Source organism: Nelumbo nucifera, chromosome 1 (assembly GCF_055504915.1).
Source record: "Nelumbo nucifera cultivar China Antique chromosome 1, China Antique-T2T, whole genome shotgun sequence".
Lineage (NCBI taxonomy): Eukaryota > Viridiplantae > Streptophyta > Magnoliopsida > Proteales > Nelumbonaceae > Nelumbo > Nelumbo nucifera.
The window spans coordinates 130,082,501-130,141,287 of record NC_142649.1 but is presented as its reverse complement, the minus strand read 5'-3'; the positions used below and the strand labels follow the sequence as shown (position 1 = coordinate 130,141,287).

Below are 58,787 nucleotides of genomic sequence, written 5' to 3'. Positions count from 1 at the left end.
GGGGAGAAGATCAACTCCATCGGCGTGGCGTTGTGATCCCAAGGAAATCAGAGACTATTGGCTCACTCCAAGATAAAGGCTATTTGGCACATCGGACAGGTTGATACCCAAATTCGAGCTATTTGTACCTCGGCCAGACGGGGTGATGTTGAGGTGTACGAGGTGGTACCCCAAGGTGCTCCTTGGCACCTCCTTGAAATCGCTGAGGTGTCATTTTTGTTGTTCTTTGATGCTACATGTCGCAATGTCATTGGTAGACCAAATTACCCATCATCAATTGGCCCCCACTCCCGAATTTGAGGTGGCCAGCTCGGGGAAGGGCTAATACCAAGTTGAGGTGATTTGGTTCAGAATTCGGTTTTGGCTGCAGTTTGACCAATGGCTTGGGATCTTGTCAACCCAATCGGTCTACTTTTGAGGCCGATGTTGCATTCCGGGTACACGCGGATGTCACACGGTCATTAAGTTACGCAGACATCAAAAACACGCTAAACTGATTTTGCCTCGGAATAAAAAACATTGCACCCTTGCGAACCATTGGATGCAACCGATCTTGATTTACTCGTTATGCCATCTATAAATAGAGCCCTTGGGGTCCCATTTCTCTTATTCGTACTTTATGGAGCTTTGTTGCATAGAGAGGTCACAAAGCTCAGTGTTGTTAGTGCTATCATTCTTGTCAACGAGGTTGTTTTATCTGTCTTAGGTGAGTCATCTCTCTTTACCTTCGTTTTACAAAGTCTAATATTGAGTTTGGGGAAGAAAGGGGTCCGGCCCGCCAGGCCAAGAAAGGGTCCTTGGCTCAGGAGTCAAGACCGACGAGGTTCTCATAAGAGGGCCTTGTCCTCCCGTCGGCCACCAAGGGCTAAAGCACCAGACCACTTCGGTCCCACCGAGCTCTCTGCCAACAATATTTATGAGCTTGTGGCTCAGTATAGAATTCCCAACCAGTTCAATTATTCCCTTCCATTTGGGGCGTTCACGTGGGAGCATGAAACAGACGAGATCACCATCTTTGAGGAGGCTCTAAAGGCAGGACTTTGGTTCCCTCTTCATCCGCTCATCCCCGAGGTCTTGAACTATTATAGAATCAACCTCTATCAACTTCACTTGAATTCCATTAGAACCCTGGTCAGTACCATCAAATTTTGTCACCACGTTGGCTTTCCCCTAGACGTAAAGACCATCGGCATTTGCCATATAAAGCGAAATCCCTCACTACAAGAAAAGTGATTTTTAGCAGCATTTAAAAATGCCGCTAAAGATAGGTAAAAACGCAATTAAAGGCTATTGCAGCGTTTTCAAATTACATCACCGATATCTAAGTCGGTAAAAGTTTTAGTGGCATTTATCCGATTTTTAATGGTACTTAAATAAATGCCAATAAAACTTACTTTCAATGGCATTTATCCAAATTTTAGTGGCACTTATATAAACGCCCATAAAAACTATTCATCCTTTACTAGCAGTTTCAAATGCACATTTAATAGCAATTCTTAGTGCCACTAAATAACAACTGCTATAGTGACAATTATAAATGCCACTAGAAGTTACCATAAAAGCTGGCAATAACAATATAATAGCATTTATTTTTTTATATAGCGGCATTTTTGAATGTCATAAAACATTTATCTGCATAGTGACATTTATAATTACCACTAAAAAGACTTAATCATTCTATTCGTTTAGGATTTAGTGGCATTTACAAACGCCACTAAATGTCTTAACATATTCATACATGCATGCTAAAAAATAATAAAATGAAGCAACAAAAAAGATGTTGCTTATGGGCCTGAATCAATAAATATTAATTTCACCATGCCCTTTAAATCAAATGCATATTATATATTTAATTAAAAATCAAATAACTATAAAATTTAACCAAATAAACCATTTTCATATAAAACAAATTTATCATAAAATGTTTATATATACAACTGTCACTTTCAGGTCATAGATCCATAATAGATAGTCCAAAAACCAACAAAAAAATTATTTCGCTCTATGATGTTCAAAAGTCTTCATCAAAATCGAAAGTATATATCTTCAATACCCTCCATGTTAACAGTTTCCTGAAAAAATAAATACATCGATCTTGTTAATAAAAATAGTCAAAAAGAAAATATGACTTCTAATACATGACAAATAAGAATCAACAACAGGAACAATTAGAGTTGGTGAAATGCCTCTTGACTTTTTTTCAGTAACAAACCAACTTTGTTAATTATTAATATTCTGACATGTGGTACATTAAGACAGAACATATTAGGATTTTCTTTTGATGGATAACAGAATTATTCTTTATTAACGAATAAAATGGTTATATACAAGATGAAAGCATCCCCATAACCCAAGTTTTGTGATTAACCTCTATTGTAGGTACGTATTTGGATTGAACAAGGGAGGTTTTAAGTCACTTCAGCATTAGAGGATGTTTAATTTGGCCGCCTTACCACCCTCATAACCCAAGTTTGAGTAACTCATTGCTGAATTAGTTGCAAACCTATTCAAAGAATAAAAGACCTAAAAATCAAAAAAATGATGGGAAGAATCACAAGAGGATTTTCTTTTAAGAAAGGTAAAGTATAGTATTGTATTAAAATATAAAGTGTGGTCCTCTGTACAAAATAAAAATAAAAATAAAAGTAATTAAGAAAACTAAAAAAAATGTATACGTTTCTTAGACACAGATGAGGTAATGTTAATATCGAGTGGGATTACCCAATGAGGTAATGTTAATATGAGGTAATGAATTGTTTTCAGCATTAATTACCTCTCTCAAGTGGGATTACCCAATGACAGCTTCGGTTTGACTTTTTCTGCTTTTGGTTTGCTCAAGTAAGCAATACGAATAAGTCTATGCTCGCTGGAGATCTTGCTTTAGCTTTTTCTCATTTGTGAAGCTAGCTACTATTTTTTTTTTTTTATGTTAGGCTAGGTGTTTCACTTCAAGCATTCCTGAGTTTGGTTAAGTATGGCTACTTTGAATGATAACTCCAGTCCATCATTTGTCTGAGTGTATATAAAATGTAAACAATTTCATTTTAGCTTATCATTTCTAGGCTTCCTTAGAGGTGAATAATATCAGGTTATTCATGATGATCCCACCTTCAACTTTAAATGAGCAGGCTTTTCAAAAAAAAAAAACAAACAAAAAAACAAAAGATTTGAATATGCACGAGTGCTTACATGAATCTGCCCCTCAGAATAAATTATCATTTTGAGTTTGTCCCCTAGTCATCCTTTCACCTTTACATGCACATAATAGCAAGAGGGAGAGCAGGAAGTGGATGTTATCAAATAACATTTGCACTATAACTGTTTAGGGAAATTGCGTCTGTCCATGCAAATGAAGTCTAGGTTCCTTTTTAGAATTAAATGTTGCTGATTTAAATAAGTTTTAGTTATTTTCTCTTATAAATAAAACCTAGGTGTCTTAAAGGATTATGCCATCATCAGTTGAATAAAGATGGCATAAAATAAAATATTAGTGCCATCATTAGTTGAATCAATCAGGGGTGGAGTTAGGAATTTTCTCTTGGGGTCGAGTTATATAATGAAAATTTTATAATAAACCAAATACTTCCACTCCTTAGTTTCTATGATCAACTCCAATGTATGTTAAAAATGGAAGGAATATATTAAGATATCTAGGCATGTTAAAAATGACCTATTGGAGTTACCTGTTGCAAGTGAAGTGGTCAAATAAGCTTGGTGCTCCCATAGCTCATAAGTACATGGTCACATGGCTATCATCAACCAGTGAAGGAAACTACATATCTCTGGTACATATCATCAACCAGAAAAAAAAAAAAAAAAAAAAAAAGAAAAGAAAAGAAACTCTAAAGCATGTAGGTGAAACTAATGTGACATAAAGTCAAGCATAAATGATGGATAAAAAGTACTTCTAAAGAATATATATAAACCTTTGACTATTGATTGGATATAGAAAGAATACAAGATTAAGAGTGAATGAAGACCTCTTGGACATAGAAAGTGTAAGAAGAAAGTTCACATACCATATCAGTCACTCCATTCAATGCACCCTTCTATAAATCAGATGAAAGAAGGTTTCCTGAAAAAGAAGGGAATAGGGAAAATTATTTTTATCTTACATTTCACAAATTTAATGCTAAATAAACATAAAGTATTAAACCAATTCTGGACCTTGATGCCAGACTACACTATTAGCCCAAGAATCATTTACAGATGACCTCCCTGACCTGAAACCAAAAATGGTTGAAAGGAAAATAAGAATAATATGATTTTTTCCTTAATTCAGAAAGAAAACTAACTCAAAAAAAAATCCTTAAGGATTGAGGCATATGACTTGAAAAAGCCTTTGATAATGTGTTTTTGCGGTAAAATTAACCTAGTAGGAGTCTTGTATATTATGTATAGTCACTTTTAGTGAGACTTTTGCTAGAGTGAGAAATTTCTCAATACCAACTTAACAGATCATAATAGACTCTATCAAAACCAACTTAACCAAAGAGAATCCAGCAAAAACAGAGCCATTAGCCCTCAATTTTTAACACCGAATTTAGTTGTTCTACTTACTCTCCAGAAATATTAAAAAGCACTGTGCTATAAAACATTAAGGCACCTTATCCTATAAAAACATTGGGGGCAGACAAAATTCTTCATCAAAGAATACAAGGAACTTTCAGATCCACAACACTATTCTAATGGGAAGATTATATTTCAATCAAAAATTCACACCTTTCAATTAAATACAACACCAAGTCTCTAGATTGTGGATTACCGTTTTTCCCATTGACTATAGGCAAGAGGTTATGTACCCATGCAAACATTCCTACAACCAAGTCTCCTTTACATTTTCACTACCAGTTGACAGAAAACCTCACCATGGTGGGGACCTTCAAGTACTACTAGGCGGTTCTTTTTAAGTTTTTAACCTATCTAAGAGAGGGAGATGACATTTTATCCCCTTTTAACTATCTTTAACAGTTAGCTTCAAAATTCATAAATTGATTATTAGCATTGATGGGATCATGGGTTTAGTTCTAGTAACATTTGAAACTAGAAAACTCAGAACCAAGAATAAGCTCATAATATGAAACAAGTTTGATAACTCTTGATACCCCTAGCTTTGGGTAGGTGAGCTGCCTGAGATCGTATACTTTGATAACTCCTTGTACTGTTAACAACCCTAATCAAGCACATTATTTGAAAAATATGAACTAGAATATATGGTAGTTAGGATTATTAAAGACATTAATTAAAGGATCTATTAAAAAAGGAAATAATTAAAGGGAATTCAGCAAAAAACAAAAAATAATGAATGAAAACAATCAGAAAATGCACTTAGTCTGTAAATATAAAATTTCCTAATATAAACATCACCAAGAGAAGTAGTAATGCTGATATATAAGTGTATTATCTTTCCTTCATTTTATTTTTTCTTTCATATTTGCAATGTCCGTAGATTGATGACAGAGAAGGATTCTCCTTAAGTTTGGCAAATAGCTTAGCAAAGAACATATATGTTTTGGGCACATTTGTAATTCTGTCCGGGTTCAGCTTACTTAGCTGATTTCTTTCACAACGTCTTGTTGTATCCTAATGTATTCTAAAGTTTTATAATTAACGAAAATTTCAAAGTTATTAATAAAAAAAAGATTCTCCTTAAGTTAATTATATTAATAAGGATGTTATCACAAAATCCACTGAATTCTGCAATATCCATGAGAATTGATTAAAATTATTTCTTAATGCCAAATAAGACATGTCAGAATCTAGATTTAGCTTGGAATTGATTCCTCCTGTACAACCTATAGCTATCAAAACCAATCCAGCGCCTGGCTAGAAGATAGGGACCAGTCTAAGTCAATGTGGAGCAGTTTATTAATGGGGCAATAAAATAGTTCCATAGATATATCAAACATTTTCTAAGCTAATTAAACAAGTCTTCGAGCAAAATTAACCAATCTACAAGCAAGGACAACTTAAGTTTACTGGTTTTTACTATTGTTTCAATCACAGAGGATCTGCAAAAAAGAGTGCTTAATTTAATATTATTGCCTCATATTATGGACCAAAGCCTATGGTAACAGTCAGAGACTTCACCAACTTAGCAAAAATGAGACTTTGGAACCTTTTCTATCGATCAGAAAGAAAAAAGGTGATAATTGAAAAGATCAAACTTGCATATCATTCCATGTATTTTGTAGGTATGTTAATGAAATTACTTCATTGCAATCATCACTGAAATGATATTGGACATACAGAACAAGATGGAAGTTTATAAGGGAGGACACCATGCCACGTGTCAACTTCAGGGTCTCAAAAGAACTATCATTCAATGTTAAAAGCAGGCCATATATTATTCAATCAAAAGCTTGATTTTTCCTTGGGAAGCACATAACTTATGAGAATGTACTAGACCAAAGATACTTGAAATAAATTAAAATTAAAACCAGGCTGGCATTCTAAAGCTAAACAGTAGTGATTATCCACCATCTTGATCCAATAATTGTTTCACTATGATACATGGAAAACAACTTCATCAGTGGTAGACCTGTCAAATTGAACGCATCAATGAGATACAAAAGAGGTTGAATGGAGTTCAAAATATATCTCATAAATGAGCAATCAACCTAACCGACTCCCAAAATCGAACTCATTTTCCAAATCATCAATGCCATCCTCTTCTTCATCTCCGTCAACCCTGGGACTGCCTGCAAATTGCATGCCATGTTAGGACTAATTCACAGGGGAGAAGAGATCAAAGTTAGAGGAAAAGAGAAAAGTACATGAATAAATAAATATATATATATATATAGAGAGAGAGAGAGAGGGAGAGAGAGAGAACCTCACCTTTGATGCGCTTGTATCTGGTTTTGCACTGAGGGCAAGCCTGATTTACCTCCCTTCTCTCATACTCGTAGCAAGGCCGGCACATAGGGAAAGCACATTCATTACAGGCTACAAAAGGCTCCATCCTCTGTAATCTCCACAAATCTGGCAGATTTGCCCACTTAATTCTCTCATAGACTTCACTTGTAAATGCCCAGAACCAGAGCTATAACTATATAGTTTCAAAATATCTATAAGATTAATAAAATCATATGAAAACAATGAAAGTCCCGTGACTCGGTCCAGATTCCAAATATCACACCCCCACCCCCAAAAAAATATAAATGAAGAAGGAGAAGAACTGCATGCAATACGGTATCTAGATGACCTAGAAAACTGTAGGAACTAAACTAGGACTCACAAATTTCTTTTTCTTCCTTACTTACCGGCGGGGCAGAGGCGGGGAAGGAGTTGGGAGTTGTGAACAAGTTCAAGAACAAGGGCTACAGTAAGAAACCCTAATTTTTTGCCTCATTTACTAAGCTAACATCTTTAGATATACAATGCAGAGCTTGGTGCAGAAATTTCAGAGATGCGTATCCCTACCCAGCAAAACTAAAGTGCAAACAAGCATGAAGATAGAGCCTAAAAAATGTTTCTCTTAACAAAAGGGAAAACCAAAACCCAAGACTATTAACTTCAAATCCAAAACCAGAATCAGGAAGAAAGATTCAGAGACAGGCATTTCCTCCTCCTGGGACAGAAGGGGAAAATGAAACAAATCAAGCTTCAATAGAGAAAAAAAAAAAGATTATATATCCCATTGGACGAACCTAGAGCGCAAAAGAAAAAATGCGCAAACAACTACCCCCATAATCAACATCTGAAGTAAAATAGAAAAGAAGAGAAAATGGAGAATAAGTGAAAGAACTCATTTTTGTCCAATCTCATCTGCATTAATGAGGACGAACTCATTTTTGTTGTGGGAACCTGCAACAAGTCGACCTCCTATGTCCATCACGCAAACCCACCACTCGAAGCTCCTCAAATAAAAAATCCTACTACAAAAATCGGCTGCTCCACCTCTTTCATGGCTCCAAAATGACCAAAAGGACTGCCTTTTCTCCTCAGCTTAGCTTCTTCGGCCTGCAGTTTCCTCATGCACCCATCACAAGAAAACCCAATCCCGCGGATAAAAATAAAACGGAGAGGACGAAGAAATAAATGTGAGAGAATACAATACGCGATTAAAATAGAACAGGAATGCACGACTTTGACACTGAGAGGAAAGATGAATAGTTCTTTGTTTATTGGAATGAAAATGTGCGAGTAGAACAGGAATGCGCGCGTGGGGGGAAGAAACTTCAATCCCGCTATTTTTCTTCTCTTACATTTGCATTTTCCCATTTTCATCTCCACCGTTAATTTGAATTGAAATCAATGGTTCAAATAAAAAATTACCTATTAAATGTCTAAACCCACATTAGTGGCGCTTTAAAAATGTTTTTTAATGACAATTTAATAAAAGCCCCTTAAAACAAAGATATAGTGGCATTTCACATATACTTTTTCCGCCATTTTAACATCTACTACTGAAAAGTTATATTTAGTGGCGATTTTGCTGCATATATAATGGCAATTCTTAAAATGGCCATTGAAAGTAACATTTAAGCAAATGCCACGATAGAAAATGTCTCTAAATAATGATATTCTTGCCTCTAGCACCCTAGGAATGTATAATTACTATCTGTCCTACTCAGTTGGGTACAAATTCTTGCACGGCTTCTCTTCCAAGGTATCAGTCTAGAAGAGGAAGTAATTCTTCCTTGACCAAAATGGCGAATGACCATTCTCAAAAACCTAGAGAGAGGAGTTGAAGTTGATCCTTGTGGAAGTACTCCAAGGAGGAAATGTTGATTGAATGAATGCAGGCCAGGGTGCAAGTCCTTGTGGACTACTGGAGGATGCTAAGTGAGTTCTTGGCTGAGGAAAAGTTGATCCAGGTCGGGTCGAGTCCTACGAGTAGGTCGTCATCTCAGGCTCGAGCTTTTCCCTTGCTTCATTTTATTTTAGTTTGGCTAACCCTTAGATTTCTTGTGCAGAAGACATGTCAGGCAATGCCAACTTCTAGGTTGTTCTAGGCCATGAGGAAAAAGAAGAGAAATAAGGTCCATCAAGAAGCACCTCAGGTGGCTACTTCCGAGCCCGCAATGGCGAGTGCTTCCGAGGCAGTTTTAGTGGTCGACCTAGTCATAAAAGATCAGCTTCCGAGGCAGTTTTAGCACCTCACTAGAGACTGAGGCTGCTCGAACATCCGAGGAGCACCTTCCACCACTCAGGACCGCGACGACCGGTAGTTCTAACACAAAGGCCATTCCCGAGGAGAGGCACAGCACCATGGACTTTTGGACTACCCTGATCAAAAGCAAAGAGGCCATCTTTCCTGAAGAGGTTGTGTGGAGCTTCGCAAATCGTGTCCTACCAAACTCAATGGGAAGATAATGCGTTACCTCATGGTAGTATGTTCCTAACCTCCCTGTTGTGTTCATTTTGACCTATATTCTGGATTTATTCTCCATTTCTTTCTTTTGTAGGAAAATACCTTGATGCATTCTTGTTGGGGTAAGTCAAGGGAAGTTTGGCGAGGGCTCAAGCTGTCGAGGAGGGAGCAACGAAGTACATGTCCCGAGTTGAGTGGGTTGTTCGTCTCATCGGTGACTTGAAAGATGAACTCGTCAAGGAGCGTAATAGTAGTGGGGACCTGGCAGGGCGTGTCGAGTAGCTCTTTAATGAGCTTGGGCGCAAAGTTTAGGAGTTGTTGGAGAAAGGAGCTTAATTCTCCGAGCCAGAGTCGAAGTTTCTTGATGACGTCCAGACTGCCAAGGTCCGAGCCATTGAAGAGTTCAAGAATTCGCCTGACTTCCTAAAGGAGAGAGAGCAGTTCAGGTCCAACGTCTTTTGTTAGGGTTTCAAGCTATGTCGGATGCCAGTGGGCTTGGTGTGCCCCAAGTTTGACCTTTCGAAATTAAAATCCTCTGCATGCACGAACGAGATGATGGATCGGGTCAATCAAGAGCTTGATTCCGAGGAAAAGGAGGACGAGATTGACATAGTTGGTAATGGTGCTAGTGGTGTATTTGATGGTGATGATGATGGAGCAGGGACTGATGAGCCCTGAAATGTCTGACCACTTTTTCTCTTTTCTTGGACCTCCTTTACATACATGTAATGTGCCGAGCCTCCAAGCTGACTTTGAAGATATTTGTATGAATTTTTTTATAGCAATGTACTTTCTTTTGTTTAATGGAGCAATGTACTATCTTTGTTTAATGGAGCCTTTGCACATCCTGTGTTTGTCTTTTTGACTTAGAAAGTAGACTAAGTCTAGAAACATGATTCGAGGTGCCTAGGTGCCAAAGCAACTAAGCATTACCAAACTATGAACGTATCTCGAGGTTAGCATAAGGGCCTTAGAGCTGAAAACGGTTTGCCTTCCCCTTATATATAGCTTAGCAAAAGTGCTTCATAGCATAGACTGGTTGACCAAGCCACCAGGATGGGCAGTTTCATTTTTGTTCTAATAGATGCAGTTCAAAACGTTCGAACTCAAATGTAGTACTCTATAGGGGCCTTCCCAGTTCGGACCTACCTTTCCTACACCAAGTTCAAGTACCATAACTTTCTGGAGTACTAGGTCACCAACTCGGAATTGGCGTTTCTTAAATCAGGTGTTATAGTATTGAACTACACATTGTTGGTAGGTCATGGTCTGAGTATAGGCTAAGTCACGAACATCCTCCGCGAGGTCAAGGTTGGTCCATAGCTCATCTTGGTTAGCCTTCTTGTCGTATACCTCAGACCGTAAGGTCGGCACCTTGATCTCGGTTGGGATGACAACCTCCGCCTTGTATGCTAAGTTGAAGGGAGTCTTGGTAGTTGTCATTTTGATGGTAGTCTGATAAGCCCAAAGGACGTTGGGCAACTCATCAACCCACAAACCCTTAGCTTGGGAAAACCAAGCTTTCAATCCACGAAGGATCACCCTATTTGTCACTTCATCTTGATCGTTTGCATGGGGATGAGCCACCGAGGCAAAGTTCTACTTGATTCTTATCTCGATACACTAGTTCTGGAATTTGATGTCTTCGAATTGCTTCCCGTTATTCGATATCAATACTTCAGGGAGCTTGAATCTATAGACGATGTTCTTCTAAAAGTTCTATACATTCCGAGTTGTGATGGTTAGTAGCAACTCAGCCTCTACCCACTTCGTAAAGTAGTCAACCGCAACAACCAAGAACTTCCTCTGCCCAGTCATAGGCGGGAAGGGACCGATGATATCTATCCCCCATTGAGCGAATGGCCATGGGTTGGTAAGGTACATCAAGTCGGCAACAGGCTGGTGTGGTATGTTAACATACCATTAACAATTGTCACACTTCTGAACTAACTCCAATGTGTCCATCTTCATCATGGGCCAGTAGTAGCCCTGTCATAATGCTTTCTGGGTGAACGCCCTACCCCCTAGGTGTCCTCCACAAAGACCTTAATGAATCTTGAAAAGCACCTAGCTTGTTTCAGTTGGGCGCAAGCAGCATAGGTAAGGGAGCATGAATGACCTATGATATAATTGTTCGTCGATGATCACATAACGAGCTGACTACTGCTCTACCCTCCGAGCTATGTTGTGGTCTGCTGGTAGGGTCTCGTGGTATAGATAGTCAATGAGCGGGTCAATCCATCTCGGCTCTATAGCCAAAACAGGAGAAACTTCTTCTGCCACCCTTTCTATGTTAGGTTGTAGCAGGTCTTCAATGTAGACCATTCTCCTTGTGATGTTCGTTTCACCAGCCAGCTTCGACAATGCATCGACCTCGGTGTTCTCAGAGCTTGGTACTTGTTGGATGTACCAAGAGTGGAAGTTGGGCATGAGCTCTTTGACCTTGGCTAGGTAGGCTAACACGGTAGACTCCCGAGTCTCATACTGCCCATTCACTTGGTTCATCACTAGCTGTAAATCGCCGCACACCACGAGGTGTTTCGCGCCAACCTCCTTTGCCATCGATAGTCCGACTATTAGAGCATCATATTTAGCTTTATTGTTCGATGCTTAGAACATGAACTAGAGAACATACTCTAGGTTCACCTCATTAGGTCCATAGAGGATCAGCCTAGCTTCGCTTCCGCGCTGATTGGATGAGCCATCCACATGGAAGATCCAACGCTCCTTGTCCCAAGTTGGGTCGGGTGTTGCACTGGAAGGTGCCTCCAAGGTGGTGACAAGTTCGACAACTTCAGGGGTCAGCGTGTTGAACGTGCACTCGGTGACGAAGTCAGCCAGGACCTACACCTTGATCACTTGGTGCATCTCAAACCGGATGTCGTACTCATTAATCTCGATTGCCCATTTCGTTAATCTTCCCGAGACCTCGGGCTTCTATAGAACTTGCCTCACTACCACGGTATGGACTTGAAAGTAATGGCGTAAACTACAAGCCACCAGTTCTAAAGCAAATGCCAGCTTTTCTATGTCAGGGTATCTACTTTCAATGGCATGCAAGACTTTACTTACGTAGTATACAGGTCGCTACACTTTGTCCATCTCACGAATTAGGATCGAGCTGACTACTTTGTCACTTGTAGAAAGGTAGAGTTTGAGCTTGTCCCCAGGTTCCAGCCTAGTTAACAAAGGTGGTGAATTGGCATACCTCTTCAACTCGTCAAATGCGAGCTAACACTCTTCAGTCCACTCAAAATCTTGGTTTCTCTTTATGGATTTAAACAATGGAAGACACCGTCCAACCAATTTAGGGTAGCTATATGGCATGTTAGCCTTTGAACCTATTTAATTGACCTAGGGGGTCTCATTTATAGGACAGCCTGGATCTTGTCTGCGTTGGCTTCGATGCCACGTCGGTTCACCATGTACCCGAGGAACGCCCAACGTGACCTTGAAGACGCATTTGCTTGGGTTGAGCTTCAAGTTATATTCTCTTAAAATTTCGAAAACACAATTGAGGTCGGAAATTAAAGAGTTAGAAAATTGGGTTTTCACAACCATATCATAAACATATGCTTCAATTTTATTTCTAAACAAATTTGAAAAAACTTTATTTACAAGACGCTGGTAGGTCGCTTCAATGTTTTTTAATCGAAAGGGCATAACTTTATAATTGTACAAGCCCATCTCAGTTGCAAATATAGCTTTTTCTTGATCACTCGATTCCATTTGGATTTGGTTGTAGCCAGAGTATGCATCCATGAAGTTCAACAGATCGAACCTCGAGGTCATGTCTACCAGGTGGTCAATCCTTGTGAGTGGGAAACTATCCCTTGGGTAGGTTCTGTTGAGGTTAATGTAGTCAACGCACACGGGCCATTTGCCATTGGCTTTCTTTACGAGTATTGGGTTGGCAATCTAGCTTGGGTATGGACCTCTCTAACATAGTCTACTGCAAGGAGCTTCCTACCCTCCTCGTCTACTATCCTCTACCACTCTGAGGCGAGGTTCCTCTTCCTCTGTCAGATTGGTCATACTAAAGGTTCAACATTCAACCTATGAGTTATGACAGAGGAGTCTATGCTAGGCATTTATGCTCTTGACCAAGCAAAAAACTATCTAATTTTTTAATTAAAAATCTTACCAGGTCAGAGTGCAGCGGTTCTGTGAGGCTAGCTTCGATCCGTATCATCTTCTCGGGGTCGGTATCAGAGATCAGCACCAGGATGCTTTCCTCCATGGGATGAGCTCCCTCGTCGATGTTCTTCGAGGATGACTCCAAGTTGATGTCGTTGGCTAGTTTTAACTTCTCTTCAGCACAACCACGTAGCACTTTCGAGACTCGAGTTGATCACCTTGCACTACCCCTACTCCATAATCTATTGGAAACTTCATCAATAGATAATAGGTCGACACTATTGCCTAGAGGGCGAGCAAGATAGGTTAGCCAAAGATTTTGTAGGGCAATAGGGTCGCGACCACTAGAAAGTCAAGATTGAACTGCATTGAGTTTGGTGTTGAGCCCGCTGTCACTGGTACTCTCACTTAGCCTAGAGGATGCACCACTTCTGGAGTCGACTAGTTGCAAGTCCTTCCTTTCAAGCCGCATCCTCTTGAATGTAAGGGCGAGGGTGGATACTGGATTTCACGGGCATCATCCAAGGGCGGGTACTAGATTCCACGTGAAGGCAGGCCACACCACTTCCTTTCATCGTGTGGATATTGGATCCCACGAGAATCATCCTTGGTGAAGTAATTACTTCCTCTATGCAAGGGCGCTTTGGCGAGTTTTCATCCTCGTACTCGAGCTCTTGAACTTAGTTCTTTCCTGACGAGGTGCTACATCCTGCTACTACGGACACACCCGTGATCATATTGATCACACCACATATGGATATCTTTGTTGGTGGTGGGTCTCGAAGAGGTTGGTCCCTGCTCAATTACGACACTTCTCTTGGCTAATCGACAAGTCAGCTCTAGTCTTCCCGCTTGATAAATTGCTTCAGATAACCTCGACGGATCAGCTCCTCGATCTCATCTTTGAGGTTGTGACAATTCTCTATGTCTTAACCGATGTCGCGGTGGAATTGGCAGTGCTTATTCGGATTCCTGTTGGCGGGGTCGCCTTTCATCCTAGGTGGCCATTTGACATACTCGACCATCTTTATCTGCATCAATATTTCCCCCTCTTCACGTTCAGGGCAGTATAACTTCTATTCTGAATAGGAGGGGTGTGGGAACGCTGGCCTGAGGATCTGTTGCTTCTATATGGAGACCTACTTCTTCTCTATGGCAACTTGCTACGTTGGTTGCGGGGAGACCTTCCGCCTCGGTGACTTACTCTTCCGCCTTTGCTTGCTACTCCCTACTTCTTCAAACCACTTCCTTTTCTTGCTCAACTCTAACCAGGACCCAAGCGCTTTTTCGACCTTGGTAAACTTGTCGGCTTGGTGGAGGAATCCTTCCATAGATGCATGAGGGTTCAACTCGACCTCCCAGCGCAAGTCGGGGTGTTGGACGCTGTTGACCGCTACATTGAGTTGAACGGTCAGGTCGAGGTTCAGGATCTATAACTACTCCAGGTTGAATCATTTGATGTAGCCCTGGAGCTTATCATTGGGTTCAGGAGGTAGGTCACATACTTCGAACATCTCTTACTTATGGTGAAGTGCATGATAAATAGGTTGGTGAATTGGTTCCAATTCTTAATGGAGTTCGCAACTAGCCCTGAATACCACATCCGACCTGTGCCCTGGAAAGTGGTCGGGAAGGCCATGCAGAGGCTCACATCGTTTGCCCCATTGAGCTACATCAGGGCCTGAAAGCTGTTAAGGTGGTCGATTGGGTCAGTTGTCCCATCATAGGATTCCAGGCTGGGGGCTTTGAAGTCCTTAGGTCGTGGTGCCGTAAGGATTTCCACTGCTAGTGGTGAGGTGCGGGTCATTGGCCATGCTGACGGGTTGGCAACCTATCTCACCTCCTCCTTCTTCTCAGTCTCCTCATTATTGTTGGGGGTGAGGTGGATTCTTCCTGTATTACGGTGTGCAGGTCTGTGACGCCTTTTCCTCGACCCCTCGGTCGAGCTGTTGGCTTCGGTCCCGATTGATGTTGTGGCTTGGATGAGCTCCTCGATCAGGACCTGGTTCTGGTCGTTAAGGCAATGGGGTGGATCTGTCACTTGATTCTGGTTCTAGTCACCAAGTTGTTGGCTCTGGTTGACATTCTGCCCGACGACTTGATGTTGTTGTTGTTGCTATTGTAATATGGCTATTATTGCAAAGCGGCCCTCCCAGGTTCTCATCTATAGGTCAATCCTGCGGATGAATTGCACCAACTCATTGAACTAGTGCAAATTGATCCTGGCAAGAACCACTGGGGGCTCAACTACTACGAGTGGCGAGTTAACAGCGAGTAGAGAAAGATTTGGATTTTGCACAATGGGGGCGCCGGGCAAAGTTAGGGGCATGGTGAACTAGCCAATTATCACTGAGGGGATAACGAGTTGGTCCTACCCACCAATAACCAAGTTGTTGTTAACAGGCTAGTTGTTGTTGGATGATGCCATTGAGGTCGTGAAAGTAAACAAAAATGAGAACTTTTGCTTTATACATTGTTCCCATAGATGCCACCAATTAATATAGCACGATCTGGTTGCTCCCTATTGGATGACAACTTGGATGTCGAGCTGATGAGGTTGCTTAGTCGAGTTGCAATAAAAACAATATCAGAGTGTCCGAGTTGCTTTACTCGGGGTGGGCAATCTGATGCTTAAGTTAGTGAAGAGTGTTGAGAGCTAAAAGCGAGGGAATCAAAGAGTTGAGAAAGCTATATCGCGCATACCTTATGTGGTTGGAGGTGATGCCTTTATATAGGCGCGTTGTCATGGGCCTCATGAAGCGTGTCCAAGATATCCAACCTGTTTGATCTGGAGTTGGTTTCGCACCCAAAGATGGACTCCACGTAAGCTGATAAGGTTTATCCAACTCTGTCCGAATCGGGTAGGGAGAAGATCAACCTTAATCGACGTGGCATCATGATCTAGAGGAAATTGGAGACGATTGGCTCACTCCAAGATAAAGGCTACCTGGCACATCGGGCATGTCAATACCCAAATTCGAGCTATTCGTACCTTGGTCCCAGGGTGATGCCAAGGTGTACGAGGTGGTACCCCGAGGTGCTCCTTGGCACCTCCTTGAAATCACTAAGGTGTCATTCTAGCGGTTCTGTGATGCCACGTGTCGCAATGTCATTGGCAGACCAAATTACCCCCTCATCATATAGTATATTAGTATTGGATTATGATTGTTCAGAATGATAGTCATTTGTACACAAGGATGGTTATTTTAACCCCAATCGATGAGTATACTCTTCTACTTGTCTTGACTGGGTGGGTTTTATTTTGCTTGAAAAAACAAATTTTTCGGCGATGACAAGTTTTGGGATTTTATAATCTATACGGGTATACAGTTTAGGTTAAACTCGACCCATATGTTGTTGGAAGGCATATTAACTTATGTTTTAGGTATTGAGTTTAATAATATTTTAAATTTCATGTTAAGGATAATTGATAGTTTGTGTTTTTTATATGTTGAAAATTTGATGTTTGTTCATGTTATTTTACTTGTTTATTGCTTACATATAAGAAGGCATAATAGGAAATTAGATGTAGGTTCTGAATCCAACCTAACAACTCGATAACCACCCTCAAATGTTGGGAGGGTTTGGATTCTAAAAATCCAATTTGCCGATGTTTTAAAAAACCAACCCAAAACTGGAACGTTTTGGCCATCAGTTTCTAGGTTAGCAGTTTGACCATTTGGTCTAAATGGATTGGCCATTGCAATATTTAAAAAATAAAAAATAATTAAACTAAAAAATGGCCAAAACCATTGCCCAAGTCAAACAGGTTGATGGTTCAACCACTTGGGTCAGCAGATTGCTGACCAAGTCAATGGTTTTTGGCAAAATAATGGTTTGGGGGTCAAATGGAACCAGTTGCCTGGCCGATTTCTGGGCTGAACGGTTCAACTATTTGGGTCAATGATGGTAAAAAAACCATACAACCTACTATAGGTTTTGAGGAGGGTATGAATTGAAAGGTCTAGAGAAGTGTATAGAGTCTAAAATTTACAAAACCCTCCCCAATTCCACTCCGTTGTCATCTCTTGTTTGTAAATCATATGGCATCAACTTTCTTTGTCTAAAAATTGTTTTTTCTTTTTCAATTTGTTATACTTTACAAGAATGAAGAGAAGCATATTGTTTTCTCCTTGCTTAGCTTAGTAGATTTCCTTTAGTTTCCTAATCCAAAACCTATTTTTCGACCATGGTAATTGTGATTGTCACCTAGACTGTACCTTGGATTGATATGGGGCGGTCCAATGCTCAACTGATCTGACCCAAAATTTGGTTGGGCTTAACTAGTATTTTAGAAACATGGGCCTGGTCAAACATAAATTAAGCTTTGGCTAGCTTTCGCCTAACACGGGACTCAAGGTTTTCCTACTTTGGTCGGTAATGTTTGGACCCTTGCCTGACCAAAAAAGCCAACCCAACCAACATCCAAAGCCTTTTCTTGGTTGTGAATTATGCTCAATGTTTTAAGAACTGGAGGTTGATTCGCTTTTGCCTTTGGATTGTCTGTTAAACCGTATGGGCCGAATAAGTCGACTAATACATATATATATATATATATATATATATATATATATATAAAAAGAGAGAGAGAAAGAGGGGCGTACACGTGTTGTGCTGGCCCATGTTGCCATTCCCAATGAAAATTTTGGGGGTCGGCCCGGCATGGCCCATGGTCCAGGCCTGTGCGGGCCCGTACTGTGCCGCGAACTGGGCTGGCTCGTGGGCCGAGCCTTGGCCAATCCATCTCATATTATTTTGTATATCATGTTTATGCTCAATATATGCATCTTAGTACAAATGCCCGCTACATGTCCCAATAGAAAATAAGAAGTAAGGAAGCAGTGACCATTTTTTTTATCCAGATTCCTTTGTATTTATTTATCTTCGTTTTACTTTTACTGTTAGATACCATCCCCTCAATCCATCTCATTTAATTTCTTGTTCTCCATTTTTATCTAATTATTTTCCTTCCAATTTTCATTGAGATGAATATGGTTATTATCTTCACAAATTTAATTCCTTACATCCAAATCCATTAGGTCCAACAAAGTCAGTTTTATTCTTGTTTGTGCTCAATTATCCAATATTGACATTGGACTTCTGATATCAAAATTTACTAGACACTGGTAAAACTAAATGCTATGCCAAACACAGCTAGCACAATTTGTCCTCTAAGTTTGGTTTTCTTGGAAATATATGCTAATGGTAAGCATTTCCCATAGTGCAGGTGCAATTTGTTCATTCAGACCCCATCAATGGCTTTATCCAACCATAATAGCTCAAGTAAGTTTAAATTGTCACCAAGTTTGAGAAAAACTTTAAAATAACCATAAGATCCGTTCAGTACATCTAGATAAAGTATCTTCTTTATATTCAATTCCATTAAGGTGGTTTAGTTCCCATCGACTTTTTTCTAATATGTACTAAATGAATGGTGTTCCCAAAATGTAGCTTTGTACAACTTGTTGATTTTATGTCATTTTGACCAACTGTCCAACCAATGAATCCAAGATATCTTCTATACTAGTTGGATGATGAAAAGCATTGCAAATTATGCACTTGTGTAATTTTATTTAACCAAAATGGGCGTTATAACTATTGAAAATCCAATGCTCCCTATGCAAGAGATTCTTAATTACAAAAGTAATAACATGAAGGTTTTCTAGTTAAATGTATTAAGAGATAAGAAACATAAAATACATGTCCTAGCTTTTTTTTTCATAGTTGCTTGAGAACATGGTCTATTATTTAATAATTCATACCAAAGAATGTACTCTGTCAGTTAATATTTTACTTGATCACTTGATTTAGATAGAAACTTTGCCAGTGTTGGGATCTTGTTTGCAGTTCCTGGCCCAGGTCCAGACTAGAATTCCCCATGAATGAACTTCTTTCCATATTTTTGAAACTCCCATTGTTTGGAACTTCTCCTGTTAATCTGATTTATGATAAATTAAGATTCTTGAGCATCTGGTCTGGTAATTGCCAATCCAGGTTGGAACTTTACCAGATAACCTATTAAAAGATAGGTCCATAATTTCTAAATTTCTAAATTGTTCTAAGGACTCTGGTATTGAACCTACAAGCATGTTGTTAGAGAGATTTAGATACTCCAAAGAAATGCAACTCCCAATTGAACTAGGTATTGGACTAGAAAATTGATTTTCTGACATGTCAATTGCTTGGACAGTTTCCAGATTTCCAATGCTTGCAGGTATTTCTCCTTCAAGATGATTATCCGATCAGTAATAATAATACTGCCAGTTATTTTATTTTAATCTGGTTTACACAATAATTTGAATTTATTCATGTATAACTTTTTCTATCAAATTAATCAATAATCAACCTAATTTTTCAATTGGATTTGGATACGGATACAAAAGGATAGTACATTTCTGCACTCACAAAAGAGAGCATAAGGGCCAAGTTGGGTGAGTGACTTATTTCTATAGGAAGGGACCCTTGTAGTTTGTTAAAAGAAAATCAAGCAGCATTAGAAAACTACTATGTGTAAGTTCCACAGGAATGTTTCCTGATAGGTTGTTATGAGACATGTAAAGATACTTCAACTAAGAGAGGTTACTAAGTGAAGATAGCATTGGCCCTGTAATTGAATTATTGCTAAGGTCTAGTAGGCTAAGGTTAGTCATCTGCCCCATACTATCTAGGATTTGTCCTTGTAACTTGTTCCACCCTATATACAATTTCTGAAACTGTCCATGCCTCCCTATTGTTGTAGGAATTCTTCCATTCAAGTAATTATACCATAGGGTTAGGTGCACAAGGCCACTTAGATTTCCAATTCTGGTTGGTATTTCTCTAGTTATTTTGTTATTGAGGAGGTTGAAGTAATATAGATCTTTGGAAAGAGCACCAACAGAGTCTGGCAGGTTCCCTATGAACAAGTAGGAACCTAAGTAAAGTTTCTGAAGGTGTGAGCAATTGGTACGAGCTGTAAGAAACCGAAGGTAATAATTATCAAAGCCACTAACAAGGTCATTGCTGTGGAGGTAAAGGATTTGAAGCTTTCCTAATTTCCCCATCTCTAGAGGAACCTCCCCCTCTAGCTTGTTTAGGCTAAGGTCAAGCAATGTCAGCTGAGAAAGATTAGAAAAGTTTACTAGGATCTGTTCTGAAAGCTGGTTCTCCAGAAAATACAGCTTTTTAGGTTCTGGAGTCTGGTACTCTATGTGTTGGTGGGGTCTTTCCACTAAAGTAGTTAACAGCCAATTCTAAGTCTATCAATTATGTTAAGCTTGATAGAGATTCTGGTATGTTACCAGTGAGGTTGTTGACAGAGAGCACCGTGTATGTCAAGTTCATTAGTTGACCCAGTTCACTAGGAATGCTTCCAGTGAGATTATTGTAAGTCAAGTCTACCATTTTGAGACTAGCAACCTTGTAATGTGGCAAGAATTATGCCATGAAGATTACTGCCACTCATATTCATGTAGACTAGATTAGAAAGATTACCCAACACTGTTGGAATTTCTCCATAAAAATCATACAAGTTAACTGGTTCCACTACAGATTATCCCAGGTTTAATCAGTAAAATCATGACTCTAAACATACAAAAATTCAAGAAGACCAATGTAAAATAAGAGAATCAAATACAATTTAGTAAAGCCACTTCTATGTACTTAACGAGTAGAAGTCATGGCAGCACCAGTGTTTTAAAAGTGCAAGGCAAGGCGCACAATTAAAAAAAATGCAAAAAATTCAAAAAAAAATTATAAAACACAAATATCAATAAAAATATAAACTTAAGTTTTAAAATAAATGTTTTAAAAAACCTATTATCTAAAATTAAAATACATAAACATAATATGTAAAGCATATTCAAATGAGAATTTAAAAATGATATCAAACATATAAGACATTTTTAAGCATATAAAACCCATAATGTCTTTTTTTTTCTCAATTGCATCAAGTAGCTAATGTGACATATTACGTTCCTAATTCTACGAGCTGCCTTTGTGCCACGCCCCTCGAGGCTAACCCAAACAAGTCCATGTTAGGGTCTTAAATTCTAGGTTTTCACACAAAAAATAATAAATTTATAGTTTTAATTGTTTTTAAGAAGATATTTTATTAGGATGAATGAATGGACAACATTACTAAATAGGGGGTTCTTGAAGCTTCAGTGAGCGAGGGGTGGCCTCGAGGGGTGTGGCACAAGGGCCGGGGGACTCAAAACAAAGGAAAAAGTGGCAAATTTTCAAAAGGTGCATTCCTGGGCTAAGGCACACCAGGCGTGCGCCTTTTGAATGGGCTGCGCCTAGGACCTAGGTGAGGCGCCTACCCTGAAATGTGCCTCGCCTGTGCACCTAGGCGCACTTGAGGCGCTCCTTTTAAATCACTGGGCAGCATAAGCCCTTGCTGCAAGTCTTGCTACAACAAAGAGTTCTTGGTTCTCTTTGAAAATTTTCTAGAACACCAAATATAGAAAGTTGATCACATGCCATGAGAAGAACTACTCCCAAGCCATTACATAACATATAAAGCTTTTGGAAAGGATTCAAAAGACTACCTTATAAATTTCATATACAATAAGTTGGACAGCACTATAAGGTATTATGCTTCTTGGAGCAAATCAATACAAATGCTAAAAATAAAGAATGAAAACTCAATTGTCCAAACATAGGATTCCCATCAACATATAACCCTTTTAGAAAATGAGAATTACAATTAAAACATTTTTTATAATGAGATGATTCACCATAAAGTTATCAATTAATAAAGGAATACTTCCAAAGAAAACATATATCATAACTTGTTGTAAACATGAAAAAAAATCAATTCTGTAGTTAGAGCTTCCAAATTTCTGGAGGATGCTTAATCATGTCCATAAATAGTTTCCAAGTTAATTTTATAGAAAGAAAAAAAAAAACTATGATAGGTATGATTGGATTCAAAGCTGTTGTGGAATATACCCTGACTCAACATAATTTTTTAGTGATTCTTGGAAGGTGGAAGCAGATCTGTGATGTACTTCATACATGTTAGGTACATATCTTAATTTCCACTCATGGGCTTAGCAAATTAAATTCACAGTTAGCTTCTTCCCCAAGTACTTAACAAAATGTTGACTCCTTTAACAATTTCTTAGATTAATAAATTTGGTTATAAGAAAAACAAAGTCACAACATAGAGAGAAATTAAAATAGCCAGGCAAATTGCAAAATATATGTAATTAGTTGTTGGAACTTAGAAAACCTTGAACCTTCTAGCCATGAGTAGAGTCTTTACACCAATATTCAGGCTATGGGAAGCAGTGAATTACAAGTTGACTAGACAACATTTAGAACAACTCAAAGAAGTAGTTAATGGAGAGTTCAGAGTTATTTCACAAAAGTAAGAAGTAACTAATGGAGCACAGAACATGAATCCTCTTTGATCAAGGCTAGTTGTCAATGGGTTAAGTCTACCCAATGGAGATGAACTGACCTAACTTATTTCTGAGTCTATGTATCTTTTGCTGCTTCGGCCTCTGATTAGAGCTCTGATTTACAAATCATGGCTCCCATATGCTTTGCATGCTACACCTCCTGATGAGATGATGAGGTTGTTACTTAGTTTCTTGATGACAAACAGTCCTTGCATTGCCTGTATCACAGTTGCATGAACCATCTATATACAGATGAATTGCAAATTCTAGATTCTGAGAGGTTGAACTGTGCTGAAGAGTGCTCTGTTTTGTAGTGTGTGTTTGGCATGGAGTTTAGAATATCTTGAACACATGAGATTACTTGGATTGGACTTGATTGAGTTCTATGAAAAAGCTTCTAATTTCTTGAAATTTAGAAAGAAAGTAATATTTTGTCCTTCTTAGATATATGCTTTGGAAGATAACTGAACCAACCATGAATTGCCCTGTCTTGTATTTTCTTTGGATTAATTTCTATTTGATTATTCATTATGAAATTTATTGCATAAAGAAAGGAACAAATGGTTTATAGGGATTAAGAGGATGGCAGTATCTTTTTCATGAACTGTGCCTACTTGTTTTGATCTGCAACTTTTTTAAACTTACAAATGGCATTCATGTTCTTGCACATTAAGATACATGAATACCATAAAACAAGCTTCTTGGAAGTCAAAAAGTCAAAAGTCCAAGCAGTTTTATGTTGACTATCTTCAACTCTAATGTAATTGGCTAGGAGGGATGTATGGATATAGAAACTCTAAAGTTTGAACATGCACACATCCTTATACTTCTCTATATGATTAGCAGCAAAACAGAGGAAGCTCTATGGTCAACAGTTATCCTCTCACACCATAAAACTCTACCTGGTCATCTCTGAAGGTAGAACCAAAATCCTTAATCCTATACTTCTATCCCTCTATGTATGTATCACTAGACTCTGCTCTTGCCTTAGCCTCCTCAATGTTGTGTTCACAAGACCTTTATCTTCGTTCAGATTGTTCTATTGATTCCTAACATAAAATTTTAAATAATTAAACCAAAAGGGCATCTTAAAATTTTTAACTTTGAAGGTCCAAAGTGCCCTTCAGAATTTACCCTTTGTCTTGATGCCTTATCAAGAACGTCCTGCGCCCCTCTATGTTCAGCTTCTCGCTATAGAAGAATCCTCTCCTCAACCTGGCGTGTTCATGAAGCACGCACAGAAGTACATTAATGTCTGGTGAGAGTAGAATTTATCATATTTTTATTCCCAATTATTCTGTCTTTTATACTGAATTAGCACCTAATTGGACTCATATTTCTGTTTAGGGCATGAAAGAAAGCATCAGGAGCAAAGAAAGACAAATTGGATGATTTTTCACAGTTTCGGCACCGTTCGGTAATCTGGGCCTAACTCACATATCAGACCTCCGATTGGGCTAATTCAAGACCCACTGGAAAGATAAGAGAAAAAGGCACAATGTTTATGTTTTAGGCTTTCACAGATTCGGCCTGCATTGAAATCAAATCTAGGCCCGAAGTTGCGGCAAATTCATAGGAAGGCCCAATTCGCAGAGGAGGTCTAATACGAATCCAAGAACAATAAACTGAGAAGAGTCCTTCTAGATCTAAATTCTTGATGTAATCTTAGAGAGATAAGAGGATTGAGTTCATTAGATAAAAAGATAAAATTAAAATTAGGATAAGACTTTCTATTCTTGTAAAGATCAACTTCAAGAGGAAGTAGGAGACCACCCCCTCCCCTTTAAGCTATATAAAGGAGGGGGCGGACCAGCTTTAGGCATCACTCAATCACTCACTTCCTGATTTGAATCAAGAAGAAAAGAAGCAATCAGCCAAGAATTTCCAAGAATTCAGGAAACGTGGAGGAGGAGATCAAGAATTCAAGAATCCCCAAGAACAAGGTGGCGGCAAGAAGAGGAGATCTCAGCATGATGGGCGAATTCAAGAGTTCTTTCTTTCTCTTTGTTTGCTTTAATTCTTCCATCATGAACTGATTTGTTTCTTGCTAGGACTGTGGAAATCCTAACCATGATAATGAATATATTTTTATCTCTATGATTTTTCCAAAATTGTGATTTCCAAATAGTCTATGAATTATTTGCTTAATGCAATTAGGAGTGGCCATCTCTTAATTGATTCGGTGTATATGAATGAATCGGGAGAGGAATTTATATACTCGACCACATAATTCATGCCGTGAATTGAATGGTATATAGGGATATATACATATGATTCATCTGAATATTTGAGTTTTTTCTTGCACTTAATGCATTTCTATTATTGAGAACTCTAGTCGAGGGATCGAGGGGTTACTTGATAGAAATAGGTTTAATATATCTTGGGAAAGAATATTAAATAAAATTGGAAAAAACTTCAGCTTATGGGAATAACAGTTAATCTTGGTTAATCGAACCCATCAATATTCATTACATTGGTTAGGTGGACCAAAGGTCCTAGCGATTTCATCATTTACATATTCGATTAGTGATCTCCCTTGCTTTTATTTTCCTTTTCCAGTTTTTATTTTCAGTAGTTCTTGCTCTCTCAAATCTGAATTTCGATTGTCCAAATAATTAGGGAAGACTATGGTTCTAATACATATTTTGTTAAATCCCCGTGGGAACGATATTTTTTATACTACTTGATAATTAGTGCACTTGCAAGGATTATATTTATAGTTATCAATGTCAAAGAAGCCCAGACACTACGCATGGAGGAAGAAAACCAGTACGACCGGAAGCATAAGGACCATGGTAGATGAAGACCGAAACGAGAAACTAGGAGGCCAGATCGCCGACCTGACTGCAAACCGAGGACCTTGCTGCTGACGTTTCATAGCTTTACTCAACTCAATGCTCCACGGGCTCACATACTAATGCAAATCCACGATCGCGACTTCGTCAAGTGGGCCGAGAAGATGAAAAACCAGAGCAACAAGAGAAACCGAGACAAGTTTTGCGACTTCCACCGCGACCATGGCCATGACACCGGGAGCTGCCATGACCTCCGCCACCACCACCTGGAAGACCTTGTCTGATGCAGATACCTTTGCAGATTCATTGGCATTAAAGAGCACAAGCCTAGGGAAGAACCGTGTTGCGCCGATGAGCCCCCATCCCGAGCTCCCCCATTCGGGGCCACTGCCACCATTTTGAGCGGGATAACCCTTAAAAGGAGAAACTAAGCACAAAAGACTTACCTAAGGAGCTAGAGTGGTAGAACTATGATGTACCGACGACCATCGGCACCGAACACTAACGACAACTGGACTGTAAAAATTTAATAAATAAAGAATACTCTTCATCCACGAATTATCAAATGCATAGCCCGACCAAACTCCGTGTTAACCAACGACCACATCATGGCAACAACCCCACGAAAGACCCGACCGACCACAGACGGCCGAGGCCAGAAAAAGCCCCTAACGGGTACCATGGAAACGATGTCCCCACTACATAATGGCAAGAGGATGGCCATCGAACTCCACACACCCACCCGACTAGTAGCTCTCCAAGACCAAGTGCGACTGAGCTTCGAGACAACGTTGAGAGCTTGTAAGCACCTCGACCAGCGAAGACCGAGGCCAAACCAGAGACCTCGATCAGCGAAGACCAAAGACCTCGGTCAACATAAGATTGAGGCCATAAAGGCAGAGACCTCGGCCAGCAAAGACCAAAGACCTCGGTAAACATAAGATCGAGACCAAAAAGCCAGAGACCTCGGCCAATGAAGACCAAAGCACCTCGACCAGCAAAGACCAAAGACCCCGGTCAGCATAAGATTGAGGCCACTAAACCGAAGACCTCAGCCAACATAAGACTGAGGCCCACGGATCCCGTTGACCAACTTAATTCCAAGGCGTAACAACTTGAAAAAAATGAGAGAAGGAAAGACACAGAAAGAAGTGCTCGACAAAAAGTTTAATTTTAATGAAAAATTATTACATTGTCAAAAGCTTGACATACCGAGCTGAATAAATCAAAAAGGGAGAAAAAAGAAGTGCACATCAATCTTCCACTAGGGGATCCTCGGTTCACTCTTGGAGATCGACAATGGCATCATCCCCTTCAGGCGTGGCAGCATCGAATGGACTGAGCCCTTGAACAACCTTGGCTGCCTTCAGGAAATGACACACAATCCTTCACTGGAAAAGATCGAAGCCCTCCTGCCAAGAGTCGGTGGCGTAGTCATCCAACTCATTTTGGTGGGCCTCCGAACCCTTATACTTAGAGACGCCCTCTTCCTTTGCTCGAGCAATCTTCACCTCGGCGTCCCCGAGCTCCTTAGCGCGTCCCACACCTCCTTTAGATCGTGGACGTGGCCCTTCATCTTGTGGATTGTGTCATTCCGCTCCTCAATGCCGTGCCTTAGCTCGGCCAGCTATGCCTTTTAGGTTAAATCAAAAACCCTAAATATCATGAGTTCCTAACCCCTCTCTTCTCATTCATCTCTTTCTAGCCGAACCTCTCATCTCAGTAGTGGAACACTTACCAACGCAACCTCACTCTCAGGCAGATAGAACCGGCGAACAGTCAACAACGCAACTAGCAAACTCCGACGGACCGGCGGTGAGTCCTCTCTCTCTTGTTCCTCTTCTCACTTCTTCTAGAAAGTTAGAATCTTAGACGTGAACTCAGGCACCGACCAAGCGGCGGTGATTCCTCTCTCTCTCTCTCTCGTTCCTCTTCTCACTTCTTCTCTCTCAGAATCTCATACGCGAACTCAGGCACCGGCAAGGCGGTGAACACAGGCATCGACGGCGGTGGCGGTGAATCCTCTCTCTCTCACTCACAGACGCGAACTCAGCACCGGCGAACACAGTCACTGGTGGTGAGTTCTTTCTTCTATTAGGTCGGGCTTCAGGCTCGGGCCCGAGCTTTGAGCTTTTTATTAGGGCTGGGCTTGGGCCCATTTTGTTGGACCGTTGGTTGGGCCAGGCCGGGCTCGGGCTCGGGCCTAACAAAATCATGTTAATGAAGAGTAAAAGCCCGGCCCAGCCCATGAACAAGTCTACTCGACGGGGAATGGCCAGCTCCCCGGACAGTGCACAAAGAACAATCTCTCCTAGTGCTTCAGCGAGGAGGGAGCCCGACGAGCACCTGGTTATGTTGTCGAGCCGAGAAATAGTAGAAACCCTACCAGTGCTTCTTTAAGTGTAGGAAGTAGGTAATGTTGGACAGTTTTGTATGCCCTTAGCTTCAATCAGAATGATGTACATTATGAATTTATTGTAAATGAATAAAAGTACATATTTGATTCATGTTCCCTTGGTGTGTTTCTGTGTAATACCCTTAAACTGGACACATAATGAGACTCGTGTTAGTTCAGAATGTTCATAGGCAGTGGGTCGGTCTGGGGAGACTTATCCTGAGTGGGTGATCATAGTGACAGGATCAGCCCCTTTGTCGGACAAAGGTATTGATCGGGGATGGACTCTCTCTGATGGAAACCAAGACTGCCGACAGCCGATTTCAATTGTTGAGATTTGTTTGCAAAATATATTTTATATGAGATATAAATATATATATATATATATATTATGGTTTCTAAAATGTTTGCAAAAGATTTTAATTCCTGGGATCCATATAAGCAGAGAGTGCAACATTGTTCCTTGCAGCCGAGGAAGAGGTCCTCTCTTGTCGGGCAGTGTTTGATCATTATGGGCTGAGAGGTTGAGTGTAAAACCATTAAGGATAATACCTGATGGGCTAATCTTGCATCTGCCCACTGTCCCTGGGTGTTACAAGGTGGCTTGGCCCAGGGACCACTTAGGGTAAGTGTTGGGCCCATAGAGCCCATTTGATGGGTTTCAGGGGGTGCACTGTCCATAATAGTGTATTCGGCCAGGCTTTGTAACAAAGGCTGGGCTGAACTCATGTGGCTGATGTGTAGAGCAATGCTTGGATCCCACGCCATACAAGGAAGCCCAACTAGGCAGCAGTTAGGAAGGCTAAGTGAGCACTTGACCTTAATGGGCCTAAAGCCCATTTCGAACTGGGCTATTTAATTAGTTAAATATGGGGCGAATTCTGGGATGGATTAGCAGTTAGGATAGGGTCTTAACCCTATCCACTCACAGAGTCCAGATCTAAATGTGATTTGGATCTGGAAACCTCCTAAAGGGATGTCTGTAGATAAGATAAGGGCATATCCTTATCACCTAAAGGGATGTCTGATCCAAATATGATTTGGATCAGCAACTTCTAATTAAATTAGGAGCTGATCCTTTAGGGTTACAAAAGAAGGAAGGGGCGGCAGCCTTTAGAATATAGATATTCACATCCTCTTTAGTGCTGAAATCATAGAAAAAAGAATCAAGCAACCCTGTAGAATTCTTTCTTGCCGCCTCCTTCTTCTTGTCGCCTACCTTGCCAGTTCGATCTCCAAATCAGTGGGAGAAGTCAAGATTTGATCTTGATATCAGTTCCTTGTGAAGGGACTGACAGGAAGCTGTACTCACGTGTCATCCTGCTATTTCTTGCGAAGGACTAGGTTCTTGGAGAAGAGCACTGCTGATTTTGCTCCATCCTGCACTGCGCCATCTTCAGTGGGAGCAGTCTTTGGATCCTTCCTTGGGCGTGAACACCTCCATTGGGAGATATTACTTCTCCGTATCAGGTATAATTCTCTTCTACTGCTTTTGTTCAGATCTGGTTCAGTTTATGATTCAAGATTGATCCTTGAAAATAAGATTTTCTAAATAGGTAATTCGATTCCCAATTGAAGGGAGAGAAAAATTTTTGAAATTCGCCCACCTTATTCCGCAAGATTTGGGCATCCATACGATGGATCTCTCCTGCCTTCAGGTAAACATCGACAAGGTAATGTTTATATTGTTGACCAAACAGTAGCAAAGATGGCCAACTAGATACCTAAAGGAGTTGGGCATTAGTTGGACCGACTGGACGAGGTACCACCTCAGCATCGCAGCAATACCCTCGCTCAAAAGAAACCTTAGCCCAACTATCAGGTTCTACTCATAGACGAAGAGCTCACCAGGCCAAGCCAAGGTAGGCCGCTCACCAGTACTCGGGCACCTCAGCTCGTACTCCACAGGAATACAGTACAGGGCCCTGATTCGGGCCAAGTCCCCTGGAGTTAGTCTACAGGGGGTAGACGCAAAGCAATTATAAGGCTAGCCAATGGTCAAGATCAAGTCAGATCAACGGTGCCAACTCAATGCCGCACTCCGCATGCGCGTAATCTCGGGAAGACGAAACAACACATTTGCCAACCCATCTCGAAAACGGCATGAGCCTCGAACCGGCCGGTTCACCTGATTAACCGGCTCTACCCTAGACCACTCAACTCTGAAAAGAAAAATTAATTAACAGGTTAAAGTTTCTTAGTTGAGGACCACAAAGCTCTTCAATGCCTAACCGCGGCCGAGCACTACAGTCCTCAACTTTGGAATTAGGGGAGTGGGGTTTTGGTTATGGTTGAGCTAGCTACAGATGCCACGTGGCAGCCTTCATGCCCATCTTCTCCCTCTACCCACGTTGGCACCACGCATGATAGATAATCACGACCAAGAAGGAGTGTCCTACACGGATGAGGAAGTTAACTCTGTTGGGGAAGAGGAGACATCCCGAAGACCTCGGCGGTGAACCTCATCCTAACAACCCCGGAAGCCTCATCCATTTAGAGCATGGATGCCCAACTATAAATAGGTAATATCCGCTCAAGGTAAAGGACTTTTGGACTTGGAATACCTTTGCACCATCTCTTCTGCTCGGACCAGCATTATTCTTAGTTGTTCGGACCGACCACTTACCTCTCCATTCAACTGACTTGAGCGTTGGAATACTCACCTGAGGAATAACTCCTTGGGCCTCTGACTTTCCCTTTTGGTTGTAGACCCTAGTGTGCAGCTTCATCCAACTAGCAGGGCTATCTGATTGTGTCAGGTGGTCCATAAATCCGGCCCTGGAAGGGCTATCCCTTTTTTACGCTGCACCTTGGGTTGGTATTCACTAATTTTAGTTTAGTAGTCGGTGAGTTAGATTTAACTTTAGATTATGAAAAAAAAAGTTGTCATTTTAGTTTTTTATTTAAGCTTAAATGTTTTGTAGAGAATAACTTTGGTAGATTTTGATATTATTTAATATTACTTCCAATTGATCATGGGTAATTTAGGGAGTTATCATTATAGTTTTATAGGGTTTTAGGGTGACAATTAATAGTCCTTGAGTTGACATTCAGCCTTCTATATATCATATTGTCAGCATATGATATATAGCAAATAGCATTATATCGAATGGATATAAATATACAGAAGAAGTGTTTAGGCCAGTATTGCCACCTGACTCTTAGTTTGACAACTCCCCAATTTCCCCAATAGAACTATTTCTGCTTGGCATGCTCCCCAAACTATTGTTTGTAAGTCAGCTGATCTATTGTGAAGAGAATAAAGAATAGCAAAGAAATCAAGGTGAAGAGAAGATTTACATGGTTTGGCATATTGAGCCTACATCCATGGAGAATCCCTTTGAAATTCCACTATTTTCAATCACTCATTAGACAATACAGCTCTAACAGAAAGCTAGTATTTTATATTGTTCAACTAAGGTTTATTATTTTGGTACCCTAATCCATATGCAATTGACAAAAATACCCCTGTATAGATATCTGTAAGGACATTGTACGGATAAATTTCACATAACTTCTGAGCTTGTGGCTCCACCCTAGACCCCCAGTAAGGCATTCTTCATTATAATCACTACTGGATCCCCTTTGGCAACTATATTTCTATGGTTTGTGGATATTCCCAACCTCATCCCTCAAGAACTACTACTATTTTCTCTAGTGGATTGCTATTGAGGACTGATTATTCTGCTCTTAATCTTCTTCTGTTGGCTTCTGTAAGATTTTTTTCCTATTCTTCTATTTCAGTGCTGGTTTGCAATTTCTGGTTGCATCTCTTTTTTTTATCAATAACACACAGAATTTATTAAAGTAGATAAACAACACAGGTACAATGGAACGGGGATAAACACTCTTATCTCACCAAACAAAAACAAATGGGTATGTTTCCTGGGCTTCCTGGGCTTCAGTTTCCTCGCATCCTGCTTCCTGGGCTTCAGTTTCCACTATTTTTTTTTCCAAAGGATCTTGCACATTGAGAAACCAAATAATGAAACATGAAATGCATAAAACTCCTGTAAATGGGTATGTAATATGTATCAATAAATTAGATGCCTCAAACTCCTGTAAACTCCTATTAATTTAAAAAATGCCTCAAAAAACACGCAAACCACTAGGAAGCCTGATATGATGTCATACGTCAATCTCCTAAAGTACACATGCACATTACATTATTTCCAACAAAGTAGATGCTATCAAATACCCAAAAACATCCACTTAGAAACTCTACAAGTTTTTTTTTTTTTTTATGATGGGTGTCTTGCATTTTGTTTCAAAACTGATCACTCAGAGGACTACAATGTACTTTACCTAATTGGAATTTGCGCCTAAATATACTTATATTTTCAACTAGTTAGTTTAGAGCTTACAGACATACAGGAAAACAAGTCAAATTGTGCTGAGAGGATGCGAGGGAGGGAGAAGATAAAAGGAGAGGGGCAGGGAAGGGGGGAGAGGGACAGGAGAAACTTTGCAACCCTTGTCTCTTGGTACTGAAAATTGCTCATCTCACCGCACAGATGTAGGCCATCTGCTGAACAAGTAAATCCTTCTCTGCATGTGTTTTCTCTTTTTACTTCATCATGGTTTCCCATACATTTTTCACAAATCAAACAAGCAAGAAGGAATCCAGATCTGTTTTTATTGGAATGAATATTATCATCTCCAACCTTCCCCAAAGATAGCATGAAACAACCTAAAGAAACATGACAGTGGCAAGTATGTCTATTAAAGAGGCCCCACTTCTTCTAGATCTATACTGAACATGGATAGTGTATTGGCAACCACCAACTTGAACCTACTTTTCTATAGTTATTTGTAGTGAACCCACCTGGTTCAAACTTACCCATCCAGATCAGCAAGATCATTAAAAAACAAGGTACTTTAACTGGTCCAGATGCATTATCCAATCCACCCTGTGCCCCCATCAACCAGGGGTTCCATTGGTCTAATTTTCTGACTTCCCTGTCCTGAACAACTTACATCTGTGTGCCTTTTCTACATCCGAGCCATATCAGCTTAGCCCCCCATAGTGTTACCTGGAGCCTCAATAAAAAATGGGTCTAGTTCTCCAACACTTGGACTTCATGTCAATAATTGGCATGGAAGTTCTTGTAAAAAGCTGATATGTTGGATTCAGGAGTTTAAAAGATTGGCACTTTTAAGTCCAACACAAGATGTAATGATAAACTAAGCAACTCACTAAGGTGCCAATAGTTCGAATTTCCAAGTTCCTCTTCATCCTTTCATTTTTTACTATATATATTCAGAGTTTTATTGTAATTTAATATATTCCTATGCCATGGTTTTTAAAGGTCGATGTGCCAAACACATGTAATCACTAATCACTAGATGCCTGAATATACCATTTCCCAAGGTAAAACTGCCTCCATGTTTACTCTGCTTAGGCACAATAGCAAATACCAAATATACAACGGAGAAGTACGGATACACCCGATGCAGAATTCTGAATTCCAGCCCCCCCTACTACTAGCCCTCTCCCCCCTATAAACCACATCCTGCCCGTGAATTTGGCATCAATTCACAGTCAGGATGCATTCCCCCTATACTTTGGGGCTATAAAATTCTGATCTGGGCTGATTGGTCATTCTCCCAATATACAATGACTAAAAATGGCCACAAAATGAAAAAAAAAAAGTTATGGTGATTAGGCATAGCCAAAGAAGAATACTATGGCACAAGGACAAATAAAAGAAAATCAGGGATAAAGAAATACTAACCAATGATGAGAACTGTTGTCACACGGTTTGGTCGAGGGCAACAAGGTAAATGAAGGGATGGGATATCCATCACATGGACGCCCAAGTCTTGCGGAATGGACTGGGCGAATTTCAAAAAAAAATTCTCCCATCTTGTAGGGAATCGAATTCCCTATTTTAGAAAAACATATTTTTCAATGATCAATCTTCAACCATGAACCAAACCAGATCTGAACCAAAAGGAGTAAGAGAGAGGATGTACCTGATATGGATTAGTATCTCCCAATGGAGGTGTTCACGCCCAAGGAAGGATCCAAAGACTGCTCCCACTGAAGATGGCGCAGTGTAGGATGGAGCAGAATCAGCAATGTTCTTCAAAAGAACTTGACCCTTCGCAAAAATCAACTTGATGGCTTGTGAGTACAGCTCCAATCAATCTTTTCCCAAAAGATTGGTATCAAGATCAGATCTTGATTTCTCCCAAAAACTGGAGATCGAACTAAAGGTAATGGCGGCAGCAGGAAGGAGGCAGCAAGAGAGATTTTGCAGAGGTTTGCAGAAATCTCTCTTCTGTGATTTTAGCTCTGAAGACGAGAGTCTTAGGTTGCATGTCTAAAGGCTGCCGCCCCCTCCTCCTTTTATAGATTTAAAGGGATCAGCTCCTAATCCTATTAGGAGCTGCTGATCCAAATTATATTTGGATTAGAAGTCCCTTTAAGTGATAAGGGAGAACCCTTATCTTATCTACAGATCAGATCAGTCATCTCCTAATCTAATTAGGAGGCTTCCAGATCTAAATCTTATTTAGATCTTGGACTCTCTAAGTGTATAGGGTCTAGGCCCAATCCTATCAGCTGATCCATCTTAGAATTCGCCCCCTTTAATTGACTGATCAAATCAGCCCAATTCGAAATGGGCTTAAAGCCCATTTAAGGTTATGTACTCACTTAGCCTTCCAAACTGCTGCCCAGTTGAGCTTCCTTGTATGGCATGGGACCCAAACATTGATCTACACATCAGCCACATGGGTTTGGCCCAGCCTTTGTTACAAGGCCTGGCCGAATACACTGTTATGGACAGTGCACCCCCTGAAACCCATCTTATGGGCCCAACACTTACTATAAGTGGTCCCTGGGCCAAGCCACCTTGTAACACCCAGGGACTGTGGGCAGATGCAAAATTAGCCCATCAGGTATTATCCTCAATGGTCTTACACTTAACCTCTCAGCCCATAATGATCAAACACTGCCCGACAAGGGAGGACCTCTCCCTCGACTACAAGGAACAGTGTTGCACTCTCTTTTTACATGGATCCCGGGAATTAAAACCTTTTGCAAATCATTTCGAAACCATAACATATATATATATATATATATATATATATATATATCTTTATATAAATATATTTTGCAAAACAAAATCTCAACAATTGAAATCGATTGCCGACAGTCTTGGTTTCCATCAGAGAGAGTGCATCCCTGATCATTACCTTTGTTCGACAAAGGGGATGATCCTGTCACTATGATCACCCACTCAGATGAATTCTCGGACTGTCCCAACATACCCAGGTTTTGACCCCCGCTAAGGATCTCATTGAATGGTACATCAAAGACAGCCCGATCCGACACCTAGTGTAGTATCATAATCGAGTCTAGGGGTCTGGTGTAACTTTCCAGTTTTGCCCATCTATCTCCAAGGTCCAGGGCAATACTGGAAATCTGGTCCGGTTCAAAGGTTCTATTAATCCTACACTGGATGTGCTTCGGGTCTCACCCTGGTAGCTGAGACAAGACACCCCAACAGTTGGCAGCACACCAATGTCAGCCTTGGCAGGATAAATCTCCCCAGACTTACCCAATGGCTATGAACATTCTAAACTAACACGTCTCATTAAGTGTCCAGTTTAAGGGTATTACACAGAAACACACCACAGGAACATGAATCAAATGTGTACTTTATTCATTTACAATAAATTCATAATGTATATATTTCTGATTGAAGCTAAGGGCATACAACTGTCTAATAGTAAATTCACCCTTCAAGTTTCAAGCGTTATCCGAGGACCCTAAGGCTTCGAAAGAGGTTGACCGAAGCCAAGGACAACAAATCAAGGCAAAGTACTCCTTCCGAGGACTATGGTAGTCGAGGATTGCTAGTCGAGGCGAGGTCCCTGGTGGCCTGAGATACTACAGGACAGGGAGTGTCAGAGGCTTCGGGGTGGATACCCGAGGTGGAGGCTCCGACGCTCAAGTTAGTACGAGGTGTGAAGCTAGGGAGAGTGTGAGAGTGCTCCTGGAGAGAGTCCTTGGATGCACCAGATCTCCCAAAATTAATGTTAGTTGGACAACGTAGGTGTAGGAAGTAAATGAGTGAGTAAATATTGGAATTACTCCGTTCCAGCCCCTTTTCAAGGGGCAGTTACCTCTTATTTATACATGAGCGTGCTGGTGGTAGGTGAAGATGAACGCCTCGGATAAGAGTCGTACGAGGTCAGACTGTAGGCCCTAGCAGTACACTAGATAGTTATGTGATTGGCTTCGTACGAAGGCAACAGGGCTCTCGCCTACTGTGGCTGACGTTAGCAAGCGTCAGTGGGCTGGGCCTTCTAGCCCTATGTGGGCTGGACCAAGCTAACCCACATCACTTGCCCCCTACTCCCGAGACCGAGGTGAGGCCTTGGCTTTTGCCCGTAATGAGGGTGGTAATCAAAGTGAGGCTTCGGCTTTGGTCATTGGGAGTAGTTGTCGTTATGCCTTCGGAATTATCAGTCGAGGGATGCTCTGTAGTGGCGTCGTCTTCGTTGTTCGTGCCATCACTCTTAGGTTCGGAAGCACGAACGATGTGGATGCCTCGGCCTGATGGGGTGTCCCGTATCTCGCACGGGCAGGTCACATTAATGGGGCTACCATGCAGGGGACGACCATCCTAGGAGTCCTGCATTTTCCGGGTTGAACAATCCGTCCGGTGGTCCATGACGAGCGGGCCTTTCGGTTCGCTCGGCGGAATGCCACAGACATTCTTTGTGGTTCACCCGACGTCGTTTCACCTTCCGAGGGCATGCGCTAAGAGGTGCGGTGAGACTGGTTCATAGGAGCGGGGGGCTCCCGCATCCGTTGGATCTGCGTCGATCTAAACTGTTGCTTTGGGCATCGTTTCGTCTTCCGAGGGCCTACACTAGGTATCGCATTGCAGTTGGATGGGGGGAGCAGATTGATTTCAGCCGTCAGATTTGGAGAAATCCAGGCCGCTCATTTTCCTTTAAATAGGGGCCCTAGCGGTGCTTTTCTTCTCCATTTGGACTTAGACGCCCTTACTCTCGAGTGAACGCAGCTCCCTAACTCCCAAGTCTTCATAACTCTTTTGCTTCTTTCTTTCTTCGGGACATTCCATCCTTTTTAGGTAATCTCAAAATGTCGTTTTCAGACTCTGGTCCCGAGTGTCATGAACTCCTAAACATCTCGAGAGGGAGCTTTCCTGCAACCCCCTCTCCCTTATCTTCTCTAGGTTCTTTAGTTGTAATCCCCGTCGACGGGAAGTGGCCATTTTGAGGGAGAGGTTAACTAGGGAAATGACTCTCCCAATGAAACCACCGCCTCGGCATCGCCAAGGGAGCCTGAGGGATCTCCTCTCTCTGAGTGTTATGTCGCGAAAATCGTCGCCAGACCAGTAGGGGGGAGTGCTGCCCAAAGGGTGGCTGATGCTAGCGTCCCACATTCGAAGTTTGACAGCTCCTTGGACGTGTACCAAGTCAAATCCCTGGTGAAGAGGTTCCACATACCTCGGTCCTACAGCCCGAGGGTCCCTGACGTGGGCGATAGGCCATGGACCCCCAAGGAGGGAGAAATCTGCATCTACCAGCATTTTTTATAGTTTGGCCTTAGGTTTCCCCTCCCAACCTTGATATCCGAGCTGCTGGAGTGGTACGGCATCACTATCAGCCAGCTTGTACCTAACGCCCTCAGGACCATCCGTCGTGGCGATGATGGTGTGGGTGATAGCTATAAATATAACCCTAACAAGTGCACTAGTTATCAAGTAGTATAAAAATATCGTTCCCACGAGGATTTAACAAAATAAGTACTAGAAATACAGCCTTCCCTAATTATTTGGACAATCGAATTTCAGATTGAGAATAAGAACTAATGAAAATTCAGAAACAGGAAAACAAGAGCAAAAGTAACAATGCTGAAGTATGTAACGATTGGTTGAATTCGCTAGGGCTGTCGGTCCACCTAACCATTCCAATAAATATTAATGGATGACATTATCCAAGATAATTTGTCATTCCCATAAGCTGAGGTCTTTCCAATAAATATCAATGGATGACATTATCCAAGATAATACTAAAACTACGCTCATCAGGTAACCCTTCGATCTCTCAAGTAGAGCTCTCAAGATGGAAGTGCATTAAGTCCGAGGAAAACCATTATATTCAGATGAATCATGTATATATATATATATATACCATTCAATTCACACTATGAACTATTCGATCAATTATGTGAATTCCTCTCTCGATTCATTCACATAAACCAAATCAATTAAGAGGTGGCCAAGCTCTTAATCGCATTAAGCAAGATAATCCATAGACTATATGGAAATCACAATCTTGGATAAATCATAAAGATAAAAATATATTCATTAACAGGGTTAGGCTTTCCACAACCCTAGCTAAAACAAATCAGTTCATGATAGAAAAGAATTAAAGCAAACAAAGGGAAAGAAAGAACTCATGAATTCGCCCATGGTGCTTAGATCTCCTCTTCTTGCCGCCACCTTCTTCTTGAGGTTTCTTAAATTCTTGATCACCTTCCCCAAGTTTCTTGATTTGTTTTCTCCTTTCTTTACCTCCATCCTACAATCAGTTTATCATGAATTATAACATGAATAAGCTGAACGTCAGCTTACAAGAGCTCAGCAATATGTTGCAACGAGCTGATGAACTGATTCGTAAGGATAAACCCGTGACCATGCTTATGGAAGCTGGCAAGCGTGGCAAGAAGAGGAGGTCAAAGAAGAAGCCCTAGAAAAAGGGCAACAAATCCAAGAAACAGAAGAAGGACAGGGCATCTGATGCCTGTCACCATTGTCACCAGACCGGCCACTAGAGAAAGAATTGTTCTGCCTACCTGGAATCCAAGAAAGGTAATCCCGAATCCTGTGTCATAGAAACCAATTTGTTGGTTACTTCTGCTTCCTGGTGTATTGACTCCGAAGCTTCGACTCATGCATGTAACACATTGCAGGGTTTTAGAATAAGCAGAAGACTGAGTGAGGGAGAGGTGACACTCTTCTTGGGAACTTCTGCAAGCGTTGCAGCTGCGGCCATTGGAACCGTAGAATTGTTTTTTAGAGAATGATCACTTGTGCTTAAAAATTGTCTTTATTTAAGAAAAAAATTGATTTATGTCTCAAAACTGTGTGTTGATGGGTATTCTGTTTTCTTTAGTAATACAATTACTATTAAAAGAAACAACAAATTCATCGCATACGGGGAACTGGAGAATGGTCTCTATATTCTACATCATTCTCTAGAAACCAACATAGCCAAAACTATGTCGGTTAACGTTCCCAAGAGAACTCGTGATACCGTTAGTCCCACGTGCTTGTGGCATTATCGTCTTGGCCATATCGGTATTGACCGAATCACAATGTTGGTAAAGGATGGTCCTTTGGATTTTCTAACTGTAGAAGATCTTCCCACATGTGAGCCTTGCCTTCGTGGTAAGATGACAAAACGGATATTCGGCGGCAAGCCTGAAAGATGTACGCGCACGCTTGACCTCATACATAGTGATGTATGCAGGCCCCTAAATGTTAGTAGTCGTAACCAACACGTATACTTCATCACCTTCACCGATGATTATTCGCGATATAGTTACGTGTACCTAATGAGACACAAGTCTGAATCCTTTGAAAAGTTCAAAGAGTTTAGACAAAAGGTCGAGAAACAGTTGAGGAGAGAAATTAAGACCCTTCGATCCGATCGAGGTGGCGAGTATCTCTCTGACGAATTCAGGGACTACCTAAAGGTCAACATGATAGTATCACAGTTAGCGCCTCCTGCTACACCACAACTTAACGGTGTCTCAGAGAGGAGGAATAGGACCTTACTTGATATGGTCCGGTCACTTCTCGCACACTCGGAGTTACCCACATCATTTTGGGGATACGCATTAGAGACAGCGATTTACGTGTTGAATAGGGTTCCAACCAAATCGGTTCCGAGCACTCCAATATGAACTTTGGAGCAGAAAGAAACCAAGTGTCAGACACTTGAAGATTTGGGGTTGTCCGACACACGTTAAAAGAATGAGCCTAGACAAATTGGAATCCCGAACCAGCCGTTGTCTATTTGTAGGCTACCCCAAAAGCTCTATGGGCTATCTATTCTATGACCCGGGAGAACATAAGGTGTTCTATAGTCGAAATGCCCATTTCTTGGAGGAGGATTACATCCTAAACAATCATCATTGAGAAATTGTTCTTGATGAACAGAGCTTAGGAGTAGTAGGAGATGTCCCACATGTTCCAGGTAGTAACCAACCCAGAAGATCTACCCGAGTATCCAGGCCACCAGTCCGTTATGGTTATGAGCAAGATAGTTACTTGGTGGAAACCTTAACTAGTGATGAGGATTGATGAGAGTAGAATTTATCATATTTTTATCCCCAATTATTATGTCTTTTATACCAAATTAGCATCTAATTGGACTCATATTTCTGTTCAGGACATGAAAGAAAGCATCAGGAGCAAAGAAAGACAAATCGGATGATTTTTTATAGTTTCGACATCGTTCAGTAATCTGGGCCTAACTTGCGTATCCGAACTCCGAATGGGCTGATTCAAGGTCCACTAGAAAGATAAAAGAAAAAGCCACAACTTTCATGTTTTGGGATTTCGCAGATTCGGCTTGAATCGAAGTCAAATCCGGGCCCGAAGTCACAGAATATTCATAGGAAGGCCCAATCCGCAGCTGAAGCCCAACTTGCAGAAAAGCCTGGCTGAAGCCCAATTCGCAGAGGAGGTCTAATACGAATCCAATAACAAGAAACTGAGAAGAGTCATTCCAGATCTAAATTCTTGATGTAATCTTAGAGAGTTAAGAGGATTGAGTTCATTAGATAAAAAGATAAGATTAGAATTAGGATAGGACTTTCTATTCTTGTAAAGATCTACTTCAAGAGGAAGTAGGAGACCACCCCCTCCCCTTTAAGCTATATAAAGGAGGGGGTGGATCAGCTTTAGGCATCACACAATCACTCAATCTTGGGGATTGAATCAAGAAGCAATGAGCAATCAATCAAGAAATGAGCAAGAATTCAAGAAGAAGGTGGCGGCAAGAGGAGGAGATATCAACATCATGGGCGATTCTAAGAGTTCTTTCTTTCCCTTTGTTTGCTTTAATTCTTCTATCATGAACTGATTTGTTTTTTGCTAGGGCTGAGGAAAGCCTAATTATGTTAATGAATATATTTTTATCTTTATGATTTATCCAAGATTGTGATTTTCATATAGTCTATGAATTATTGTGCTTAATGCAATTAAGAGCTTGGCCACCTCTTAATTGATTTGAGTTATGTGAATGAATCAAGAGGAATTCACATAATCAACTGAATAATTCATAGTGTAAATTGAATGGTATATAGAGATATATATACATGATTCATCTGAATTTCATGGTCTTCTTGGACTTAATGCACTCCCATCTTGAGAGTTCTACTCGAGAGATCGAATGGCTACCTGTAGGTTTAGTATATCTCGAGAGAGAATATTAAATAAAATTGGTAAGACTTCAGCTTATGAGAATGACAACTGATCTTCGTAAATCGAACCCATAAATATTCATTGCATTGGTTAGGTGGACCAAAAGCCCTAGCGATTCCATCCTTTGCAGATTTGATTAGTGATCACTTTCGCTTTTACTTTCTTATGCTAAATTTTATTCTCAATAGTCCTTGCTCAAATCTGAATTTCAGTTGTCCAGATAATTTGGGAAGATTGTGGTTCTAATACTTATTTTGTTAAATCCCCGTGGGAACGATATTTTATACTACTTGATAACTAGTGCACTTGCTAGGGCTATATATTTATAGCTATCAAGGATCCCGTGACTTACGCGGAAGCTATGTTGGACATAGATTTTCAGAAGTGGGTAGATGCCATGAGAGCTGAGATGGACTCAATGGAGGCCAATGGAGTCTGGACTCTAATAGATCTGCCCGCAGGGGTAAAAGCAATTGGATGCAAATGGATCTATAAGAGGAAGAAGGGCCCCGATGGCAATGTTGAGACCTACAAGGCTCGCTTGGTGGCGAAAGGGTATACTCAGAAAGAAGGCATCGATTATGAGGAAACCTTTTTGCCCGTGGCCATGCTTAAATCCATTAGGATCCTGCTAGTTGTAGCAGTATACCATGACTACGGGATTTGGCAAATGGATGTCAAAACCGCATTCCTGAATGGAGATCTTACTGAAGATATCTACATGCAGCAGCCGCAAGGCTTCATTGCTACTGGTCAGGAACACATGGTATTTAACTTAATAGATCCATATATGGACTTAAGCAAGCTTCTAGGAGTTAGAACATCCGGTTTGACTCTGCCGTCAAAACGTTTGACTTTGAGCAGAACCTGGATGAGCCCTATGTATACAGAAAGTCCAGTGGGGATAAGGTTACATTCTTGGTTCTGTATGTGGATGATATCCTACTCATTGGGAATGATGTGGGAATGTTGACCTCAGTCAAAGTATGGCTTTCACAGCAATTCTCCATGAAAGACCTTGGAGAAGCGTCTTACATACTGGGTCTTCGACTCTATAGAGATAGATCGAAGCGGATAATAGGATTATCCCAATCTGCCTACATTGACAAAATTGTCAAAAGGTATAGCATAGAGAACTCCAAGAAGGGAAATGTTCCTTTCAGGCATGGAGTTACTCTCTCCAAGAAGATGTCTCCCAAGACATCTGAGGAGATCGAGGACATGAAGAATGTTCCCTATGCCTCAGCTGTGGGGAGCATCATGTATGCCATGCTGTGCACTCGCCCCGATATTGCTCACGCGGTGAGTGTAGTAAGCAGATTTCAGGCCAACCCAGGGCAGGAGCATTGGACCGTTGTGAAATGCATACTTAAGTACCTTCGTAGGACAAAAGAGTTTTGTCTAGTATTCAATGGTACATCACTATAGATCCAAGGGTATACTGATGCCGATTTCCAGTCAGACCCAAATGATAGAAAATCTACATCTGGTTACGTATTCACGATAGGATCGTGTATTGTTTGCTGGAAAAGTAGCAAATAGGGGTCCACGGTGGATTCCACAACCGAAGCCGAATACACTGCCGCAAGTGAGGCTGCCAAGGAAGCCGTATGGATGAGGAAGTTCATCCAAGAGTTGAGAGTAGTTCCATCCAGCACATCACACATCCTGTTGCTATGCGGCAACAATGGGGCCATTGCTCAGGCTAAAGAGCCACGAGCCCACTCGAAGTCCAAGCACATCGAGAGGAAGTACCACGTATTGCGGGAGATTGTTGGTAGAGGGGACGTCCCGATTCAGAAGGTAGCTTCAGCAGAGAATGTTGCAAACCCATTGACTAAGCCACTGACACAGAAAGTGTTTGAGAAACACGTGGAAAGTATGGGACTCCGGCTTATTCCAGATTGGACCTGAGTGCAAGTGGAAGCTGTTAGACAGTTTTGTATGCCCTTAGCTCCAATCAGTTTGATGTACTTATGACATTTATTGTAAATGAATGAAGTGCATATTTGATTCATGTCATGTGGTGTGTTTCTGTGTAATACCCTTAAAACCGGACACCCATGAGACTTGTGTTGGCTCAGAACGTTCACACCCAGTGGGTCAGTCTGGGGAGACCTATCCTGATAAGGTTGACACTGATGTGCCGCCAAGTCGGTTGGGGTGGCCTGTCTCTGCCACCAGGGTGAGACCCGAGGTACATGTAGTGTGGGATCAACTTGAGACCATGAACCGGACCAGAATTCCGGTATTGCCCTGGACCTTGGCGATTAATGGGCAAAACTGGAATGTTACACCTGACCCCTAGACTTGATTATGGCACTGCACTAGGTGGCGGATTGGGCTATCTTTGATATGCCAATCAGTGAGACCCTTAGAGGGGGTCAAAACCTGGGTATGTTGAGATGATTCATGAACCCACTAAGTGGGTGATCATAGTGACAGGATCAACCCCTTTGTCGGACAAAGGTAATGATCGGGGAAATGCACTCTCTCTGATGGAAACCAAAACTGTTGGCAGTTGATTTCAATCGTTGAAATTTTGTTTTGCAAAATATATTTATATAATATATATACTATAGGTTTCCGAAATTGTTTGCAAAAGGTTTTAATCCCCGGGGTCCATGTAAGAGGAGAGTGCAACACTGTACCTTGCAGTCGGGGGAGAGGTCCTCCCTTGTCGGGCAGCGTTTGATCATTATGGGCTGAGAGGTCAAGTGTAAGGCCATTGAGAGTTAAAACCTGATGGGCTAATCTTGCATCTGCCCATAGTCCTTAGGTGTTACAAGGTGGCTTGGCCCAAAGACCACTTAGTGTAAGTATTGGGCCCATAAAGTCCATATGATGGGCTCAAGGGGTTCACTGGGCTTTCTAGTGAACTCGGCTAAGCCTTGTGACAGAGGCTGGGCCCAACCCTTGTGGCTGATGTGTAGATCAACATTTGGGTCCCACGCCATATAGAGAAAGCCCAACTAGGCAGCAATTTGGAAGGCTTAAGTGAGCACATACACTTAATGGGCCAAAAGCCCAATACGAGCTGGGCTAATTTGATTAACTTGAATGGGCGAATCTGAGATGTGGATCAGCCCTAATGGATAAGGCAAAATCCTTATCCACTCAGTAAGAGTCCAGATTTGAATATGATTCAAAACTAGAAACTCCTAATCAAATTAGGAGGGTTGATCATGATCTGCAGATTAGATAAGGACTCTACCTTATCACTTAAGGGGATCAACATCTCCTAATAGGATTAGGAGCTGATCCATTTAGGGTTATAAAAGGAGGAGGGGGCAGCAGCCTCAAAACACACTCATCTGAGATACAGATACAAAGAGAGAGAGATCAGCATACAATGAGACTGTGCCAATTTCTCTCTGCCGCTTCCTTCCTGCCGCCGCCGCCATTAGCAGTTCGTCTCCACTCACATGAGAGTCATCAAGAAGCGTTCTTGATTTCAGTTCTTTGTGAAAGAACTGAAAAGAAGTTGTGCTCACCTGTCGTCCAGTGGGTTCTTGCGAAGGATCCAATTCTTGTGAAGAACATTGCTGATTCTGCTCCGTCCTACACTGCGCCATCTTCAGTGGGAGCAGTCCTTGGTGACTTTTCTGGGCGTGAACACCTTCGTTGGGGGATACTAATTCTCCGTATCAGGTATTTCCCTCTCCTATAGTTTTGTTCAGATCTGGTTCGGTTCTTGATTCAAGATTGATCCTTGAAAATTAGTTTTCTAAAATAGGGAATGCGATTCACAGTTGTAGAAAGGAAAGAAATTTTTGAAATTCGCCCATTCTATTTTGCATTATCCGGGCATCCATACAATGGATCTTTCCATTCCTTCAGGTACACAGGCGGGGCTCCTCCCTTCTTATTTTGTTCTGTTGTTGTAATAGTTTTTTTTTTTTTTTAACATAATACGAAATATTGTAAAGGCTGTACAAGATCAAAATTGAATAGTGAATGAAGTGAATGAAGCCATTTTTTATGTACACTGTGTTTTGTGTATGCCGTTTATTTCCTTCTTCTCTTTTTTTTTTGTGTGTGAGAGGTCCTTGCCCCTCCGAAAGGTTGAAACCACGATACACAAGGCACATACGATTCAGTTGTAGCATTCATTTATTTGCATGCTCATCTCGGCTTGTCTGGATATTGGGAGTCGAGGTGGAGTCATACGCTTGAGGTGGAGCTCACCTAGCCTCCAAATCCCGTGCTATCCCAGGCGAGGCCGAAGAGACCTGGCACCTTAGCCGAGGGCCGATGTCTACCGCCGAGGTACTTGGGTGGATGAAGAGCTACGACGGAGTAGCACCATCGGGATGCAGCTCCCCTGACTCGTTCTTACCAAGTGTTCTCCCGGTGGAGGCCAAGGCGTCCCACCGGCGAAGCCGAGGGCTCTGTCTCATTTTCTTTGCGCTAAGTGCAGATAGCCGAGGGGGTCACCACATTCCGAGGTGACAAAGTGATGAGATGAAGTGAAGAGGAGCTTTGCTTCATTCATTCATTACTTTCATCAAAAAATTACATTCATCTGTAGTACATCTAGAGGTTCTCCGAGTTCCACGTCCGAGGGACGGGTCTTCCATCTAAGTTTTCCATCCGAAATGTGTCGAGGCCGAGAGCTTGCTTGATCCGGTAGGGTTCTTCCTAATTGGGGCCCAGCTTCCCTACTCCAGGTTCGGGTACCATGACCTTCCTGAGGACAAGGTCTCCCTCTCTGTAGTGCTTTTCTTTCACTCTAGACTTGTAGTAGCAAGCCACTCGCTGCTGATAGGTGGTCATCTTGATCTATGCTTGTTCTCGGGTTTCTTCCAACAGGTCTAAGTTTGCTCTGAGCGCCTCGTCATTCTCATCCTCGGCATACCCTTGGATCCGAAGCATTGGTTGGCCAATCTCAGCTGTGATCGCTAGTGTGTCTGGAAGCGTGTCGTTAAACACTTCGGAACACTAGTTTAAACCTTTGTAATTTTACTCTGATTCTCAAACAACTACTAACGCAGTAAAGTGATGACAACGGGTCGTATCTATAGGGAAGCGAGGGAAAAATAATTATGTACTTAGATCTGGGAGAAGAGAACGCAAGTGGGAGTTGCAGAAATAAAAAATTAATTAATTAAAAAAATGGAATTCATTAAAACCAAATTCGAACAGTACTGAGAATTACAACTGCATAAGAATAAACAAAAACCAAAGACAAATAAATAATAGGAATGAAATAAAAATGTTCGAGAATCCGATCAAAGTTAGGAGTCTCTTAATCTCTCCTTTGACCCTCGAACTTCTCGAGCTAAGCCTTCCGTCTTACTTGGTCGAATTTCAGATCTGCAGAAAAGAAATTGTACACAAATTAAATCTAATAAAAATAAATTTGCAGGAAGGAAAAAAAATAAACTGGAAATTAAAGATCAGAAAGTAATTCTAAAACTAAAGAAAAAAAATGATTGGGATTCAAATCCAGAAGTGGGAGTAGTGGTGTGGGCAAACTGCAAGTAGGAACCCCTCCTCTTGCCTGGGTGTCCTCCTCTTCCTCTACCTTGAACTTCTCAAGATCAGCTTTCATTCTTACCTGGGTGAATTGACCAACCCCTTCTCCAGGGCCCCTGGGGTCCTTTTTAAAGAGAAGGGTGGATATAACTAGAAATAGAGAGAAAGAGGGGGTGGAAGTTGGGTTTTAGCAAAAATATGGGTGGGTGCCCTAGGGTTTAGAATGAAGGGTTAGGATGGTTCTAGGGTGATCCTAAGGCTGAGAAGAAAAGGAGAAGGCACCCAATATTATGTAAGGCTGAGATTTAATGGCTAAAGTCTGAATGGTGAAGATTAGAAGTTAGGTGGCTCCTAGGGTTAGAATGCTAAAAAGAGTGCCCTAGAATGGATGGTGGACATTAGAAGGGATGGAAAGTGAGGATTTAGCACTTAGAGGTGGCTAGGGTTTGTTAAGAGTGAAAAGAATGGGTTAAAAGGTGCCCTAGGGTTTGCTAAGGCGTGGGGAGCATGCTAATACAGTAGGAGGGGTGTCAAACTGGGTTTAGCAGCTAAGAGGCGCCCTCCTGCTTTCAGTTTTTCACAAAAGCACCCCCTCTCTCAACTGGACTTCACACATCTTCCCAAAATCTGCATTTCAGCCATGAAAACTTTCCACTTTTCCCCAGAATTTGCACAAATACCCTTAGAGACCACAACATTGCATTTAACTGGGAAAATGGCACATCTTGACTATTCTAAGGCTGAAAATACCCCTGAATTGATGTTCTTAAGGCATCAAAATGTAGAGTTATCAATCATTGCTTCTGTGTCGTAGGTCAGACCGAAGGGGGTTTCTCCCATCGCTGTCCGAGGTGTGGTTCGGTACGCCCAGAGGACGCTGGGTAGCTCGTCGGCCCACAGGCCCTTAGCTCTATCCAGCCTGGTCTTTAGCCAGTCCAAGATGGTTCTATTCGTGATCTCGGCCAGGCTGTTCGTCTAGGGGTACCCCACCGAGGTGTACTGTTGCCTGATGCCAAGGAAGGTGCACCATTCTCGGAATTTAGCATCATCAAACTGCTTTCCATTGTCCGTGACCAGCATGTGGGGGAGGCCAAAGCAGCAAATGATGTTCTTCCAAAAGAAGTTCTGAATTGCCCGCGCAATAATAGTGGCTAGGGGTTCAGCCTCCACCCATTTAGTGAAGTAATCCATGGCAACGACGAGGTACTTCCTGCCTCTCGTTGCTTGAGGGATGGGGTCGAGGAGGTCCATTCCCCACTTGGCAAAGGGCCAGGGGCTACTGAGGGCCGAGAGGGTGGTGGCTGGTTAATGGCAGAGGTTGGCATGTGTCTGACACTAATCACATTTCCGCACCAGCTCGGCCGCATCCTTGTGAAGTGTCAGCCAAAAGTACCCTTGCCTTAATGTTTTCTGGGCTAGGGTCCAGCCGCCGAGGTGATTGCTGGAGATGCCTTCGTGAATTTCCCAGAGCACGTACTTGCCCTCCTCCCTACAGTGGCATCGGAGGTAGGGCAAGGTGAAGGACCTCATGTACAACGTTTCTTCTAGCAAGGTGCAGTGTGATGCTTGTCGTCGGAGTTTCTGAGCTTCGTTCCTGTCATCGGGTAGCCTCTCCTTCAATAGAAAGTCAATGATAGGATCCATCCAAGACGGTTCAGCTTCCACAGGTAGGACTTGGATGTCCTCTATGGAAGGCCGGTCTAGTCTTCCCATGTGCACAGTGCGGCCGAGGACCGCATTTTAAGTGCTCGCCAATTTGGAGAGGGCGTCAGCCCGAGAGTATGGGATTACTCGAATCCTTGAACTGGACCAGATTTCCAGTATTGCCCTGGACCTTAGAGATAGATGGGCAAAACTGGAAAGTTACACCTGACCCCTAGACTCGATTATGATACTTCACTAGGTGTTGGATTGGGTTGTCTTTGATATGCCGATCAGTGAGATCCTTAGCGGGGGTCAAAACCTGGGCATGTTGGGGCAGTTTGAGAATTCATCTGAGTGGGTGATCATAGTGACAGGATCAGCCCCTTTGTCGGACAAAGGTAATGATCGGGAATGCACTCTCTCTGATGGAAACCAAACTGCCGGCAATTGATTTCAATCATTGGAATTTTGTTTTTGCAAAATTTATATATATGATATATATTTAAGTATGGTTTCAAAATGTTTGCAAATGGTTTTAATTCCCGGGATCCATGTGAGTAGAGAGTGCAGCACTGTTCCTTGCAGCCGAGGGAGAGGTCTTCTCTTGTCGGGCAGTGCTTGATCATTATGGGCCGAGAGGTTAAGTGTAAGGCCATTTAAGATAATACCTAATGGGCTAATCTTGCACCTGCTCACAGTCCCTGGGTTTTTATAAGATGGCTTGGCCCAGGGACCACTTAGTGTAAGTGTTGGGCCCATAGGGTCCATGTGATGGGCTCAGGGGTTTACTGGGCTTCTTAGTGAATTCGGCTAGGCCTTGTAATAAAGGTTGGGCCGAACCCATGTGGCTGGTGTGTAGATCAATGCTTGGGTCCCACGCCATATAAAGAAGCCCAACTGGGTAGCAGATTGGAAACCAATTGAGCACTGATTATTTAATGGGCCAAAAGCCCATTTCGGGCTGGGCTGATATGACCACCCACTTAAGGGGCGGATCTGAGATTAAGGTTAGCAAAAGGATTGGGCCTTTAACCTAATCCACTCCAGGAGACCAAATTTGAATCAGATTTGAATATGGTAATCTCCTGATAAGATCAAGAGTAAGCTAACCTAATCGACAGATAGGATTAAGATCATCCCCTATCCAGATACTAATTTGGATTGGGATAACTCTTAATGGGATTAGGAGATTTCTTAATCAAGAAGAAAGAGGAGAAATCCTAAGAGGATTAACAGAATTCGAACCTAGGATTTTGAGCAAGAAAACTTACTGCGAATTGAGATAGGATCTCATACACTCCAGAGAGAAGAGAAGCAATCTTTGCCATCTTCATCTCAGGAGTTCTCCTCCAGCCGCCGCCATTCTCTGAAAAGATTCGATCTTTGAAGAAAAGAAATCAAGAAATCAGTTCTTGATATCAGTTTTGCAGAAAGAACTGAAAAGATTCGGTGCTCAATGTTTCCAGAGGATTCTTGTGAAGGATTCTGTGTGTAGGACGCACTCTGCTGGTTCCGTTCCACACATTGCTGTGTCATCTTCAGCAGGAGCGGATCTTGGTGTCCTCTTTGGGCGTGAACACCAACTTGGGAGATACTGCTTCTCTGGATCAGGTATAATTCCTGCTTTGTCTTTTGGTTCAGATCTGGTTCGATTATGGTTCAAGTAGGATCCTTGAATATTGTATTCTAAATTTAGGGAATATGATTCCCAATTGGAAGAAGGTAGGAAAATTTTTGAAATTCGCCCACCCATTCCGCAACCTTTATGGTGTCCATACGATGGATCCTGCCATTCTTTCATACATATGGTAGGCTGAGTTCATAGTGGGGCTCTTAAATCACAAGACAGAAAATTGAGCCAGAGCCGCACCTGTACTCTTGCCTCTTTGCACCAAATCCCATGTTTTATTTTGTCCTGCTTTGATTTAAAGTTTCATGTTCTTGCTCATGATACCAGTATTTGTCTATTTCATTTGTAATTTGTAGATGCCGATACATGTTTTGGTATTTCATTAATATTGCACAGATTTGCTGTTGTGGCCTTTTCATATTTTCCTCTGTTTCTGAGTCTCTAACATTGGACCTCATATTCATCCTTGAGTTAATATACTTCTCCTACTCCTTTATCAAATGTGTGTTGTAATCCTTTCCTTTATTGCTGACTGATTTTAACAACACTTATCTTTTCTATGTAATGTCTGTTGCTGGCCTTGGCCTTGTGTATGAGTTCTTCTAGCTGTGAAGTGTCTGAAATTTGATCCCAGACCAAAAATGTGATATGAGTTCTTCTGGAAAAATCCTCTTCTCATTTTTTGCCATGATAAATCCGAGTGGTGATCAATCCAGCATATCCTATTTTTATAGTCATTTTGCCTCGGATTTAGTGCATTGATGCATTAGTAGAATTTATACAAATACTTTTAACCTTGGATGATTCCTAGTGTAAGGAAAAAATATAATGATGCTGCCCATAATTTTAGCCAAATGAGCTCCTTGGAATAGTATTGACAAAAAAAAATTCAAGACTTTAAGCATTCTTCTGCCCTCTGTCCTGTGTTTTAGACTTCCATCCAAAAATGACAATACAAGCTAACCCATATAATGTATTTATCTGGTGCGGTTCATAATTATTTTCCACCAAGATTAATTTGTGATCCTGTTCCTCAAGAAACAATATTCCAAGAAATCTATGATATGGTTATTGGAACTTCTGTGTGGTTGTAACTGGAGTTGAGTTTGCAGCGATCTGGAGTTGGATATGGCAGTTGTTGGATTGGTATATGATCGTATATTGGTTGTCAGTCACCTCCACAAGTTGCTTGCTTATCATGGTGTATTTTGCAACTTGTAGCCCACCCATACAACCTGCTCATCTGTGAATATTTGTCATGCATGCCTAATTTTGACAATGAGTTGAGTTAGTAGTTTAATGTTTAAGAGATATTATTAGTTTTTTAAATTCTGAATTGGTGCTTATCATGGTTTATTTGGTAACTTATAAGCCTTTCTTGTTTAATTATTGGATGATGTTTGGCTGTTTGATTTTTGAAATATTAATGTGCCCTGCCAGTATTTGTAGTCCGATGCAAATTCTTACTGACAGGATATGTTCTTGACTTCTTAGTCTTTAACTAAAGAATTAAGAAAATGAACCGCCATGTTCTGGCAAATTTGTTCCACCACTGGTTAACTTGTATCTCATTTCTTTATTCTATTTGTTGTACAGACAGACTTCAGGTATCCACTTTATTTATTTATTTATTTAGGATGCTCAACCACAGTTTCCTCCTCCCATGTGGAGCTTAACTAGTTAGTCAAATTTTTACAGATTCCTTTGTCACATATTTCTGAGGATGTTTATAAGATCTCAAGCTTAACTATTTGTTGGTGACTAAATCACCCCCCAAATGAGTATGAAAGAACCTGTTCAGTGATTTTGTTGCATTTGGGAAAAGGAAATTATCAAAATAAAGAACCTGAAGGACCTTGGTTTCTTGGATCTAAAATTAAAGAAACTACAGCTGTCTTCCAATCTGAATTGCTTATTCAGTTGGATGATCTCCAGGTCTGCTAATAGTTTAGCAGATAGTCTAGCTTGGATGGGAGTTAACAGGAGAGAGCTATAATGGGGAATGCCGGGTCTAGGGAAAAACCTGTTGCCGTTTTATTTTTGGTACTGTAGGGAGGCTACAGAGCTGTTAGCTAATGGCTGTTGTATTGCTACTATCCTACTCCTATAAGTATGTTGGAGAGTAGTGTAGTATATATTTTCTTTCTCAATAATTTTACTCACTTGTCCCAGAAAAGACTGTTGTAAATGGACATGTGTAATGTAATTGCTATTCCCTGGCTATCTTTAATTTCTTCTGATAATGTTTTACTTCATGATTTAGCATTTTCACAGGTTAATGTTTAATTGATATCTTGAGTTGCAGGTCGCTGTGTTTGTAGTTTTAGCAATGGTTCTGCGACGTAAACCTGATATCTTAAATCAGCATATTGCCAGTACTGAGGGAGAATGTCAAGTATCAAGGGCAAGATAAATTTCCACTTCTTGTATGGATGATTGTTCAGGTAAGAATCGATAATTTGGTATATGGATTTTCAAATAAATTGTGTTTATATTCTCTTTATACCTGATACTGAAATTGATTTATTTAGGCTTGTCAAGGAGACTTGGTTGTAGGAATGTTTGCATGGGTACATAACCTCTTGCCTATAGTCAATGGAAAAAAACTGTAATCCACAATCCAGAGATTTGATCTTGCAGTTAGTTGAAAGGTGTGAATGTTTGATTGAAGTATAATCTTCCCATTAGTATATTGTGTTGTGGATCTGAAAGTTCCTTGTACTCTTTGATGCAGAATTTTGTCTGCCCCCAAAGCTCGGTCTATTTTATTGAATGGTGCTGTCAGAAAAGGGGAGCGGTGGGTGCCACCTTCAGCTTTTGAGATGTTGATGCAAAGCACTTTCCCTGCTCCTTCAGCTCGAGTTAATGTGGGTTTTGTTAGGAAGTATTTGTAGGATTCGATTATTGAAATGAAATCTGATTGGTCCTGTTATACTGCTAGGAGTTGTAGGCAGTCTTCTGAACTTGTTTCTGTACAGGATACTGAAAGGTTTGAGACAATATATCCCTCCTTGAAGGAGCTGGGACTTTCTGGTGCCCCTGGAAGTAAAGCAATGAAGCAAGTTTCTCAGCAAATACTCAGTATTGCAGTTCAAGCATCAGGGGAAAGTATGTTTCATTATTCATGGACACCCTTTATTGCCTTTTTCTTATGAGGTCAGATAATACCTCAGAGCTTGACACAGAAAACTCCCTTTTGCAGGCACTTCTGAACTATCCAAAGAAGCAGCTGCTGTATCTGAGTGTTTGACTCGAGACCCTGATTGCTACAAAATCTGGATAAGCAACTTGAATCATTAGTATTGCACTTCACATTTAGGGGATGGCTCATAGATTCTGTATCATGACCTTTGGTCTTTTTCTCGGTAACATGGTGGAAACAGGACAAGATTTACCTGGATAACATAGAGGCGAGTGTTGTCATGCTGCAAAAGCTGTCTGATGAATGGAAGGAGCATTCTATTAAACATTCTTCTCTTGATCCATTGAAGGAGACTCTCAAGAGTTTCAGACTGAAGGTAAATGAGGCTATAATTGTTTTCCTTTAAGTTATATTTATGTTAAAATAAGGAGCCACATTTGATTCTAAGAATTTGGTATGGTACTACCTACATAATTTTTCCTCATCATTTCATTGTTGTGTTTGAACTATTTTTTCACAATTCATGTCATTGTACATATTTTCATTAAGTAGTTATGGATAAAATATATTATAAGGTTAATTTGTCTAATTTTGATTTTTTTAGAATGTGAAAGTTTTGGCTAGTGGAGGGGATACTGGTGAGCAAGCTTCCATCAAGGACGCTGACAAGTACTGTAAGTCAATCTTGGGAAGAATATCACGTGGCCATGGCTGCTTGAAGAGTATGGTGGTGATTGGGGGAGTTGCTTTGGCTGTGGCCATCATGTCCCCAAGCATGGAGTTCTGGGATCTGAGCAAGCTACCTGTAATATTCAGTGCTCCAGAATCCATCTCAGCAAGTTGGTGGCTAATGGTGAATGACAGTAACAAGACTTTCACAACATTCGGCATAGGAAATGTAAGCAAGTTGGTCCACAAAGTAGGGTCAGAAAATGAGGTATCTATTATATAAGCCTTGCCAAGTATCATTGGCTTAATGATACTAGGATTAGGGGGAGGAGTACAAAGCTTCATGAAAGGACAAATTGGCTGACAAGAGTAAGGAGTGTTGATGAGAATGTTTAGTTCAGGATATCATTTGCCTTTTCTGTCTTTATTTTTAATGCATTACATATAGGAGTTTTTCCAAGTTAATTAATTACTTGTCTTCTATACATGTAAAAAAAAGGAGCCTTGGGGGATGGATTTGATGTTGACCTAATCTCCAGAACTTTTGCATGAAGGGGGCGTTCTTTTTTTGGATTTTGAGAGGGGGGAAAGTTGGTCATGGGATTTTGGTTCCCATTGACCAAGAATCCTATGTTCATTTTTCAGATTTATGTGGGGACCATGGAAAGTTTATTTTCCTGTGTATCACTTACCCGGGTAAGTGATACCCCATCTCCTAGGTGGGTAAATAACTTTCCCACCTAGGGGGAAAGTTGCTAACACTTGAATGGGACAAAAATGCCCCTTTTAATAATGGAATTTTATGGCTAAAATGGTCATTACCTTATTTACCTAGGAAATAAAAGAACATGGGTAAATGCACTTACCCAGGTAAGTGTTTCCCAGGAAAAACTTACCCAGGTAATTACATTTACCCGGGTAAGTAACTTACCGAAAAGTGAACAGGGCCAAAGTGTCTTCTCTCAAACTTGAATATTTGTTCTCTAGCTTGTCAATCTGAGGTTCTACCATTGCACCAAACACTTATCCTATCTCTTTTGGCAAAATTATTCATTGACCTTGGCATCCAGTGGAATGAGATGTTCATCCTGGATGCTGAAAGCTGAAGAACAAACCTCTAACAGATTCTGATATTGCCCTGTGGCACACCATGAGTCTGTCATCCATCAGAGTATGATCTTCCATTGTGATGGTTGGGTTACTCCATTACGACCTGGGTGACCAGGGTTCAGATCTTGGAAACAGCCTCTCTGTATGTAGGGGTAAGGCTGTGTATATCTGTCCCTCCCCAGACCCTGCATTGGTGGGAGCCCCGTGCACTGGGTTGCCCTTTATTGACCTTCTCTACCTAATCCTTTCAAATACAAGGCTGTGGCCTCCTCATGGTCACTAAATTGTTCATTGAGTAGGACCTGGAATGGTGGAACAAAAACTGAAGTGGGACTCATTGATTCTGATGGTTAAGCACCAAGTTCTATTTATGATATTATTCACTTACCATTGCAGCATCTAGTTATGCAATGCATTTGGATTACTAAGTAGTGAAAGTACTCAAATTTTCTGTATATGACTTTTTTTTCGTAGCTTCCTACTGGAAATGGCTAAGAAAAATGCTATACTAACTAGGATCTAGCTGAAAAACCTTATGCAATCGATGGGAAAAGATCTTGCTTACTATTGACAGACCCAGGAACCAGATTTCTGAAGTCTGTCTCTTAACTATTAATATGACTTTATGGATGCAAGTCAGGTACCCAACCTGAAGAATTTACACAGCATTGGTCCCAATCCCTTGGTCCAAGCCCATTCAAATTTTAAGAGATGTTCACTCCAAGTCTGCCCAACTTGCAGTCCCATGACTTCACTCTAAAAGTTGTTTTTCTTGTGAGAACTTCCCATCAACATTTTAACACTCTTCTGATTGCTAACAGAAATTGTATTGGTTTGAATGACTGGATGCCAAGAAGATACATACTAGCCCACAAGGTCACAAGTGCAATTGTCAACCCTGGCCCTGCAGGCATTATGGTGTTTTCAAGTCTAACAGAGGCAAAATTCTATAGGTGTCCAGTGGCCCTATAGGGGAAACAAACTCTACTAAAGCTGAAGTGCTTGCCACTCTAACTGGGTTATGATTGGCAAATCAACTTGGCTTCACTTTGTTACTAACTTACTAGCTCAAGGGGACTCCGCAATTACTATCAGCTGGTTGAAGTAATATCACGGTGGGTCTTGGAGGTTGGACCATTACCTCATAGAGTCTAGAGGCCTCTCCTCCACTCTGCAAGCCTCCTTTAAATGGATTCCTAGGGAGCTCAATGGTCTTGCTGATTTATTGGCAAAAAATTGGTGTGAATAGAACAGATCTTCAAAGCAGCACTGGAGTGCCTTGATTTTTTGTATAGAGCACTCCTTTTTTTTTATATATCCCTCTCGTTTATTGCAATATATAACATCTTGTTATCTTCTCTCAAAAAGAGATAGAGGTAATAGTCAATTTGGAGTTTACCAGCCACCGTATAATAGTAGAGTTTTAGGTGGTTAAATAAGTCTTACCACAACTATTCTAGCATTAGTTGAAGTCTTATATAGTGCTGTCTGAGTCTGGATTATTTTTATTTTAATATAGAGTCCTAGTTTATTTGGGTGTAGGTTCCTAAATTGTGCTTGAAGTAGGAGTCTAAGGTGGAGTTAACCTGTGATGCAAGTATATATCTTCGGTTAGGATTATTGCTATATCTTATTACAGTTGTTACATAAGTAGGATAAACAGTTAAGCCTATAAATAGAGGTCTTAGGCAGATCTTAGGTTGTTTGTTTTAAGAAGGAAATTTCCAACTCTTGCTTGGTAAAACAGGCTTTAACCTAATTAGATGTCTGAATCCATTAGAACAAGGGGTTAATTTCTTTGTGACATTTTCTTTTTCATTTTTTAACAAATAGAATCGTATATTTCTAGATTTGATGATTAACCTGTGCAAGTACATCCTTAGTATTGACATATGCAGATTGTGGAATAAACTATATTTTATTTTCTTTTCTAGGTTGGGGATGACTGTCGACAAGATGTGCTTGCTCTTCAAGTGATTTCAGTACTCAGAGATATTTTTGAAGCAGTTGGACTTAATCGCTACTTGTTTCCCTATGGCGTTCTTCCAACTGGTCCAGACTCCAAAGAGGGGCATAATCGAGGTAAACTTGTTTCCCCCACTTTATTGATGTGTGTCCAGGGACTGGTGGAGGAAGAGAGTGATGAAGATAGTGAATAGAAGAAACATAATGAAAATTGTAATTCTCATCTTACACTGCATGCCTGCATATGTGTTGCTATGTCTCAGTCAGTTATTTTTCTCTTTTTGATGCATTGACTAAATCATCGAGCAGAATGTATGTTTGTATATAACACCTTAGCTGCTGTAACAGCAAAAAGACTTCTTGATCATGGAGTTCCACCCTCACAGCTTTTATATATGCACTACATGATTGTCAAGAGCTATAGATGCCTCTTCTTCCTTTTCCACTCCCAACAGATCTCTTGTAACAGTGGATGATAATTGAAATTCATATTTTAGCATTGTCTAATTCTTATTCTATGTGTGGAACCATAAGACACCCTAACTTAAGTAATCTATCACCAGAAACCTGTTGGCCTACCAATTATTTACCTATAAACTTAACATGGTAAATCAACTTATTTTGATTTAGGATACCATAGCCAAACAAAGAGTAAACAGGATACAACTATTGTTCTGTTTGGCTTGGATGCATTTCATACACTTCCGTATCAGCAACTATTTAGACACATTGAAATTTGAAAAAGCTGACAGATTTTCTGAGGTCTCATATCCTTGTTATTATGAGAATATTTTAAAAATAAAGCCAAAAAACTTTAAATGCCCAATCAGCATGCACCTCCACCGAAACAGAAGGGACATCAACCTATAATCTGAATCCTGTATCATGTGCAACTCTGACAGATAAACATCCAACCATCCATTCCTACAATGCCCAGTGGTGAGGGGTGTCTACTCTCACTTATGCAGTTTGACCAACCTGGATGGGTGTATTCCAAAGAGGGTAGCAGAGACCATTTGAGATCTTGGAAGGTAACAGGAATGAGTAGAAAAGGGAGGAGCCTATGGTGCATCATACCTGTTCCAGTAACATGGTGCATATGGAAAGAGAGAACTCAGAGAATATTTGAGGCTAAATTCTGTTCTGTGGAATATGTTTTCACTTATGTAATATGTTTTCACTTATGTATAGTGTGACGCACTGTACATTCTTATATCTCTAAATCCATATATCACTTGAAGGAATTAGTACAATACCTTCTGCTCAAAAAAAAAAAAAGCATATCTCTAAATCCATATATCACTGTACATTCTTTATCTCTAAATCCATATATCACTTGAAGGAATTAGTACAATACCTTCTGCAAATATGTGATTCCGTTCCTCAAGAAACAAGTATTATGTATCAGGAAGTTACCCATCTAGGCGATTAGATGTCCACTTAGGCAATAACAAAAAACCCAAACGAATCTCACTTTCCATGCACAGGTAACATGGACACAACCTAAAGAAGTTTCCTTGGCTCCTCAGAATTCATTTCTTTCCAATAAACATCCTAATAGTTCTTTAAGATTCTATGGAAGTGCTTCTACCCCATAGAACAATGGACAAACCCCATAAACTCTTAAAACTTA

General features: G+C 40.9%; 1 protein-coding gene across 3 annotated transcripts; it reads right to left on the bottom strand.

Moving 5' to 3' along the window:
• Positions 1–1,893: 1,893 nt before the first annotated feature.
• LOC104589082 (cellulose synthase A catalytic subunit 6 [UDP-forming]-like) lies at positions 1,894–8,172 on the bottom strand. 3 transcript variants are annotated; one of them, XR_733904.2, is made up of 6 exons: positions 6,841–8,013; positions 6,542–6,701; positions 4,168–4,223; positions 4,020–4,075; positions 3,684–3,782; positions 1,894–2,072 (listed from the first exon to the last, which is right to left on the bottom strand). XR_733904.2 is itself a non-coding variant. In XM_088894224.1 (6 exons), the coding sequence occupies exons 1-3, from the start codon at positions 6,962–6,964 to the stop codon at positions 4,204–4,206; spliced, it is 225 nt and encodes a 74-aa protein (XP_088750350.1). In that variant the 5' UTR covers positions 6,965–8,172; the 3' UTR covers positions 1,894–2,072; positions 3,684–3,782; positions 4,020–4,075; positions 4,168–4,203. The 3 variants fall into 3 exon arrangements, 2 of the variants coding, with proteins under 2 accessions (XP_088750350.1, XP_088750351.1); XM_088894224.1 differs by having other exon boundaries at positions 6,621–6,701; positions 6,841–8,172; XM_088894225.1 differs by lacking the exon at positions 3,684–3,782 and having other exon boundaries at positions 6,621–6,701; positions 6,841–8,155.
• Between the last annotated feature and the right edge of the window lie 50,615 nt (positions 8,173–58,787).

Bases quoted from the DNA above. Each gene is read 5' to 3' on its own strand.
- LOC104589082 (XM_088894224.1), bottom strand. From the start codon at position 6,964: ATGGAGCCTTTTGTAGCCTGTAATGAATGTGCTTTCCCTATGTGCCGG. The intron at 6,702-6,840 runs GTGAGGTTCTCT...TGCAATTTGCAG, and splicing joins CAGATACAAGCGCATCAAAG to GCAGTCCCAGGGTTGACGGA. The intron at 4,224-6,620 runs GTTGATTGCTCA...TTTTGGTTTCAG, and splicing joins CGATTTTGGGAGTCGGTTAG to GTCAGGGAGGTCATCTGTAA.